The 71205-nt window shown below is 45.2% G+C and overlaps 2 protein-coding genes across 5 annotated transcripts; one reads left to right on the top strand and one right to left on the bottom strand.

Annotated features, from left to right (window-relative positions):
* Nucleotides 1–21819: 21819 nt before the first annotated feature.
* Nucleotides 21820–30570, top strand: MMADHC (metabolism of cobalamin associated D). 2 transcript variants are annotated; one of them, XM_032114094.1, is made up of 8 exons: nt 21820–21838; nt 22148–22197; nt 23744–23888; nt 24067–24284; nt 25395–25500; nt 25968–26098; nt 27651–27737; nt 28771–30570. In XM_032114094.1, the coding sequence occupies exons 2-8, from the start codon at nt 22189–22191 to the stop codon at nt 28963–28965; spliced, it is 891 nt and encodes a 296-aa protein (XP_031969985.1). In that variant the 5' UTR covers nt 21820–21838; nt 22148–22188; the 3' UTR covers nt 28966–30570. The 2 variants fall into 2 exon arrangements, with proteins under 2 accessions (XP_031969985.1, XP_031969986.1); XM_032114095.1 differs by lacking the exon at nt 21820–21838 and adding an exon at nt 22049–22104 and having other exon boundaries at nt 22136–22197.
* A 7624-nt stretch (nt 30571–38194) lies between these two features.
* LYPD6 (LY6/PLAUR domain containing 6) lies at nt 38195–70251 on the bottom strand. Of its 3 annotated transcripts, none has more exons than XM_032114097.1 (5): nt 69005–70251; nt 44303–44457; nt 42497–42595; nt 40054–40184; nt 38195–38414 (listed from the first exon to the last, which is right to left on the bottom strand). In XM_032114097.1, the coding sequence occupies exons 2-5, from the start codon at nt 44412–44414 to the stop codon at nt 38220–38222; spliced, it is 537 nt and encodes a 178-aa protein (XP_031969988.1). In that variant the 5' UTR covers nt 44415–44457; nt 69005–70251; the 3' UTR covers nt 38195–38219. The 3 variants fall into 3 exon arrangements, with proteins under 3 accessions (XP_031969988.1, XP_031969989.1, XP_031969987.1); XM_032114098.1 differs by having other exon boundaries at nt 69494–70251; XM_032114096.1 differs by lacking the exon at nt 69005–70251 and adding an exon at nt 65375–65991.
* Between the last annotated feature and the right edge of the window lie 954 nt (nt 70252–71205).

Here is a 71205-nt window from a genome sequence, read left to right as displayed (position 1 = left end):
AATCCCAGCAGAGCTTGGCAAGGTTCAGGTGGAGCGAGAGCACATCCCAGGAGAGCATTCCCAGCGCATTCCTGCCTCCTGTCCTCAGCCAGGCTGGACACAAACTGCTGGGAATTTCAACAAATCCACAGCCACAAGGAAAATGTTCAGCCCTGGATCCATGTCCAGGCCAGGCTGGAGCAGCCTGGGATAGTGGAAGGTGTCCCTGCCCATGGCAGGGTTGGAACGGGATGGCCCTTCAAGTCCTTCCAACCCAACCCATGCCTTGATTCTGTGATTTCATGATTCTCTGTGCCCACGCTGGGGCTGAATTCCTCCTGCTCCCAGAAACACCAGAGGCTGCAGGTACCTCCAAAGCCTGGCTCCATCCCATCCCCTCTGCTCCCGGGGAGGTGACTTGGAATCCCACAAGCTGGACACCAGCCAACAACACCTTTGCAATAAAAATGGATTTCTGATAAAAATTGCCCTGGAAAATGCAAGATAACACCCAAAAATGTTATTTTGTTTGGTTTTTTTTTTCTTCAGACACGGTCCCCGTGTTAATTAAGCAAAGCTGTTGGTGACCAGGGTGACTTTTGCCACATCCCAGGTGGCCCCTGCTGTTCCTGCGAATGCCAGCAGGAAAAATCCAAGAGAGATCATCACATTTCTGTGGCAAACACCTCAGGAGAAAAGCAAAAATCCCAAACCAGCTGAGAGTTTTGTGTTGCTGGAGGAAAAGTGGTGCAGGATAAATTCATCCCACACGTGACCCATCCGAGCTCTTCTGACAACACAAGGACACTGATGGATCTGAAGCAGGCATCACTTTGACATAGGAGAAAACCCGACGTGTTCTGATTGCAATATCCCATGAAGCCTTAATTAAGGCCTTTATGGCAACAAAGAAAATTGGATTACATTATTCCAGGGCTAAACAGTCCCAAGATTGCAGGGAAGCCAAGAGGATGGAGCGTGACAAGCCACAGGCGGCTCCAACAGCAAAGACAGGGGCGACTGTGGGAGAATTTGAAGTGGTTTTGTGCCTTTTGAAATTATAGAGGACAAGGCCAGGATTGGCAGCAGAGGAAATCACACCTTCATTTTCTCCTGGGCTCTTCAGACTCCAGTTTTCCATAAGTAATGTGAGTAAATCAGAGAGCCTTGATGCAATCCACAGGGATCCTGGTTTCCATAAGGATCGTGTTTTCCATCGTGGCTTTATTTAAATGAGGGCATCATTCATGTCACAGTGAGGTGAGGGATGCTGAAAATTCCCAGCACACACCACAACCACCTGAATTCTCTGCCCTTTAAAACACCAAACCACTTCTGTAAGAACCAGAACTCCCTGAATTAAAATCCCAAGGGAAGAGCAGGCACGGGGCAGCTCCATCAAACTCTGCATAGTTTCAAACTTTTTCCATTTTATTATAAGATCACAGAATTCCAGAATGGTTTGGTTGGAAGGGATCTTAAAGATCAGCCCATTCCACCCCCTGCCATGGGCAGGGACACCTCCCACTGTCCCAGGCTGCTTCAAGCCCGGTCCAGCCTGGCCTGGGACACTTCCAGGGATCCAGGGGCAGCCACAGCTTCTCTGGGCACCCCGTGCCAGGGCCTGCCCACCCTCACAGGGAAGAAATCCTTCCTAAACTAATTAATTATTCTTCCTAAATTAATTAAATGATAACAGAGTTTATGAGACAATGAGGAGCATCTAAAACCCTGCTCACATCTCCTCTTCCCTGCCTTTCTCCATTGAGCACAGCAGCCTCCTCTCCATTGTTCCCAAAAGGGTCAACAGCTCCCAGTTGGGGTTTGCAGGGAGCCAAAAGAGCAGGGATTCAGCTCTTGCCAAAATGTCCTTGTCTTTGTGTGTCCTTGTCTTTGTGTGTCCTTGCTCTCTGTGCAAATCCAAATCTGAGCCAAACCCGCTGATTTTCCTCAGTTCTTTGTCAAAGCCTTGTCAAACCTCACCAACATTTTGCCAAAAATCCCTCCCAGCCCTTGTCAAAACCTTGGCTGATTTCGAACTGTGGAAAACCACACTGGGACACCCTTTTTACAGCAAACTAGCAGAGCAAGAGTTATGTTTTAAGTGACATGTTCTAAAAACCCCACATTTTATTTATTGCCGTGGTCCCTTGGCCTTTTCCTGGCATCACACTCTGCATCCGTGTCCATGGAAAAACCTGGATTTGGGAGGCTTTGCCACGTGCCCCCACCACAGTTTGGCTATTCAGATAATTAAAGCAAATAAAATTCAAGCCAGAGAATAAAAATCACCTTGCTCTTGAGTTGTAGGATAAATTAACTTCACAAAACACGAATATCATTTGTTTTAATAAAAGGGAGCCCACAGGGAGCTGGCTCATCCCAGCTCTGGATTCTCTGTTTGCAGGTCATGTTTGGCGTGTTCCCAGCTGGGGGTTCATCCCTCGCTGCCCATCAGATCACACACAGAGGTGTCTGGGCTCTGGAATATTGCTTTTCCATGTATTTTCCATGCTCTTTACTCCTTCATAAAAGGTACGAACGTGTCAAAGCCTTGCCAGGCTGATATTGATTTGCAGCACATCGTAAACGTTTCATCTTCGATTCCCTTCACTGAGCAAAAAGAGCTGGGGAAAATCTCATTCCTGCTTTGTTTTTTTTCTGTCTGCACAGAATTAGCAAACAACCAGGTTGGAAACAATGCCTGAAGCAGCTTCATCAAAAGCGGAATTTTTCAGCTGGTTATTTCGGATTATTTCAGGGGATGGCCCCGTGGTTGTGCAGATTTCGTGACTTTGTGCTGCTGTGTTTTTATTTTCTTTGTTTCCTAAATGTGGTTTGGACAAGGAGAGAGGTTTGGGAAAGGGGCAGGGAATGTGCAAAAGCTCTCCAAGATCTCCCAGGTGTCACCTCTTGTGCTTCTCTAGGATCCATCGGCATCTTCCAGCTCCTCCCCGGGGCTGCATCTCCAAATTCTCAGCCAAAAATTCAAGTCTGTTCCTACCACTTGTTTCCCTTCTGTGGAGCATAAATTTAGGGATTAATTTAAAATTAGCAGAGCAGTGTTTTGGGAGGGATGAGATGTGAAATCTGAATTTAGCAGATTCAGAATGTTTCCTCCCGATGCCTCATTCCAAAATGGCAAAATTGATCCACTTGGAAAAAAATAGATGCTAAACATCAATGGGATTAACCAACCCTAAAATTCCCCTCCAGATCTCCTCTAGGCTATAAGGAAATTATTTAGGCTGACCCTAAAGAAAAAAAAATATATTTTTTATTTCATTTGAATCTACTTTCTCTCAGTTTGGCCCACCAATTGCTTTAAAAATTCATTATCCACACAGCTTTGCTTCACTTCCAATAGGAACAAACTCCAACTACCTTAAAATCTGAGTTCTTTAAATATCCACACATTCTGAATTTTTATGGTCTACCAAAGTTTTGGGAGTTTAAACTTCCCCCATTATAAATTTTTATGGCCTAAGGAAGTTTTGGGGGGGTATAAACTCCCCCATTCTGAATATTTATGGTCTAGCAAGATTTTGGGGGTATAAACTCCCCCCATTCTGAATTTTTATGGCCTAGCAAAGCTTTGGGGGTAGAAATCCCCCCAAAGCCACCAATGACCACAAAATAAAGCCAGAAGTGCTGATTTGGAAATCAAATAGCTCTGGGCAAATTGCCAAGGCCATCAGGGCAGAGGTAATACCGGGAGATCAAATGTGGATCTCAAGCTATAGCGGAGTCAATTAAAAAACCCAATAATTTATTGGATTGCTGGAAAATTCCAGGGCTGGAGCTGCTGGATACACACCTGGTACACATTAAAGCATGTTGAATAAAATGGTCCTTGTGTTGCTGAGCCACCAAAGTATCTTCTTTAATATCTAGAACATGAAGAAATCGGGATTTTCCTCTTTTCCTTTTCACCCTATCCCTGCAGGAAGTTCCTGAAGGGAGCAGGGATGCAGCATCTGCTGCTGAGGCTCATTCCCTGCCCGGGCCAGGCTGGAGTTTGGGATGATGAGCAGGGACCACCAGGAATGTTTGTACATTCCCAGGGCCTGGAGCTGCCTAGTTCAAAAGACAAGAGTCTGAGGGGGAGAATAGGGTCAGATGGGATATTGGGAAGGAATTCCTGGCTGGAAGGGTGGGGAGGGGCTGGGATGGAATTCCCAGAGAAGCTGTGGCTGCCCCTGGATCCCTGGCAGGGTCCAAGCAAAGGATGGATGGAGCTTGGAGCAGCCTGGGATAGTGGGAGGTGTCCCTGCCCACGGGGGATGAGATTTAAGATCTCTTCCAACCCAAACCAGTCTGGAATTCAATTCCAGAGATACAAAAACTGGGATGGTTACTCTGCTATAATCCCACCAAAAACCTATTTTAACATGCTAAACTTATGTGTTCTTTCCAAATCCTACTCCACAGCAGGCAGCAATTCCCAGGCTGTGCCGGAGCATGGAATAAAGGGCAGGAATTGCCCTCCCTTCATCTGCCAGGTGACAAAGGAGTCGCTCCACAAGGGGAAAAGGAGGAATGGGGGCAGATCCCAGTTTTGACACGGGTTTAATCTGAGGCACCGTTGTGCCATCAGGGTGTGGCACAAAAGGACATCAGGATCATCCAAATGGATCTGACTGGGAAGCAAACAACATCGTTTGCTCTTCCCTGCCAGTGCACGTGCAAAAAAGGTGAAATGGGAAAAGAGATAAAAAAGGGAAAAGGGGAAAAGGGATAAAAAAGGGAAAAGGGGAAAAGGGATAAAAAAGGGAAAATGGGAAAAGGGAAGTGGAGAAGAAAATACCCGGAGTGGCAGCAGCAGGTTGAGCCTTCATCCTGGAGAGTGGATGGAAAGATTGGTCATCAGGCCTGTGGAATATGAAAAAAATTACAAATAAATATGTATTTAAATCTATAAAATTGATAATAAAGATAACATAAATATATAAAATATGCAATATATTTTTAAAATCTAAGAATATCATAGAGATTAAAAGATATAAACATATACAATATAAATGTAAAAAAAATAGAAATAAATAATAGATAAAATATTTGTGCATACACTATAAAAATAAAAATAAAAATAAAATAAAAATAAAAATTTTAAAAAATATAAAAATAAATATAAAATAAATATAAATATAAAAATAAATATAAAATAGATATAAAAATAAATATAAAATAAAAATAAATATTAAAATAAATATAAAATAAATATAAATATAGATATAAATATAATATAAATGTAAAAAAAATAGAAATAAATAATAGATAAAATTTTGTACATACACTAAAAATAAAAATGAAAATAAAAATAAAAATAAAAATAAATAAAAATAAAAATAAAAATAAAAATAAAAAATATAAATATAAATATAAATATAAATATAAAATAGATATAAATATAAATATAAAATAAATATAAATATAGATATAGATATAAATATAATATAAATGTAAAAATAAATAAAAATAAAAATAAAAATAAATATAAAATAAAGATAAAAGAAATATAAATATAATAGAAATAGAAATAGGAAACAATTTGAAAGCTCAACACTATTAAAACAACTCACACACAATTAAAAGATAACACTGCCATGCTTCCTAAAAGCCCTCAATTAATTCCATTTTCCAAAGCCTCTGGGCAGGACATCATGCAGGAGGGCTGTGAATTCCCCCCTATATCCAGCTCCATAGCCAAGGCAGGCTTTCTGCAGGAATCAGGGCTCCCAACAAATTGGAAATCACTCCTGGAATATTGTGCAGTTTGTTCCGATTAGGCACAGTCAAAAATCATCCCTAATGGAACAATGTCCGTGCAGCAGCAGGCGCACACGAGATAATTTAAGCAGGAGGAAATGGGCTTTGAAGTGGTCCCTGATGAGGTTTTGCTTGTTCCTAAGAGAATCCAGATGGATTCCAGAGCTTTTTTAAAACCACTCTCTAAAAGTGCCCCCCCTCCCCGTCATTAGGGCGCATTACGGTGACACTCGGCAGTTGGGATTTTATGGGGAAAATGATTTCCGAGTGGGATTTTCCTGGGAAATGTTCAGCCTCAGTACCTGAACCCCCACTCTGACATTTCATTCCCTGCCCTACACAATCCCTGGGCTTTGCATTTTGCTGAGAATCCATCCTGGGCCCAATCCTGCTTCCTGTTACCCTCAGAAGCTCATTAATCCTGACTTCCTGAGGGTGGCCTGAACTCGTTTCACCCCAAACTCTTCATTCCTGGTTTTCACAGCCGCAGTGGAGTAAACCCAGGGAGCAGCCACATGGATGCTCCACAAGGAGGGGAATTAAGCGTGGTTTTAAAGGAATCCCCGATTTTGCACTTTGCCGGGAATTTCCCTGCAAAGCCAGCCAGGAATGTGGGATTTCTGGATTTGTTCTGTGTGTTGCTTTGTCTCCAAAGCAAGGCAAGCAACGTGTTGGATGCTCCGGCTGGCTCAGACTGTGCAAGCCAAGGATGCTACAGCTAAACCAGGGACACCCAAACAGCCACAGAGCCCAAATCCAGGCTAGGATTGGCTTCCTGGTTGGAATTTTAAGGAAAACACCCCCACAGGCTCATTGTATCTCTAATTAAAACCTACAACCAAACCCTACCATGAGCATTGCAGCCCCTCTCCCCAGCCAAGCAGCTGCGGCAGGTCCCTCCCATCAGGATAGGGGTCACCAAACCTTGTTTTCTTTCTTCTCCTTCATTTTTTTTCCCCAAGATTTGACCTTCAGAAGGCAATTCCCGGGCAACCCTCACAATGAGCGCCTTCCCCCGTGCGCGTTAAGTGCTGGGGAAAGCTATCAGGCAAAGAAAATTGATTCCCTTTCAGAGGCAGCACCAGAGGCAGCGAGGGATTTGATTTCCCTGGAAGGTTGTTTTATTCAATGCTAACATTATTTAAAGGCCTTTCAATGGAGCTATGCTCCACAACACCTCATTATGGAGGGAAATCAGCCTAATGATTGCGCTCTGCCTGCAGCCACCGCTTTCCGAGGGGCTCTCATTCCTGTTGGAGATGCTCTCTGCCTGGGAATGAGGTGCACCCACCACAGCAGCCCGGACAGGATGGGAAAAGGAAGGAGACCAGCGTTGTGCAATAATTGTTAGAATTCCTGGCTGCGAGGTCATAACAATTCTGTTGGAACACGTGGGATTTTGCGTTTTCCTGCCGCGTCTCCGAGCGCTTCGGAGAGTTTCATCCATTAAAACACAAGTTCTGGGCTGAATCTATTTGGTCTGGCTGTTTCCTTTCCATAAGGAACCCGCCAGGAGTTTCAAACCATCGGGAATGTGGTCATTTATTTGCACACCACTTTACTAAGTGTGTGAACAGCACTTATCACCCCCTCACACACCTGCAGCGCCGGCACCTTTGCGTTTGTGGAACCAAACACATTTCTACAAGGGAATAAAGTAACACAGACTTTTTCTCAGGCTTAGCCAGCAAAGCTCTTCCAATGTTTGGGTTTTTTTCCCCTCTCTGAACTCTCTGAAAAGGCCTTCCAAAAAATGAAATGACTTCAGGGTTTATAAAAAATATTGGCTGGAAGTGTTTGTGTTTTCAGTGAAAACTCCGAATTATAAAACCACTGAATGGTTTGGGGTGGAAGAAATTTCAAAGCCCATCCAGTCCCAGCCCTGCCATGGGCAGGGACACCTTCCACTATCCCAGGTTGCTCCAAGCCCTGTCCAACCTGGCCTTGGACACTGCCAGGGATGAGACAGCCACAGCAGTGGTAGACAGGTGGAAAAAACTTGCTGTCCACTCAAAAAATAATATTAAATATATTTTTATAGTGCAAAACTTTGGTTTAATAGATGAATCTTCTCATGAAGGGAAAGATTACGGGGCGATACCTCCTGTGCAGTCTAACAGGGGAGCTCTCTGCAGCCTGGCAAGAAATGTTTAAGGTTATCAGAGCTGAGACTCGAAATTCAGCCTGGTACAACTTAAATCAGTCAGACCCAGTTCCAACCTTACATAATCTAAAATTTAACACCAACCAGAGCAATTTCCCCAGAGAAGCACGAATCAGGCACCAGGGCCGGCTCAGCAACCCCAGGCTTGCCCTCTTCCCCCTCTTCCAGCCCTCCTAACTGCAAAGAACCTCTGGTTTTCCGAGCTTTTTCCTGCTAATTGAATCCTATTTACTGCAGGCCTGCCTGCATTTACAATGAGCTGGGGGATCGTTTCTGCCCAGACGTTGGGACTCGGTGGAGCTGCAACTCGTAACTCAAATGTGCCCCTTGCAAAGAGGGTTTAGAGTCCCCAGAGGAATAAATCCAGCACTCTGTGACCCTGCAAAGTCACCTCCCTGCAGACACAGAGTAGTGTGGGATCTCTCATCCCCCAGCTCCCAAAATCCAGAGCTTTTCCACCCCCTCCAGGCGTTGTGGGGCAGAGCTGGCTCTGGTTCTGATATGTTCCTACAGATAAATAGGGATTTTTAAACTCCTTTCCTTCCAGTTTGCCATTAGAGTGATTAATGGAAGGAGAGGAAATACGGATAGGGAGAGGAAAAATGGATAAGGAGAGGAGAGCAGCATCCTGCAGCCCACCCCTCTGGTCTGGAGATGGATGAGGTCGGGAAGAGGAGCCAACAGGCCACGCTGAAATCCCATCCCAAATCCAGGTTTAATATTTATAGCTGGGACAGAGCACCAGGAGCCTGAATCCCACACAGGGGCTGAATTATTGGGAGTTTTCCCCACTCTTCCCCTTCACCTCCAGCAGCAGCAGCAATTCCATACGGAAGCAGCCCAGCACTGGCCCAGCCAGCAAAGCAATTTGCCAGTCAACAGCTGCATTAACCAGGAAATCCCCCTGGGCAAAATTCCTCCCTGAGCCGCAGATTCCTTAACGGAGTCCCCAGCCCTCCAACAACTGGATTTTAATAACTTTAATAACCCCAATCCTGCGAGCTCAAGTTCAAGATTAAGTTTGGAGCTTTTATTGGACTTATTTGGGTGCAGGAGGGTTTGGAGTTGTTTTTCCTATCAGAGGCTTGGCCCCAGGCTTGCAGTTGGATGCTCGACTCAATTGCTTCAGTTTAACAATTTTTCCTTCAGTTTTCCAACCGTTCCTAAAGTGCAAAGTGGAAGAAAGAGAAACCTGGGGGTTTATGGCCATTTAAAGTCCACGAGGAGGGAGGTCCCCTCTGAGGAGCACATGTACGGCTGTAGGCATGGGACAAATCCATGGGAATGTCTCCTCCTGGGATGGTCACCGTCACCCTGCCCAGCTCCGATGGAGGCGGCATCCGGACGCCTGGCACTTCCCAAACCTCAGGAGAAATGAGGAGCTGCTGCCAGGAGCCTCCGTGCACCTTAACACCTCCTCATTTGCAAGTCTGGCAGCTGGAGGGGTCGGACACAGGGACATGTGGGAATTTGGACCCATCGCTGACGGAAGTTGCCCAACCCAACATGATGGAAGATGCCCAATCCAATGCAATGCAAGATGCCCAGCCCAACATGATGGAAGGCACCCAACCCAACGTGATGGAAGATACACAACATGATGGAAGATGCCCAATCCAACATGATGGAAGACACCTAACCCAATGGAAGATGCCCAACCCAACGTGATGGAAGATGCCCACCACAACAAGATGGAAGACACTCAATCCAACGTGATGGAAGATGCCCAACCCAACTGCGCTGGCACGGCCAGCCCAGCACCAGGATTTTGACGTGGAGAAATTGCAGGGCATGGCCAACCCCAGTGAGCAGGGCAATCTGGGCAGAGGAGTTCCCACCACTGTAGCCGCACTCGTGCAAGAACCTCATTGCTTCTAGATCTTTTCCTTTCAAGCCTGGTTCCAGTGCCAGAGCTGGCTTTAGCCCTAAAATGAGAATTCCAGACTGGTTTGGGTTGGAAGGGACCTTAAAGCCATCCCATTCCATCTCCTGCCATGGGCAGGGACACCTCCCACTATCCCAAACCTGGCCTGGAACATTTCCAGGGATGGGGCAACCACAACTTGATCCATCCCACAAATGTTACTGTCTCCAAAGGAATTCTACCATGCACCCATGCGGCACCAAAACCAAGGAAAGCAAAAGCAAAACTGCGAAGTCCCTCTTCTCTCATGTGAACATGTTGAGTCATGAGTTAATTAATGAGAAGTTACACGTGAAAGCTCCAGAATGAGTCTCCAGCTCTCTGAGTCAGACGCCCACAGGTTGGAGGAGGGAAGGAAGAGAGGGAGAAGGGCTTTGCAAAAGGATGCCCTGAGGAGCAGGACCAGGAATGAGGGACCATCCACCCGTCACATAATTCCCAAGAAAGAGTTACATGGAGCATGATGAGAGATGTCAAAGCTTAAAAAAACCCCAAAAAGAAATAAAATGCCAGACGTCTACAAGCAACAATTTGCCAGAAAAAGCAAAACAGCTGAGGAGGAGTAATATGAGCCACATTATTTTCTCATTTTCTTCATTAATTTTAAATACCAAAGCTTACATCAAGGCAGGCCCTAAAAAAAATGGGAAAAAAAGAAAGTTTAACTCTTTCTTTTCAGTGTGAATACAGCAGCAGGGATTTTTTTAGTGACATCTCCTTTGATTGGAGAGGATGGGACCAGGGACACAGAGCAGGGCTGGCTGCTGAAGAAGACCATGACATGGTGATGAACTTGAGAGTTACACCCAGCTTAGGTCCCATCAAGGGCTCCAGCCCAGATCTGGATGGGGAAATTTGGGGAAAGCCTCAAAATGCTTGGAGAGTTCTGCTTTCCCTTCTCAGGGTGACAAGGAGGGCAGTGGCCAGCGCTCCCTCCTGTCACAGATATCAGGACAGATCGTCTTCCTGAGCTCTGTTCTTTGTCCCTGAACACCACAGAGAGGAGTAATCTCCCAAAAAGGCAATTATTCCCAAGATGACCTGTGAGAAATTCTCTTGTTTGGTTTGGGATCAAACCTGTCCAGGTGCTCACCACCCTCCTTCCCTTTTCACTCTCTCCTCCCTGGACGCAGCCAGAGGATCAGCCCAGTTTGACCAGTAACAGCCTGAATTACTGGAGTTTATTCCTCATTCCTGCCGGGTGCTGGGATAGCTGGGCCTGAAGGATTCGCCAAGCCAGGCATGAAACAAAACGTGATCCGTTGGTGGAGACACCTTGGAGTAAAGATAAGGAACACCTGGAGCACATGGAACCTGTCACCCTGCTGTGACACCGAGTGACAGCCACCAGCAGTGTTAGAAATGCCTCAAAAGCACCAAATCCATTGCATGCACCAGGTCCTGCAGCCCCCAGAGCTCCAGGTCCCTCTCCAGCCGAGCGCTCAACATCCAGACTTCCAAGTTTATCGCCAAAGAGTAAACAATTCCTGAAGTTTTCATTGCCAAGAAGCTGCTTCACTGATGACTTGTAGAGGGATTTCTCTTCCCAGCTTTCATCCCCAGCTTGCACCTCCTTATCCTGCACTACTTGCGGTGATGAAGACAAGACTCAAATGCCTGAGACAGTAAAAAGCTGCTGGTTTTCATCTCCCTGACAAACACAGGCCAGGCCCCAAAGTATTTTCATCCAAATTCTCTTTCCCCAAAAGAATATTTTATTTCCATAATGTACAGTTCTCAGAGTTTGGGTTTTTATTCCTGAAACCCAAGCTAGAGGTGCTCCAGGTCAGGGGGTTTAGGAGAAATCTGGAAAGCTCTGCAGCCTCCTTCCCTTGCAGCTGGTGGCAATGCTCTGATGTCATGGTCACATGAGTCACCTTTTGAATAAAATGCAGAAATCATCTCCCAAATAAGAACTGAAGCTTTTGGAGTTCCTATTTCCACGTATTTTGATTTGGAAGTGAAGAGGAACGTGAGCAGCAAGGACCTGGTCCTGCTCCCACAGCAACACCTACTGCTGCCTGCTCTGGCTTTCATCCCAATTTCACTTTTTCCCACTGTCGAAACCAGGATGAGAAAAAGCAGGAGAGAACGATTCCTGTTTGGGATCTGTTTCCATAGAAACACTGAAATTAAGAGGGAGAGGAGCCTTTTAACATCCCCCAGTCCCCCCAGTGCCAGGGCAGCAGAGAGACCCAGGCCCGGAGCTCCGAGACCTGCTCACACCCGAGCCGACAAAACACATTTCCATGGGAATTCTATGGAATTCCTGCCAACACTGACTTGTGAGCCATCCCAAACAGAATTCCACACTGCTGGGATTTAATCAGGGAGCAAATGCTCCATGGGAGCATCTCCCAGGGCACCCCTTGGCTGTGATGGGCACAAGGCGCCCTCACGCTCCTGCCTTGGGAGCTCCCGGATATATTTAACTGACAAGATGCACAAAAATCAAGCAAGAAGAACACGGGAGTTATTTGGACAAGGTTCACAGGTTTGCAGTATCCAGATGGAACACACAACTCCTCCAAGAACGTGAATATCATCTCTTTTTTCCTTTTTTTTTCTTTTTTTTTTTTTTTTTTTTGGAGCAAATTAATGTGGGCCACCAGCCAGGCTGTGTCAAGAAGAACGCTCACATAAGGGAAGCAGTCACAGCACGACCCTTTGTCCCAAAAAAACAGCACTGTACTTCCCACTGCTGCTGGGTTTAGGGATAACCCAAGCAGACAAAGCAGGTTACCAGGCTCCTACCTGGCAGCAAAATCCAAGGAATCTGCTGGTCCTGGTGTGCTCCAGTGCTGGCTGGGAAGGAGGAATTTCATCTTCTCCTTTGGACGCCTGGAAATGAAAACATATGTGCCAAAAAAACCCCCAAAAAACAACCAACCCTGAAGCATTAATGAGAACTGGATGCTGCTTCTTGTTACTTTCTAAATTTGAGATATAACAGGAACAGCGAAAAATGTGCAAAGGAATGTTCTTCCCCCTCCACCCAACGACAACAAGCTTTTCCCTGGCAGTTTGCAGCACCATCCCTGCTCCATAAAAACACAATAAAACCACCGGGAGAAACGCTAGAAGAGATTGACAGAGTAAAACAAGAACAAAGTATAAACCCAGAAGCATCAAGAGTAAGCTCTTAAGTCTCTTCTTCCTAATCTTCCCAATGATCTCCTCCACTGCTCTGTTTTATTACCTCTCAGAAGGGTTTTAGCTTTAATATAGATCGGAATTACTGGGGAAAGGAAACATTTTAAACATTTAGGCATCCTAACTCTTTCAAGAGAGGCTGCTTAACCTTTAATCCTCCTTCCTCCACCCGCGGGCCACGCAATATGTGAGGGAAAAGGTCAGGAACGTGGACAAAGGCAATAATCTGAGTCTAACCCACTTTTCTGCAACCCAGGCAATCAGCAGTCAGTGCACAAACACACAGCACTGGCTTTTATTGCTGCTGAGGGCTGCTGGGCTCAGTTTAAATACTGGCAAGTGTTTAAACCAGTCCACAGGCATGGATGGGCGAGGAGAAGGGCTGCAAGGGACAGAGAGGGGCACTGGCAGCAGAGGGCTCATAAAACCATCCGATGGTTTGGGTTGGAACCTTAAAACCCATCTTGTCCCACCCCCTGCCATGGGCAGGGACACCTTCCACTGTCCCAGGCTGCTCCAAGTCCCAATGTTCAGCCTGGCCTTGGGCACTGCCAGGGATCCAGGGGCAGCCACAGCTGCTCCGGGCACCCTGTGCCAGAGCTGGGCTCTCTCCCAAGAGTTCAGGGCTGGCCAAGCAGGTCCTTGGCTGATGTGAGTTGGTTCTTCCCCCTTTTCCTCCCCCGTGGGTGTTTTTGAGGTGATCAGTGTGTTACGATCAGCTCTGCCCTGCTGTCCCCAGACCTGGAGCTCCTTAGGAGCTGTCACAACGCAGTGAGGACGTGTGTGCCTGTCACAGCCCCATCACCGCTGTGCACCCAGGCAGCTCATCTGGCTTTGGGGATGGATCCTGGCAGCTTGCAAAGCAAACAGCAGCAGAAAATCAGCTCCAGATCCCCCCGGGCCGAGCAGCTCCACAGAAACCCTTAGCGCTGCCACCATAAATATTCAGGAGGTGCCCCAGGGAGCAGCGCCTTCATTTCCTCTGCCCTCTCGCTGGCAGGGTGACAGCTCTGCAGCCACGGACACTTCCCCGACATCCCGGGGGAGTCTGGAGGGACAGCAACGCTCACACCAGGCAATGATGTGCTACAAAAGAGATGTCACAGCCCACAGCCACCCTGCCTCGGTGACCTTCCCAAACCCGCTCGCTTTATCAGCTCCGTAGCGCCCATACTAACGAGAAATGCCATTTTCCCCACATGTTCATTGATTCCCAAAAAGCTCCCAAAGGAGCAGGGAAATAGGTGCAGCCACTGGTTCACCCAGGGCCAGAGCTGGGTCCCAAAGACCAGCTTCTCCCTGGTGAAAAAAGCGAGCACAACAGAAAAAGAAAAGTGTTAAAAGGCACTCAGCCCTTCTGCTGGTTTTCCACATTAAACTGATTTACTCAGCGAAACATTTTGCTTGCTCCAAGGCTTTCTTCCCTCGAAGTGATTCACTCCAAAAGTTGTTTTATTCAGGGCAGAAAGGAGTCTCGCTTCTCCTTTCTCCTGAGCTGTTTAGGCTCGGCTGGGAGCAGCTGAGCTGGGATTGCTCCCAGGGGATGCTGATTTCAGGGCGCTGAAATGATGATCTCACCACGACCTCAAGGCTCTCCTTTGTGCCTCTGTGGAGAAACCTCTGCTGAGCTCACAGCTGGTGTGGTTCATGCCCAGAGCTGGTGATGAGCGACTTTGGAACGGATTGGAGGGAGATGAATAAAGATGTGAATTTGAATATTCAAGTACACAGAGATGTGTTGATGCTGCCTTTTGTTAGACACACCAGACACTGATTTCTACCTCCTGTCAAAGCAAAAGATTTGGGAGACAGCACAAAATGTTGGGTCTGCTGTGTGGAGTTGAAAAAAACCCTACAGATTCAAAAAAACTGCCTGCACATTGCTGCATCTCTGGGGCTTTTTGTCATTCATCTACAGGTTTGAAGGAAGCATTCATTCCACTCCAGCTAAATGATCCTGAGGCTGTCAAAGTTGCGCATCTGTCTGGGAGGTAAACGAATTTTTAAATTCAAAAAAAAATTCAGCAGGGAATCAGCAAAACGGACCAGGAACGATCCCTTCCGATCCACCACCACAGCTTGTCCCCCTAATCCCGTTTCTTCTGATTAGTATTTATTTATCCCAGAGGATCATACTGATTTATCCCACAGATCAACCGATCATTAACCCCACTGATTCCCTTTCTTTCCAGTCGTTTGGAAGATCCTGCCAACCGAAAATGCAAACAGCGTGCACCAAAGAAGCTCTTTGCAGGCTGAAATCTGACGTGCAGGATGGGAACGCGCAGCATTTCATGGCTCCATCACACAGACAGGAGATTTCAGCAAACTTCCCTCTCCCTTTGATCATCTCACAGGTCTCACCTGCTCCTATCAGAACTTTTGAAGGGGAATGTCTGATGTTTCCTTCTGAAGTCGATGTGAGAAAGTGAGGAGCCTTTATTTTAAGTTACCTTGAGAAAGGAGGAGGTTGACACATGCAAAATGGAGTTTTCAGTCACTTGTTTGAGTCATTCCAACACAAGAAAAGGAATCTGTCGGTGACAAGTCAGGAGGTTGCTTGTTATCCCTGAGCTGGTAAAAAAAGAGAATATTAAACCCACCAGGAAGGTGGTCTGGAAATTCCACTATTTCTTATTCTTCCTGAAGGATAAATAAGTGTTTATGGAATGAGGCATCAGCAAAAAGGCAAATTAGGAACAAGGGTTTGGTGACAGAATTATGTAACAGCAGCCAACCGGGTTTGTCAGCAGAAGGATTTCATTCTGCACAGTAAAAACGCTCTCCAAGTGAAGAGGTTTGACTTTAACAAAGCAAAATGCAGTCATTTGAATAATTATTTGCCTCATGACTCTACCCAAGGCTCCTCTACAGCAACAATTTCACCCCCAAGTACCAAATCGATGCTGGAGAGCCCAGACAGGGAGTTCACACCTGGATTCTGCCTCACTCGGTGACTCGGAGGAGGAAATATCTGGGAATTCCTAATATGCAACATCTATTAATGGCTGTTTTCCTCCCAGTTTTCACTAAATGCATCAAAACGTCTTCTGGAAACTTTACGGAGCTCTGAACGTGGGTAACAAGAATTCGATGAGGCTTTTCAATATGGTTTTCTGGACTGATCCCTGAAATTCTCAGCGCTATTTAGGTCCTTTCTCACTGAGCTGAGATGAGATTTGCTCCTAAAACATGGGACAAAAGAGGGATATTTAGGGATTTTCAGCATCCCTGCTACATCATGGCAGCAACGTGCTGCACAATGACTGATTTCCTCAAGTTTCCAGCCAGGAGGTTTGGTTAAACTCCATCAATTTCAACAGAAAGGGCCTCCAACTGTCCTGCCTCACACGTCAAAAGAGACATTTTATCACAACATCCATCAGCCATCCCAGCTCCTCTGAGTGGGAAGTTCTGGGATTTCTGGTTTCACATTCTGCCAGATGCTGGGCTCTTTCATTCCCTGCCAGACAGGAACAGCCTCATAACTCACAGGCAGCGCACGATGCCATAAACCTTTTTGTGAGACACGCTTCCCATCCGTGAGGGTTAAAAAATATGACCCTGTATATTTAAAAAAACCAATAAATGAGGAATCTGCTGGAATGAGTAGCCCATTAGGCATGGCACTGGCTTTAAGCAGGAATTCTGCCTCCTCAGATTTTCTAACAATTCCCAGATGGATAAAGAAAGATTGACCGAAATAGAACCAGCCTATAAAAAGCTGGTTTTGATACAGTTCTGAGGGGAACCTGCCTCCTTACCTGGCACCCAGCACATCTGGCACACAGACCCCGAGCCCAGAGCCTGGAATGCCACATTCCAGAGCAGATGGATGCCTCAGGACCAGCAGGGCTTGGAGCACTTCCAGGCTGCCAAGCCTGGTGTCTTTGCCACCAGCAGATCCCAGGAGAGAGCTCCAGGTCCTCCTGCTCCTTCTGGATCTCTCCATCCAAGAGCTGGGACCTCAGGAAAGTGCAGTCCTTTTCCAAGTCCAGCTCCAGTGTGGACCAAATTCATCTCACATTAAAGTTAATCCAGACTATTTCTGGCCTCCAACTTTGGTGACAGCCTCAGCACCAAATTATTGATACCTAAATTCCATAAAAACCCAGATTTGGAGTGGGAGAGACACCTCCCAGTCATAAATGTAAATACCTCCCAAAACATCCAAGCTTCACACATTCCCTGTTCCCCACAGGCTGTGTTGGATGTGGCAGCATCCCTGAGGTGCTGCTGCAAGGGATACCTGGAGAGAAAGGAGACGGGAATCCCCTCACTCTCCCCATGGGAGCGAGGAGGAGCAGCTCATGCTTCCCAGGAAAAATATTCCTGTTTAATCCCTACCAAGAAAATGATAAAGCTTTTAAAGCTTCTCCATCTTAAACCAAACATGAAAAGCCACAACAAGAACTGAGATGAATTAATTAACTGAGATGTGTCAACCTCAGATCCATTCGGATAATCCCACACCAGGGCTCCTATCGGAACGATGTCCCTGGGAGTGGCACATTCCAGTTTAGGAAGGTTGATAAAATTCTCTCTTGGGTGAAAATACAAACTGGGAGTTTCCAGATACAGGAGAAGCTGCGCTGGTAAAGGATTCGCAGTAAATCTCCATAAAGCGGAGTCAGAGCCAGGCAGTTTTCTGGGAAAAGGCCTTTTCCCCCTCTGCCCATTGGGATGGACATTCCAGCGGGCAGGGACACAAGGCCCTGAGATAAAGGAGGAAATCCCTTTCAGGTTCCCAGCAGTACATCCACAGGGGGAATGTCTTCCCAAAAAGAGAAAACAAATCATGCAAAGACTTATCTGGTGTAATTGCACCGCTCACTTAAAAGGCTCTTTCCACAGTGGTAGCCAGCAAATCTCTGGAAATGCCAGAAGAAAGGGATTGTTCATGTAAACACATCCATTTCCAGGGGAAGTTTACGCTTCCTATAGCCAGAGGATGTTTACTTTTGTGGGGAAAGAGCACGTTAAAACCTTTCCTCCCTTCTCCTCCATCCCCGTTTCCCCGGCACTCCAGACATTCCTCATTCCCGAGGTTTAGCAGGTCAAGGGAAGGGGGAGCCTCAGTGTATATGCGAGGGAAAATAAATACAGGGAATGAAATGGATAAACAAAAAGGCTGAGCTGGAGTTTGGAGGCTAAAAATCCCCTGGCCGGGGCAGTGATAAAGGATGGCTGAGAACTGTCAGCTCTGCAGGGTGATCCTAAATATCCCCTGGACCACAGGCTGAGATCCCACTCCCTCCCTCTGCGCTTTGGAACCGCAGGGAATGTGGCTGGAATGCTGGGGAGGCCGGGCATGCTCAGTTCCTGACGTGCTGCGAGCAGGTTTTAGAGATGCAAAATCGATGCCAACGATTTCAAGTGGGGTTTAACACAGTCCTAACGAAGTTTAATGGGTGCCATTAGGAAAATTGGGAGCACCAGCGCAATCTATCATTGCACAGATAAATGGACAATGGGAATAAGGAATATCTCGGTGTTCCTATCACCACTTATCCAGCTTCTGCTGTATCCAAAGGGAAAACCACCATGGAGAATTCCAGTGCCTCCAGGTGAATGCCACCTGGTTGACAGCAGAGTGGAATGGGGAATAAAAGCAGCAAAGACCCCCATTAAGGATGAAACTCTGGATTTGGGGTTTCCAGTCCAATTCCAGAATCTCATCCCAAAGTTCTGAAGACTCCAAGGATGGAGTTTGCACAGCTTCTCTGGGTTCCTGCAAGAGGAGAGAGGAAACGGCTGAAAATCCACTTTTTCCTTGTGAAGCAGTTTCTCAGGGACACCTCTGGCTCCTCTTCTTCCAGAGCGAGGAATCCAGCAAGTCAGGGCATGGAAGGAGAATCCCAGCTTGGGCTTGGAGTTTTTTCCAGGCAGAGGGTGGTGGTGACTGGGAAAGTTCCCTCTGCATCCCTCTCTCCTGAATGCCTGAGGCTCTTCCCTGTGCTGCAGCCTGTTCAGGGTGCCAAGAGGAAAGCACTGTCCCAAAAAAAGAGAGAAGAATCATGGAGTCATGGAATCATGGAATCATGGAATGGTTTGGGTTGGAAAGGAGCTTAAAGATCATCCCATTCCCACCCTGCCAGGGGCAGGGACACCTTCCATTGTCCCAGGCTGCTCCAGCCTGGCCTTGGACACTGCCAGGGATCCAGGGGCAGCCACAGCTCCTCTGGACACCCTGTGCCAGGGCCTCTCCACCCTCCCAGGGAACAATTCCTTCCCAATATTCCATCCATCCCTGCCCTCTGGCACTGGGAAGCCACTCCCTGTGTCCTGTCCCTCCAGGCCTTGTCCCCAGTCCCTCTCCAGCTCTCCTGGAGCCCCTTAAGGCCCTGGAAGGGGCTCTGAGCTCTCCCTGGAGCCTTCTCCTCTCCAGGCTGGACAATCCCAACTCTCTCAGCCTTTCCCTCTGATCGTCTCCATGGTGTCCTCTGGACTCTCTCCAGCAGCTCCACGTCCTTCCCGTGCTGGGATCCCTGAGGAAAAAGAGCATCTCAGTAACAACAGGAAAACCTGGCCATGAACTTCAGGTTTCACCTCCAAAACTGCTGCAGGTTTTGGACACGGAGGAGTTTCCCTGAACTGAACCCATGGGGATTTTTCCAAAAAGGCTTTCAAAGGAGGAATTAGGAATCCTGTCGTGTGCGTTCCTTCCTCTCCCTCAAACTGAGAGCAGCAATCTCCGAGGGAAGAATTTAATCAAAGCCAGCTGCTAATTACTTTCCTGACACCAGGGGAGAAGGATGTTGGCATCCGAAAGATCTGGAAGATTTTTCCTTATTAATATTTGATAAATCTGTAATTGGATAGTTTGATTTTGCAGTCTCCTTTGGATAGAAGCTTTATTGAAATGAATCTTTATGAATTCAGACCACAAACTTGAGGGGCTGATAACTCAGGGATTGATTGGAGCATCTTGAAGTGGCAGCCCTGGAGAGGAGATAAATTGGGATTGCCTAAGGACAAGTCAATACAGGCTGGATGTAATCCAGAGTGCCTCCTATTAGAGGACATAAATCACATTCTGTAAAGAGTTAAAAGTTGAATTTCTCCAATCTCTCATCTCTTTTTTTTTTTTTTTTGCTGAAGTTCAGAGATTCCACATGAATATTTGATTTAAAAGCAAATGAGAATTAAGTGTGCTAACATTGAATTAATAAAAGAGTTGAGTGGCATCCAATAGTGAGCAAATGTGCTCATGAAAAAGTCCAAAAATCAAAATTGCAACATTATAGCTACTTAATATATCACATTGTTTAGGAATGGATATCATAATAATCCTGATAAAATAAAGCCAAAACTTTATTAAATGATCTAAGGACACTGTAGGGCTGAGTTTTATCACCATGGACACAAAACCGATGTCTTGCTCTGATTTTGAACTATTGAAACCTCTGGAACTGGTTTATGTTAATAAACTTCTGCTAATAAACCAGTGGCAAAGGAAAATAAACGTCCAGAAATCTCTGGTTAAAAGTAAAATAAATTAAAGGCCTTGTGTAGAGTCGCTGAGGGATGGGAACGCCCAACCTTTTATTTGGGAGAGATTAAAATTCCCCGTCCTCAACCAGCAAAGCTGCTTGGAACAGACAGCAAAGAAATGGCAAAAAATGAGAAGGAAGATCCTTAACCCAAAGGGTATTCCAAAGGGGTTTGTGCGTGTTTTCCCTCTGGAGCAGGAGCAACCAGCAGAACAGGCCTTTGGGAGGAGCTTTAGATGGGATTTGGGATTGGGCACCTCCCCCTTGGTATTTTTAATCCCCCATTTCAAGAGCTGCATTGGCTTGCACAGCACTGCACAGCCCCAGAGATCCTGGATTCCATCCCCCTCTGGAATGACGGCTGGAATTTGAAGTGGATGGGGAAAAAGTCGAACACCTTGGAGCGACTTCATGGAATCCCAGACTGGTTTGGGTTGGAGGGACCTTAGAGCTCATCCCGTTCCCAGCCCTTGCCATGGGCAGGGACACCTTGCACTACCCCAGGGCGCTCCAAGGCTCGTCCAGCCTGGCCCGGGACACTTCCAGGGATGGGGCAGCCGCAGCTTCTCTGGGAATTCCGATGGATAGCGCAGATCCCGTGCTGGGATCTTTCCAAGCAGCTCCCGGAGCTCCGGCAGCCTTGGGGCTGTGACCATTCCCTGGGGAGCCTGTCCAGAGCCTTTCCACCAAAAAAAAACCCCAGAAAAATCAACTGGGACGGAAGCTATTCAAGAAGGTTTTTAATGTATTTTTATTATTTTGTATAAATTATTTGAAGTCACAGTTTTGCGGCAGAAGTGCCACTGATGCTCTCCATTTCCAGCAAACCCCCGACCTTGCGCCTTTCCTTAGCGGAAACACTCCCCCCCCCCCCAATTCCCTTCAATAAAACCCCCTTTTCCCTTTTTCTCCCCATTTTCCACTTTATGGATCACCGGGAATGACTGGGGGGGGGGGGATGAGGGCGGTTTACGCTCCGTGACTACCCCCTGGTGCCCCCCGAAGGTACTGTCCCGCCTCCGCGGCACCCACGGGCGCCCTTCGCTGCCCTTCACACTGGGCAACACCGGTTTGGGACCACCGAGGGGACACCTCGGCCCCGCCACGACAGATCCCAGCCCCGCCGCTCCCATGGGGACCTCCCCGGCCCCGCCGAGCCCCGCCGCCATCGCCGCTTCTCCCTCAGGGCCCCCCACCGCCCCGTCCGCAGCCGCGAGCAACCGAGCGCCGAGCGCCGAATTCCGCGCAGTTCCGCGCCGCGCCGATCGAGGTGTCGGCAGATCCACTGGCTCAGCCTGGGGGCGCGCGGCGCGGGCGTGACGGGGGCGGGCGGCCGCCGCCATTTTGCAGGAAGAGGTGAGAGCGGCCGGGGGTTCCTTCTTCTTCTTCTCCCTTTTTCCCGTTTCCTTCTCCCCTTTTCCCGTTTCCTTCTCCCCTTTTCCCGTTGCCTGTCCCCGGCAGCGCCGCTCCTGGGACACCGGGCTGCGCTGGGGGAGCGCGGGGGAGGCTGTGCGGGGCGTGAGGAGGCTTCGGGACTGGGGAGTCCAGCGCCTTCCTTTCCTTTTCCTCTTCCCTTTCCCTTCTTTTTCCTTGTCCCCTTTCTGTCCTCTCCCCTCTTCTCTTCTCTCCCCTCTTCTCTTCTCTCCCCTCTTCTCTTTTTTCCAGGGGTATCCGGGCCTGTCAGCGAGGGGAGAGCACCGTTTGCCATGGCCAATGTGAGTGAGCCACGCCAGGTTCTGTGGATATCACGGGAACAGTGGAATTGAGGATTCAGTAGAGTTACAGACGGGTTTGGGTTTAAGGAAGGGACCTTAAAAATCATTTAATTCCAATCCCCTGCCATGGGCAGGGACACCTCCCACTGTCCCAGGCTGCTCCAAGCCCTGTCCAGCCTGGCCTTGGGCACTTCCAGGGATCCGGGGGCAGCCCCAGCTGCTCTGGGCACCCTGTGCCAGGGCCTGCCCACCCTCCCAGAATCCCTTCCCAGTATCCCCAAGCCAGCCCTCTTTCCGTTTGGAAATCGCGGGAATAACGTAATTGAGGATTAAACACAAATTTTTCTGTGCTTTTTATATTCTCCTGTGCTCAGCCACAGAGGAATTCTGTGTTTCTGTAACACACGGCTTCACCCAGCTAATTTCAGGCTGGAGAAGAAAACGCCTTTTACTGATTTTTTTTTTTTTTTTTTTTTAATTTTGTTTTTATTGCTCTTGCCATGGGGCCATGAATAATTCATTCATTTCCTCGCTGTTGTTTCACTCGTGTAATGCCAGGTGTGTAAATATTTGCATGAGTGAGCTCAGTCACAGCTGTAATTAGTGACATCTCCATGCTGAGTGAGGCTGATAATAGGGAAAAATGCTCTTTTCTTCTAATTACATGTCGCCTGTAATTGTTTACATCTGTTTATAACGCAATCACGATGCAAAAATTAATTTCAACAGTGATTTTACATAATAGAGAAAGATTTAAGTGGGATTAGACTTTTGTTGTGTTACAGGAACCTTTTAAAGCTGTTATAGAACGAGGCAGCTTCAGGCTTGAACTGTAAATAATTGATTTAAGTCATAAATTCAATGTGTCTTTAAGCATTTGAGTCTTTGTGATCTTGGTAGGGATTATTTTATATTTACACAGAGGTGCTGAATGAGAAACCTTTTATTGCCGTAGGTCCTGATGCTTTAAACACAATTTTTGTAGGAAACATACAAATAGCACCGTTTATTCTGTTCTTTTAAAAGGAAACTACTTCTGAAAGTGCCTCTCTTGATGTAAACTTGTTCCACACATATTTAGTGACAAAACTGCATAGATTTTTGCAGAATCTAAGCTACAGCACTTGAGGAAAATCCTTTTGTGTTATTTTCTCCAAAGAATTTCTATTCCCCCCCTGAAAAGTTGAATTTTTCAAAAGCCACCCATGCTGTGGCAGGTGGGATTTATATTTTCCAGGGTGACATGCACGGAAATAATCACGGAGACAATCCCTATCCATAATTTAGTTTAAATTGTGGGGTTTCAGTGGTGCTAGTTAAAGATTTCAGGGCTTTTTTCCTCACATGAGAGACTTTTCATTAAGTGTTTCTAGCCTTTTTCTTTGCTTGGAATAGCAAAATATAGAAATAATAGTAAAATACTTCTAAAGCTTGATGTTAACAGCTGGTCATAATTAAAATTTTGATATAATTATCAAGGGAGGATTTCTCTTGTGACCCACAGAGCTGTATTTAAATTACTTTAATTTTGTTTTTCCCTCCTCAGGTGCTCTGTAACAGAGCAAGATTGGTCACCTACCTCCCAGGCTTTTATTCCTTACTCAAAAGAGTTGGGAATCCCAAGGCTTTTTCCACAGCAGGTTCCTCTGGCTCAGATGAGCCTCACGTGGCTGCTGCACCTCCTGACTTATGTAAGGAAAAGCAGATTTATTCCCTTTAAATCCGTGTGCTGTGGGAATTTAGAAGTGTGATTTTTATGACTTGTGCATCGCTGATGTTTGGGATCAAATCCATGTGTGGGAGAGGGGTTTTTCCTTGGGTTTTCCTGCTTTTTTTGGGATGTGCTGACTGACACGAGGCCTCTTGCAGGTCCCAGGACTGTGTGGCCGGATGAGGTGATGGGGCCCTTTGGTCCCCAGGACCAGAGGTTCCAGCTGCCTGGGAATATTGGCTTTGACTGCCACCTCAATGGCACAGCTTCCCAGAAGAAATCCCAAGCTTCCAAGAGCCTCCCTGATATTTTAGCAGAGCCCTCAGCAAGCGAGAGGCATGAATTTGTGATGGCACAATACATCAATGAGTTCCAGGTGAGAACAGACTCCTCCTGGGTGTGAGAGAAACAGAACCCATCCCTCTTTCCTCCTGACAAAGGATTTTCTGCACCATTTGGAAATCTGGACTTTAACTGGGTTGAGCAAGAGGTCACACAGAGCCTGCCTGGAGTTGTTTTCTTTTAGGAGAAAGAAATACTTCAGGCTGTGTTTTGAAACAGCATTTTAGGAGTGACTTAATGGGAGAATTTCAGTCTCCAAACGTGCTGTTTGCCAAGTCTCACCACCTTTTACCAAGTAAAATTGAAATTTTCTTCAGTGTTTTACTTAATGGACCTGAATTTGCAAAGTTTGGGCAGTGTTTAATTCTGAAAACCATGGAATTCACACAGGAGTCCCCCAGCCTCACAATGAGACCAGATTTTGGCAGAGCTGCCAGTCAGATACATCATTATCAACAAAAGCCTTGATAATTGCCAGCATGATCCCAACATTCCCACAAATCCTTAGTGCTGCTCACTCAGCTTTCCAGGCTCTGACTTTGTGGAATGCTCAGATTTTGGGAGTCCATGAGCAAATCTCCACTGGAAAAGTGCTGGAGAGTGGATTTATGGATGAGTCATTATATCCCAATGTGCTTGGGAACCATCAGCCTCTGGAGAGCTGCCCAGGTTCTGTGTTCAGCTTGGGTGGATCCTGTTTGCCCCAAAAAAGCCACCAGAAAATTCAGGTTTAGTTCATTAAGTGCAAACCAGGTGCTTTTAGAATCAGGTAAATCTGAAATCTATCAGTTAATGTTGTTTGAAATACTTAAAATCGTTGTTTCGGACTGATAATTAACGAAAATGTCTGTATTTATGTATTATATTTATTAATATAATTCCTGTATTTATATGTATTCTGCTTTAACGTAATACAATTACAATAAAATATAAATCCTCCTTTTTTCTATAAAATATAAACATTTCTGTGTGGGTTTAAATAACACCAAAATCTATTTCACTTTTAATAGCTGAAAAATGTGAAGTCTCATTGCAAATCATCTGAAACTGCTCAAGTGTATCTGATCAGAAAACCTTATTTTGATGTACAGAATTTTTCCTGTTTTATATTAACTGAGAAAATTCCAATTTTCATGGTTTTTAGGGTGCTGATGCTCCCCAGAAGCAGCAAATCAATAATGCTGAAACCTACTTTGAAAATGCCAAGGTGGAATGTGCAGTGCAAGCCTGTCCTGAGCTGCTGAGAAAAGGTTCACTTTTATTTATAACTGAGAAATTCCAACTTTTAAAATGTGAAAAACATTGAAGGAAATGTTCTGTAGTTGATACCACAGAATGTGGAGTGGAAAAGGTTAATTCAGAGTTAATAATTACAAAAATCCCATTGTTTAGAATGGAAACCAAAGCTTTGCTGTTGACAATATTTGATATTTCATACAAAAATGTCATTTCCAGTTGCTGCTTAAGTGCCAGGTAGATTCTGGAGTTAATTCCCTATCCAAAATCCAGTTATCAAATCCTTTGGCACTGGAACGAAACAACAAATGGGAATCATGAAACTTCTGCCAGCACTGAATTTGTATCTGATCTGTTCAAGCAGGAAATGACTGAAACGAAATTGGAATCAAACAAGTTTAAAAAGGGAAATCTGCCTGGGTGAGAGGGGGAGGCTCGCATGGAAGAGCTGGGCAGACCATGCTGTTTTCCCATGTTTTAGACTTCGAGTCCCTGTTCCCAGAGGTGAATTCCCACCGTTTGACTGTGCTGACTGTCACCCAGAAGACTAAAAATGACATGACCGTGTGGAGCCAGGAGGTGGAGGATGAGAGAGAGATGCTCTTAGAAAAGGTGAGTTCATCAGCTCATTTCTCTTTGCAGATGAAGCTTTGGTGCATTTCTAGCTCTGTTACTGTGTTTTTAAAGCATTTTGGAGTTAATCCTTTTCTCTTATAAAATGGAGATTTTTTTTTTCCCCCAGCTTTAAAAATTTTTTATTATTTTGTGTGAAATGTCTGCTTAGAATTCTTAAGTTCTTCAGAGTGGGGTGGGACAAAAGTCTGTTAAAATGTTACAGGAGATTAGTAAAGACACTTGATTGTTGTCCTGATCCAGCAACTATTTTCTCACCTTATTCCAGATTTAATCAGTGGATTTTGTGGGATTTCACTGCGGTTTTCCTTTGATTTCATTAAGATTCCACTGTAGAGTCTGTCTGAGCAGTTTTTACTGATCAAAAATATAAAACCCCACCAGTTTCTCTGGTGTTTTTTTCCACTTTAATGGATGCTTTTAAATTCTTTTACCCTGGATTTCAGTTCTGTTATTTCATCTTAACCTTGCCTTGTTCTTTTACCACTAGAGGTCTCTGAAAGTCTCTTTATTTCCCGTTTTCCACAGCTTTGGCATTACCCCACTAAGTGTCGCTATTCACTACTGCCATTCCCCCTTAGCACCTCAAAAAAGAACATTTCTACCTATTATTTGTAACAATTTCCCCAAACCCAGCATTTAATCTGTATATAAATCATAATTATGCCTGAAATTCATCTGGAAATGACCTTTCCAATCCTTTAAATGCAAATGTGGCCTCTCTAAGGCAAACACACAATAAAGAAGGCAACATAAAATTACACACAAATTAAAATTCCCTTCATTTCAGTGCGTTCTACTCTTTGAATTATTTCTGGGCTGTTGCTTTTTGGCGTTGTAATCTGGTCTAATTATGTGTTAATTGGCATCTTTCTTCCTCGGGCACCTCCCTGTCAGGTCTAATCTGGTCACTGGCTGGGGGTGTGTGAGGATGTTGGGTGTAACCTCCTGCTCTAAAGGTTACAAACAGCAAATTCCCGGGGGAATCTGTTTGTTTGCTTGGAAAAATTCACCTGAAAACTCCTCATTTCAGGGGCTAAAAAACGAGGCTGTGCAGCCAAATCTAAATATTTGCATGAATCCAGCTCGAGTTTTTATTAACCTCATTCCAAGGGGTTGTTCCAGCACCAAAAAAGAGATCCTGGATGAGAAATGTTGTGCCTAAAATTGTGATATTTGGGATTTAATTTACAGTTTGGACATAATTAATCATCAGAGCCATCAAGCCTCAAAATACAGAATTTGCTGGGGTAAACTTCCCTTATTCTGAACTAATACAAAATTTACTGTAGAGGGTAAATTTCCCTTATTTTGGACCCTTAAGGAACTGAAGCTGAGTAATTATAATCATATTTTTAGAAATTTGAAACTTTGAGCTGCTGAGGGCACTAATTGGAGAGAAAAATCCAATTTTTATAACTGAAATTAAAGAAAGGATTTTATCTAGAACAGATAAAGTTAGAAATAATTCTTTTTGTGTGATAACAACCTCATTCGATACCTTTCTTTTCCCAATTTTTTTTCCTTCCAGTTCATCAATGGTGCCAAGGAAATCTGCTATGCAATTTCTTCTGAAGGCTACTGGGCTGATTTCATTGATCCATCCTCAGGACTGGCAGTAAGTGATTGCTGTGTGGAATTTGGCTTAAATCCAACTTTTTCAGGGTAATTCCTTTAATAACTTAAGATACCAACCCTGAGCCAGTTCCCCACGTGTGTCAGCTCTCAGTTAGGAAATGAAATTGGATTTTAGGCAACTGGAGAAGTTTTATGCCCCAAATCTCTTGGTTACTTTATTCCCTCCCCAGGTAACTTGGGAACCCTGACACCTGTGAAGGTGAAGGGTTTAAAAAGCCTCTTTGCACCTGTTAATGATCCCTTTGTCCCAAAAAATGAACTTTTTGTTCCTATGGAACAACAGGAGCATTCAGTGGGAGATGAATTTTAGTCTGAGCTCTGCTAAAACCGTATCGTAGTTCAAGGGGATGGTGGCAAAGCTCAGCTTAGTGGGGTTTTATTTAAAAACACTACAAAAAGCAGGGATTTATTGTGTCGACAGTGGCAAACAGGGGATGTTTATAAGGTGAACAGGCAGGTAAGGGCTGTACAGTGCTTGAAAGCTTCCCAGAATTCCATGCATTTCAGGAATTAGGGATTGATGGAAGTAGGGTTTTGTCTTCAGACTCCATTAGTAACATCCTTGCCAAGGATCAGGAGTGGACTTCAAGTCAGAAGTTTCCTCCTGAGACAAAGAACTGAAATACCTGTTCGCATCTTACATACCAGTTTAATTTAAATACCAGTTTGCAAGTTAAACTGTTTGCAATTCAGTCACATTTTTGCTCTTCTGACCAACTTTCCCTGTAGGGACTCATTGCAAGGTTACCTTTTTAATTTTTGCCATTTCTTAGGAAGTTTCTCTCGTGAGTCCATGTCCTGTTTGTGCTGTTTCTAGCAGGGTTCTGTCCTTCATTCCAAAGCACGTGAGGGTGGGATTGATATCCAAATGCACTCCAGTGCCAAAGGAAAACTCAAAACTTCTCCACCAGCCTGGCACAGCTGAACTCAGGCTTTGTTTTAAACATACTTCACAATTTTAAATCTTCCTGTGGAAAATCCTCTCTTTTTTTTCTTTTTGTCGTTTCCCTCAGTTTTTTGGGCCTTACACCAACAACCCCCTGTTCGAGACCGACGAGCGCTATCGGCATTTGGGATTTTCCGTGGATGACCTGGGATGCTGCAAAGTGATCAGGCACAACCTTTGGGGTACCCACGTGGTTGTGGGGAGCATTTTCACCAACGCTGAGCCTGACAGCCCCATCATGAGGAAACTCAGTGGCAACTGAGTCCTCAAACTCAGCTCCCTCAGGTTCTTGTGACCTTTGCGTTCTTCGACTTGGTGATTCTCCCTTGGCATTGTCAGGAATTCCTCACTCCCAAGTGTTCTTAGAGAATAAAGTAGCTGTTATTTATTTGTAGTCTTTTGGGCATATGTGCTCACCACGTGTGACTTGGAATTGACAGCATTCAGGCAGGAGTTTAAATGTGGTTATCATTTCCTTTTTTCGTCTTCTCTCCCATCTTCACTTAGCTCAACAATTCTGCCTTTCACTGACCAACTTAATATTCAAAATCCTCTGAAAATGCCACTGAAATTTCCAGCAATTCTGCCATTCCTGAAATTAGGAACTGGCAAAAAAAAAAAAGAAAAAATGGAATGAGTCATGAAATTGTTCTCCCAGAATACAGAACTTAATAAAATCTGCAGGACTGGGCTCATCACTCATTTGCTGTTGGAAAATGAGAATGAGGTCAACTTTCAGTGGTCTCCAGCTCATCCAGAGACTCCGTAAAAAGTCCTTAATTACCCTTGGAATTACTCATCTCTTACTGTTTTTTGTCTTCATGGTGCTTGGGATTTTTTTCCTCAGTGTTAGCTAAATATATTTAATTAGTTTATATCTATAAATGTAATTTCAAGTTGCTTTTGTAACTTTCTTAGGTCATTAAATACGTTGTGAAAAAAAGAGATAATAGGGCAATGCTTGGATCTCATCGTTGTTTTCCTGTACTTGGATGCAATCTAGACTTGCCTCTGGAATTTGGAAATGCAAAGAGAGCAATTAGGATCAATTATTGCAATTACAAGGATGTTTCAACAGGAAGGTTCCGGGCTCCTCAGCTATCAGAAAAACAATCAGATCAATCGGGGAACAACAGGGAAGACATTCCAAGGCACCTGAAATACCTGGAATTTCAATGCCTTGCAATTTGGCTCCAGGGATGAAGCAGTAAATCAGATTTTAATCTCATCCCAGTCAATCTTGGAGCAATTTTTGGTGGCACAGTGGGAACCTTCAGTGTTTATTCCGTGGGAATGCGGTGCAGCTCAGTGTGGATGTGGCTGCACAGGATGAGGATCCAGGAACTGTAACTTTGTCGTTGGTCTTTTCCCAGCCTTACCCAACTCCGTGGATTTCCAGCCTGTCCCAGGAGCGTGTGGCTCTGCTGTTCCCTCCCCAGGGTCTGAGCCAGCCCCACCAAAGCTTTTATGGCTTTAGAACCAGCTCCTTGACCAAGTGCCTCTCTCTGTCCTTGTCACCACTGCACATCTGTGACTTTGCTGGATCTTCACTGGGAGCCAGGAAGACTTCCCAAAGGAAGAGTGAGTGCTCTCCATTCCCAATTCCCTCCTCAAGCCAGCAATTCCAAAGTTTTCCCACTCCCCTGCAGCGTTGTCACCGCTGGTGGCTCTGCCCTGCCCACATTCCAAGGGTGAAGCGCCCGAATTTTGGGGCAGGATTGATTCCTTTCCCATGGAATTTGTGCTGTGATTCCAGAGCCCCATCCCTGATCTCTGCTATCCATAAAAGCTCTGTTACTTCCAAGGATTTTATTGCTGTTTTTTTTCCTCCTTCTCAGCGAGAGGATTAAAGAAGTTGAGAACTTCAGTGTGTTGTGTTTGTTTGCAAAATCCACTCAATTAGCAGGAGACAAATTAAAGAGGGTTCTCACTGGGCACTTGGGGAGAATTTTCTTGGATAAATACTGGGAAAATTGTGGAATGCTTCACAAACATGGGAAATATCTTGATGATTTTTTTTTTCTTCAGATGGTTTCTTGTGCTTTAGGAAGGGTGGGAGCTGTCAGGTTATTCCAGTTAAGCCTGGGATGTTCATTTTTGAGTTAAGTTTTGTCCTGTAAAGGACTTTTCCAGTGGCTTTTCCTGAGGCAGAAACCTCACTGGAAATACTGGGAGTTTTGCCTTGACCTCATTCACATCAATGTTTTATGTCAGGATTTGAGGGGAGATCTAATTCCTGATCTTTTTCTAAATAGAATGTTCTCAATTCCCAAAAAAAGCTGGAGCTGTTCCAGTTGTGTTTTCCTCCCATCAGAAGAGCCAACCTGGATGAATTCACTTTCTCCTATAAAATAAAAGTTCTGGAACGCAAAATAAAATAAATGATAATAAAATAATACTATTTTATTATATAATAATCAAATTCTGATAATAAAATCCAAACCAACTCCCAGTATTCCAAAATGAATTCCTTCCTAAGGTAAAGAAACAAGCTCAGGAGGAGAATTGCTGTGTGCAAGGCCTTGATTATCCTGAGGTTTTCAGTGGGATTGGGATCTTGCTTCTTCCACCTGGAGACTCCTCTGGGGTCACTTTTTATCAGATTCCAGTGGAAGTCAAAGTAGCAAATCCCAAAAAAGTTTTCAGCCAGTGGAAAGAGGATTGTTCATGTTCAAGCAGTGCTATAGTCACAGCTAATTATCTCTGGCTAGCTAGTTAACACCAGGGGACAGGGGTAAGTATTTTTGGGATTGATCTGGAGGAATTTATTCCAAATCTTCTCCTCAGCCTTCCTTGGGAAGTCACTGCTTTATTGCTGACATCCTCCTGCAACAAGTGCAGGATTTACATCTTGTATTTTTATATTTAAATATATATTTATATCTGTTTATATTAAGCTGTGCTTAACTTGGGAGAGAGCAAATAAACTGGGTTTTGATTAAAAAAATTAAAATTAATACTCTACAGTCTGTCAGGTGGAGGGAGTAAAAGTCCTGTTAGTGATGTAGAAGTGAAATTTAATAACAAAATAATTGCCTTGCCTCATGTGCCTGTTCCTTTAAAGCCTCTTTTTATTAAGGACAGGGGAAAAAAAGCTGGGAATTGGAGCAGCTCTCATTCCAAGGGCACCAAGAGCACGGAACAAGCTCCTTCCACCGCAGCACCTGCAGGCTGCAACACCCTGCAGATAACCCCGAGGCTCAGAGGTACCACTGGGGGAAAAAGGGGCCCTCCCTGTGCTTCCCCTTCCCTGCTAATTGAGGTGTCACTCATCAGGGCTTAGTCCAGTCCTAAAGCCCGGCAAAGCCGGGTGTAACTTCAGCCAGCTCCAGCACGGGGCCACGAGCTCTCTGCCACTGGCACAAACGGGGCTGGCAGCTTGTGCTGCTCCAGAGGCTGCCCGGGGGCTCAGCTCGCGGCAGAATTCGGGATAACCGTGGGAAACGTTTGGGAAAAGTCCGCGTGCAGGGGGGGATGCTCAGAGCAACGGGAATCATTAATTCGAGAGTGGCAATCGAGGTTTTTTTCCTGGAGGGATTTGTGTGAGCCAAGACAGAGCACTCTTGGTTTTCCTGCTGTTCAGCTCTCCAGGCACTTTCCTGCTGGACTGAGGGCAAGGGGAAAGCTGCTCATCCAAACGTGTGTGGGATTGGATTTTCAGGGACGCACGGTCCAAAATGTCTGAGGGAGGGAGATGAGGAGGGTACTGTTCTAAGACATACAGGATTTATATATAAATACGTATTTATATGCATAAATATCTATTTAAATAGATCTATTTAAATAGATATGTTTTATATGTAAAAATATATGTATAAATATATATTTGTAGAGATATAGTTTTATTTATAAATATATTATTATATATATAAATAGATATAAATATATATTTATATGTAGTTATAAATATAAATATATGTTCATAAAATATAAAAATATCTTAATATATCTTAATATAGATAATATTTAATATATATTTATATATTATATACCATATGTAATGTATTTATAAATTTTATATAATATAAATTAATATATAAAAATATATATTTATATATAAATATATATTTATAAAATATAAAAAAGATATCAATACATCTTAATATAGATAATATTTAATATATATTTATATATTATATACCATACGTAATGTATTTATATATTTTATATAATATAAATTAATACATAAAAATATCTATTTTTATATATATAAATATATATTTATAAAATATAAAAAAGATATCAATACATCTTAATATAGATAATATTTAATATATATTTATATATTATATACCATACGTAATGTATTTATATATTTTATATAATATAAATTAATATATAAAAATATATATTTTTATATATAAAAAATATATTTATAAAATATAAAAAGTTATCAATACATCTTAATATAGATAACATTTGATATATATTTATATATTATATAGCATATGTTATATATTTATATGTTTTATATAATATAAATTAATATCTAAAAATATGTTTTTATATATAAATATATATTTATATATATAAAAACACATATTTATAAAATAAACTGTCTTAATATATTAATACATATAATATTTAATATATAAATATATATTCTATAGCATGTGTTATATATTTATATATTTATATATTTTTATATAATATGTATTTATATATTAATCTATGTAGATACTGAATATATATCTCTTTTATATATCTATAAACATAGATATATAGAATATATTAAAATATTTCTGAAATCCTGTGCTTTAGAAATGAGGTGACTTTTGAAACCACCCTGTTTTCACTTAAAACCTGCCCATGGGACTGTGTAAAATGAATTCCTTCTCTTCCTCTTGAGCTGGGCTTGGCTGGCTGAGGAAGGAGGATAAACTGTATCCATGGGAATTCTCTCTGGTACTTTGGCTGCCCCTGGATCCCTGGAAGTGTCCAAGGCCAGGTTGGAAGGGGCTTGGAGCCCTGGGATACCGAGTCAAATTCCTGCAGTTTGTTTTTAATTGATTACTTTCCCTCAGTGCTGACTAATTTAATTCCAGCTGGGATGGGGAACTACTTCCATCAGCCATCCAAACCTTCACCTGGGCACTGCTTTTGCCACTGGAATGAGCTGGGCTCTATTTTTATTCAGATTTTTGGGGCACTTTTCCAACTGTGTGAAATGATCTCCTTAAAACCAGCTCGAATTCCCACCAGATAAAGGCATGGCTGTGCTTTAGTGCAGAACCAAACTTTGCCATCACTCGGAGCCTTTTGTGCCCTCAAATTTCCGTGCAGCCTGGCACTTCCTAGTGGAACTTTTCCCTAAATCCCAGAGTTTTCCAGGAGCTACATGTCCCTGTGCGCACACACCCCCAGCTGCTCGGCCCCAACAATCCCAGCTTGTGTCAGCTGCAAGAATAAAACTCTCTGTTGGCTTTTCCGGGGCATCCCACTCCGGGAGAATTCCCTTTGTTTCCAGGGAAGTCAGGGCCATCTGACTGAAGCTGGGCTTTGCCAGGGGCTGCACGCAGGGCTGGGTTGAGACAGCTTAGGCCTGGCTTAGGGATGCAAAGCTGGGGTTTGTGCCTTGTTAACAGCGGCTCCAACTCTTTAACCTGATGACACAAAATGCCTGAGACTGAGTTGTTTGCTCCCAGTCCTACCCTAAATGCAAACAAAGCCTCTTAAAACAGCAAATTTTAGCAGCAGCTCAGCAAAGCTCAGCTCAGACCAAACAAACCCTGGTTCAACAGAAACCCCTCCCTCACCCACCAGGTTTCCTCCCAGCCCTGCCCAGTTTGGCCCAGCACAGACCCACGGTGGGGTCTGAACTGATCCGGGCTCTTGCCAGAGGATTAATTGGAGTTTTATTGTGTCTGGGAGCTGCTTTTTTAGCTCTGAATGCTGTGAAAATGATGGAATTCTCAGTGAGTCCTTGCTCTGCAGGCAGTGAGGACTGCAGCAGGTTTTGGGGAGGATAATCTGGGCTTGTGCTGAGGCCAGGGAGGCTCAGGGGTGACGTTTTTGTCACTCTTTGCTGAGGAGCTGCCTCGAGGAATCGCTGAACTCGAGTGGGGCTCAAACACTCGGGTGGTTTTGTGCCAGCTGGGCTTTCCCTCAGCTTTTTGCTGCTCAGCCCCAGGTGTGTGTTATCCCAAAAAAACCTGGAATTAAACCACCTCGAGCTAAGAAATGAATGCGTTAGAGTAGAACTGAAATGCTGCAGTGCAGTTATTTCCTTACTCCCCGGGAGTGCTTTGGGGACCTGCAGGAATTCCACAGATTCCTCTTTTTATGCTACCCAGTGATCTTTGCTCCCTGTGTTTAAAATCCAGGAAGACATCGAATTTCAGGAATATTGAAAAATCGAGGTTGGCGATGAACCATGAGAAGAGAGGTGAAGGAATGAGGGATGGTTGTGGAAAGGTGTGGAAAAGGAAATCAGGGAGTGAGGAGAGAGGGTGGGATTGCTGCTGACATTTTGGAGTGAGAGAGACGAGGAAAATGCATCATTTAGGGACAAAAGCACGGACAATAACATTAATAACTCGTACAGGCAGGAATATGAGCAGGAATCAGAGGAAATGCAGGGATTTAGCTCCATCCTGTTATTTATGAAAGTCTTCCGCAACACCACCTGACTTTCAGCTCAGTCCCCTTTTCCTTATATCCCAGTCTAATATAATAATCCCCCAAACTGAGCTGTATTTAGGGAATTTTCTTTCAATTCCCCCTGTAGTTAATGAATCATTCCCATGTTTTCCTCCTGTTGAGCTCCCGGGGTTATTTGGTACAAATTGTTTTATTCTGGACACAAAGCGGAGGAATTCCTGTTAAATTTGGGATGCCTGGATCCTGTTTTCCCTCTCTGCTCTATGAAAACTCCACGTTTTCAATAATTTTATCATATTTAATCCCAGCCTGCTCTGGGGGATTTGTCCTGGTGTTTTTTCTTCTAATTCCATGGCTGGAATTTTACCACACACCTCACAGTGAACATTTAACCCCTTTATTTATACAAATGTACAGCATTTACAGGAGTTAAAAACAATTCAACATTTCAAAACATGATCCCAGAGAGTTCCTAAAAAATAAATACGGTGCAGCTCAGCATTTGTGGGGTTTGAAATCCCCCAGGAGCTCCAGGGACCGACCAGGACCCCCAACCTGGTGCAAGGGAGGGTTCAGTCACCTTAATTTCCTTTTTTTAAGCTCAGGGAGCTGCCAGAGGAGGGAAAGGCTTTGGAGAAATTGCTGATTTTCTGGGAATCCCCGGAGCCAGGTGGAACTTGCATAGAAAAAGAGATTAAAACTCCTCTTGCTGGGTGAGGGAATCCCAAAAGGACAACAAAATTCCAGGTTTGGCTGGGGGTGAGACCAAAAAATGTTGATTTTATAGTAAAAAAAAAAAATCGAAAAGGAAGAAAAGAAACAGTGGTGAACGTCAATTTTCATAAAGATGTGTATATAAATCTTTTTTTTGAATATATATATATATATATATATATACATTTTTTTAATAACATCCCCCTTGAAAAACACACTGAGCCTTTCGTTCCCTGGAGAAATCACCTGGAATTAAGTGGGGAGCACAGGCTGCTCCTTAATATCCAAGAAACCTCCCTGGAAAATTCAGTCCCGAGGCCACAAAACTCAGGACAGCCCTTTCCATGGGCAGATTCCTGATTTTTCAGAGTATCCCATGTGGGTTCTGGGAGCTGGGGAGCTCTCCACCAGTCTGCATTTCCCTGTAACTGCCCCCAAAAAAGCACTTTGAGCCTAAAAATCCTGGAATTTGATAGAGCTCAAGTTACGTCAGAGCAGGAATAGGAAAAAACCCGCTCCTAAAAGAACAACTGATAAAAAAAATTAATTCTAAAACAGTTTAAAGCAAATCCATGACACCCTGCTTTTATTACTGACTTTGCAAGACAAAGTGGATTCTTTTTTAAAAGTGATGTAAAATTTTTTAATTTGTATTTATATTTATATATTTTTGGGGATCATTTCTATATTACAGGCTCACTGCCTTGCAAACCATCCGTTTTTCCTGGCAAGGTCAGCGTTAGGAATCTTTCCCACCACTTTCAAAGCCTCCTCAACATACAGAAATAAATATTGCATCCGTGATTTCTGAGCCAAACAAGTGCCTCAGGTCACCCAAACACAGCTGGAGCTGGGAGCAGCCCAGAATCCATGGAATAAAAATCCCAGGAGATGTTCAGGATCAATTTTCTCTCTCTCAGACTGTGGGGTTTGGGGTTAAAATAGGAAAATATTGGAAATATTCCCCCTAAACCAGCGGGAATCAGGTGAGCAGCAGCTCTTCATCCTCCTTCCTCCTCGTGCCGAGGGATGTGGACCTCAAATCCCTCTGGAAATGAGGATTTTTAGGGATTTCTCTGGTTTTCCACGTTTTCCGCGGTTTTCCACGAGTCCCGGGGTGCTGGACCCCAACGGTGCAGGGCGAGCCGCTCCTTTGGAATCTCCTCCTTTCCAGGTGCTGCTTCCTTGCTGCGAATTCCTGCCCCATCCCAGAGGAGCAGGAGGAGTGGGAATGCTGGAGAGACCCCCGATTATGTGTTAATTACCGCGTGTTAATGAGACAGCGGAGTTAATGAGCTGGGAATGCCAAGGGGGACATTCCCAAGAGGTGAGCGGTGACGCTTTAAACACCATTTCTTCACCAAAATAAGCCAGACTTTATCAAAGTTAGGCTGGACTTGGTGGCTTTTCCAGCCTAAGAGGTCTTTTCCAGCCTGAATGATTCTGGGAATGCTTTCCAGGAGTTCCTTCAACAAACAGGAGAGACGTGGGAATTTTAGTGCATCCGGATGCCAAACTCAGGATTATCCAAGAACCAGGAGGGAATTCAGCCTTTCAGGTGCGTGCGGCTGTCCGGCGTGGCTCGGCTGTGGCAGCGTGGCCCTGGCTCTGTCCCATCCTTGTCCTGTCCCTCTCACTGTCCCTGTCTCTGTCCCTGTCCCCATCCCTGTCTCTGTCCTGTCACTGTCCCCATCCCTGTCCTGTCCCTCTCACTGTCCCGTCCCTGTCACTGTCCCCATCCCTGTCCCGTCCCCATCCCTCTCACTGTCCCTGGCACTGTCCCCATCCCTGTCCCTCTCACTGTCCCCATCCCCATCCCCGTCCCTCTCACTTGTCCTTGTCCCCATCCCTGTCCCATCCCCATCCCCGTCCCTCTCACTTGTCCCTGTCCCCATCCCTGTCCCGTCCCCATCCCTCTCACTGTCCCTGTCCAGTCCCTGGCACTGTCCCCATCCCTGTCCCTCTCACTGTCCCCATCCCCATCCCTGTCCCTCTCACTTGTCCTTGTCCCCATCCCTGTCCCATCCCCATCCCCGTCCCTCTCACTTGTCCCTGTCCCCATCCCTGTCCCGTCCCCATCCCTCTCACTGTCCCTGTCCAGTCCCTGGCACTGTCCCCATCCCTGTCCCTCTCACTGTCCCATCCCCATCCCTGTCCCTCTCACTTGTCCTTGTCCCCATCCCTGTCCCATCCCCGTCCCTCTCACTGTCCCTGTCCTGTGGCCGAGAGGCAGCGCTGTGCCAGCAGCGCCAGGCTCAGCCCCAGCGGTGTCCCCAGGCCGGGCGGGGCCGGGCGCGGTGTCCCGCTGAGCGGGGCCAGCGTGGCGAACACGGCGTCCGAGGCGTTCCGCGGCAGGGGCAGGTTGCAGATGCTGCCCTCGCAGCACGACGTGCACACCTGGGGCAGGGAACGCCGCCGTTCCAGGGAGGAAGCACAGGGAAAACAGCGCTACGTTGGCAAAGCTGCCCACTGTGATTTTTCCCTCCTTTTCTCCCTCTCCTCCCACCTTTTTTTTAAATCCATCGGTTGGGAGAATAATTTTTTTTCTCCCTTTTTTTCCTCCCCCTTCCTTTTTTCTCGCCTTTTTTCCTCGCTTTTTTTCCATTGCCAAGTGAAACCCACTGGCCCAGTCACACTTCTGGCACAGTCCAATTATTCCATAAATTATAATTTGTATTCTAAATACTATATCTATGATGTGTCATATATTTTAGGTATTATATAATATACACGTTATATAAAGTATGTATGCTAGATATAATACATTATTCTCCATGAATTCTATATTATTCTCTATGAATTCTATATCATTCTATATGAATTCTGTATTATTCTATTTTATTCTATATTATTCTATATTATATATTACATCTAATTTGCTGTATTTATTGTGCATATATAAAATACATTGTATAGTATATTTTTATATACTTTATAATACGTATTATATGTAATACATTTTATATATAGATATATAAGATATAGATAATACATTCTATATAATATATAGTAGATTCTCTCTATATCATGTACATTATATACAATATATGATGCCTAATATATATCCTATACTATTATATATTGTTATATATTATGTTTTATTGTATCTACAATATATTGTAGATATTGTAGATACATTAAATATATTGTGTATGATACATAGTATATATCATACACAATATATATAATATATATTAAAAATTATATATTATATACTATGCTAAACCTCTCGTATTTTATATCTCTTATATTATAGATATGTAATATTCCTATATATTATATAATTTAAATAACATTATTTGATATTTTATAGAATATGTGTCGTTCAATTTTGTATATTGTATTTTGATATCATATTATTATGTAGTGTTATATATTGTTATATATTTTATCCTATTTATATGTATATATTTTATACAATATTGTATCTAATATACTGTAGATATTAGCCATATATCATATTCATTACATAATAAATATATATCACACATTATAGACTATATACTATATAGATCTAATATATATTCTATATTATTATAGATTGTATGTATAATGTATAAATTATATATACAATACTATATATCTAATATATTGTAATATTTTATATATAATACATTGTAATATTATATATTATATATATAGTATAAAAATATATTGCAGAATATATTCTATCTATTATGCTATATATAATATAGCATAATAGTTATATAATGCTAACTAAATATTATATCCAATATATACTGTATACAATATATAGTATAGAATATTTTTATGTATTTTATATTTACATATACATATTATACTCATAAACCCTATAATTATTTACAATTTTATATTTATATACATAACATTTCATACAGATTTACACATAAACCCCAATTATATAAACTTTTCTATTTTAGATAGACTCACACCGACCATATTTTCTCGAGAAACTCCAATTCTATGAAGTTTTACACACATTTACACATCCTGGATTTACCAGATAAGCTCCAATGACCCAGATTTGCATCTTTTACCCCCACTTTCTCCCTACCTTGTACTCCTCGTGCTTTATATAGGTGCAGCCCGTGCTCAGACACTCCTCCAGGGGCACGCAGCGCTTGGTGACAGAGACGCTCTCCCCGCTGGCCTTCATCATGTGCTGGCTGAAGCAGTACCTCGTCCCTAAAAAACCGTGGAAAAGCCTCATTCCACTTTACTGGCAGTCTACCAGCAAGAGAAAATAGGAAAGGAGTCCTGGTTTGTTTTGGGTTTTTTTTAAATACCAATTTTTGAGGTATTTGTTGTATGTCATCTGCTGGCTGAAGTGGTACTTTGTCCCTAAAAAACCATGGGAGAATCTTTATCTGCCCAATTCCTGTTTCCTGAGAGTCCACCAGCAGGAGGAAATAAGATAGAAATCTCGGGAATTTTTAAAAAAATAAGAATTTTTGATGTGTTTCTGTATAATGACACTGAATGCTCACCTGTGTTCAACCCCAGGCTCTGGTGTGATCCCAAGGATTCAAACTGCTCTGGAATACTGGGATTTATTCCCAAATGTGGGTCTGTGTTACAGACAAAACAATTCCCACCCATGGGATCATCCACTTACAGAGGGAAGTTTGGATAAACACCCCAAATCTTGTACACTCAGAGTTTAATTGGCATTATCTTTAAAAAAAATGGGAATATTCCCAATCCCTATTTATTTCATGTGTATAGGTGGAAAAAGATTATATAATATACAATAAAAATACTTTAAAATAATATTATAAATCATTTTTTCACCCTAGAGGAACATTTTGATCCGTTAATTTATTCCTCAGGCCAAACCATGGAATGTGTCCCTGAATTCCCACCACTTCCCCAAGTCACCCCATCCTCTCTCTTTTTCCTCCTTCTTTAAGCTACTCCTCACTGACATCTGTAAATCACCCCAAAAAATCCACAGCAGAACGACTGACAAATGGAATGAGGATTTATAAGGAATCCTATAAGGAATCTGGATTTTATTCCCTGCCTTATTCCCTAGAGGGAAGCTGAAGGTGCTTCCTCCAAGCTCTCAGAGAGGAAAACATTGGATTTTCCACACGTGGAACACCACTGTGTATTTATTTTCTACATTCTACCTTGTTTCTAATTAATCCAGCTTGTTAGTAATAAAATGATTGCTTTCCCAGAGGGGAAAAAGGAGGAAAAAGGAGATTTCCATGTGTTTTCCAGCTTTTCCCACCCTAAAGCTCAGGTTTATGCCAGAGGGAGCGCTCTCTGTGCAGAAGCTCCCAGGATTCTGCTGGAAGTGCCATTCCCAGGAAATCTGGGCTTTATGTCTCCTGCTCTGGCACCAGAGCTCTCCCTGACAGCTCCCACATGGAATAAATAAAGTTCCCAACACCCCATAACTCTTCTAAGGCTGTTTTATTCTTTATTCCTTTCTTTCTTTTGTTGTGGAATCATCTCGGAGCGATGTATTTTCCTGGCATGGGGAAACCAATGGATGGCTGTCACCTCCTGCAAGGCCAAGTGCTAAATCCACAACGAGGAATAAAATCCACACCCCTTTCTCCTGGCAAAACAAGGAATATCCGGGAATGTCGGTCTCATCCCGTGCCAGCCAGCCCGGTGGCTTTTATTGTTGTTGGTTGTAGCTCAAAGGAAGCAAATTCTGGGGCTGATAACGGGCCTGCCACAGGCTGCAGACGCAGGGGGGTCGTCCTCCCTCCAAAAGAAATCTTTTCCGAAGGCAAAATCCCCAAATAATCCAACTAAATGGGATTCATCAGGGTTGTGGATGATCTCAATGTCTTGGGAGGGTCTCGGAAGAGAAGTGGTGAAGGAGGGCAAGGTCTGGGGATCTCAGCAGTGCCTGGATCTGAGATTTGAGGGTTTGTATTCCCTGAGCTGTTCCCAGCTTCAGGCTCCAAGGGGAATGATGAGATCAAACCACTGCAAATATCAAAATTCCAGCTGTGGCTGCCCTGAATGTGGATTTGTGCCAGAGGGGAGGGAAGTGAACACAGCCAGAACTGGTCCTGTATTCACCAGTAAGAGAAAAAAAACTCTTAAAAATCCTTCCCCATGAGGGTGCGGAGGCCCTGGGATGGAATTCCCAGAGAAGCTGTGGCTGCCCCTGGATCCCTGGGAGTGTCCAAGGCCAGGCTGGACATTGGGGCTTGGAGCAGCCTGGGATAGTGGAAGGTGTCCCTGCCCATGGAATGGGATGAGCTTTAAGGTCTCTTCCAACCCAAACCAATCTGGGGTTCTGGGAAAGCAACATCAGCCTGATTTAATCCCCATCTGAGCCAGAGGAAAACAGGGAATAGTTCAAAGCCACCAACTTCATCCACTGCAAGGAGACAGAAAAGCTTAAAGGATTACTCCTTTAAGCAACCACCAGCATCCCATATTCCACATTTTTGGGAATAACAGGGCTCAGCCTGGCCCCTGGCAGGGATAGGTGGGTTGGGATGAAACCCTGGGAGGGGGCTGGTTACCTCGGGGACAGTAAACATCCGGAGCCCAGCGGTTGCACTCGTAATTATCCGAGGCCTTTTCGCAGGTGAAACACTTAAATCCACGAGGATACGGCGTGGCTGAAAGGAATGGAAAACATGGAGTTAAAAGGAAGAGATAATGGAGTCAGAATAGATAATACAGAGTTAAAAGGAATGGATAATATGGAGTTAAAATGACCCAATTAATCTGGTTCTGTGCTGCTTTTCAGGAGAAAGCAGCAACAGTTCTTCTCTTTAGATCCAAATTTCTCCCGATTTTCCTGTCGGCTTCAGCAGGTTGGTCCTGATTTGTAAAACCCACAGCAGGAGAGGCACACTGAGGTCCCCATGGACTCGTTCCAGCTGTGTTGACCCAGCCAAAGTGCCACTGCTGACTTCAAAGGGAGCTAATGGGAGCAAGGAATACTCATTCTCCTGGAATCAGAGCTCGCATCCAACCCTGCGGCTTTATCAGTGCTGATAACAAAATATCAGGTGGATTTAAACACTCTGGGAATGGTCCCACCAGGGAAAGAGCTGCTCCTGTTGAAGGCAGGCTCGTGGCCCCAAAGGGAACAAAACCACTTTGCTGAACCTCCAGCCCTGAACAGCAGCCTCTGTCCTAATTTATCTCACCAAACGAGGGCTAATTCCTTAATTGCTCTCCTGGCAGCACTTCTGTGGCACTTTCAATCCATCCTCAAGGTGCTGCCGCCTTCTCAGAAGCCAAATGGTGACCAGGTCACAGTTATCAGTGAAGCCCTACAGCTCTCTGGGCCACATCTTCACCCTCCCTCCTCCTCCTCCTCCTCACCTCCTCCCCTTGCTCTGGGCTGGATCCTGTTTGGGAAGGAGAGGTGAAGCAAGACGATTTCACTGCTTGTTTCCTTTCAGTTTTTAAGGATCAAGAAATCACCCAGGAGCGTCTCTGGTGGGGCTGGGGCTGGGACAACACATGGATTAAATTAATCCCTCTCACCCTGGGTCTCTGACAGGTCGTGGTTATGGAATAAAACAGGAATTTCATCCTGCTTGCACAGAATGCAAATTTTCCAGCCAGTGAAGCAGTGAGTTTTCTGTGGGGAGAGAAGGCAGGGACGGCTCCACAGGCACCTTGTTCTCATGGAATTCGCTAAGTTTGTGTCTGATAAGGAGAACAGACCGGTGAGAGTGCAGGGAAGATCTAAAGATGCACAACTCCATTGCTCCAGGAGTGCCTGGAATCAAGGCCAGAGCTGTCGGTGCTGCCTGTAACCCTATGAGTCCTTTAAACCCTTTTGGGTCTGGTTTACACAGAATCCTGGAATGGTTTGGGTTGGGAGGGACCTTAAAGCCCATCTTGCCCCACCCTCTGCCATGGGCAGGGTCACCTCTCACAAAAACTTGGGGCTTCTCCCACATCAACTTGGCCCTGTGGGAGTGGGGACTGTACAAACCAGGTGCCTCCCAACCCAAACCATTCCACGATTCCGTGTAAAACCAGGTTAGAGGCAGAGCTAAAAGCAAACAAACACAGCCACGGCTCAAGAACAAGTGGGAAAAATGAAGGAAATATGTGACAAGATGAAATTTGGTACAGAGAAACGCAGAACCCTAGTGCCATACTGGAAAATATTCCAGTGGCCTGTGAGGATCACGGAAACCATAACTGCAAATGGCTCTGGGGTTGGGCTCCTGGGAGAACCTGAGTGCAAATCCAGAAGCTCAAGGCTTGGGATGCTCTGGAACAGCTCCGGGCTGCTCAGAGCACCCCACAGCGCTGGCTGCTGTTTCCCTTGTCCCTGTCCCAGGGTGGAGGTCACTTACTGGAGGGGTGGAGGTAGACGATGTCCTTGGCAGTGAAGTCGCGGCTCCGCATGGCCGGAGCGCGGCCGGACAGGAGCAGGAGCAGCAGGAGCAGCCCCGGTGGCCAGGCCATGGCCCGGCCAGGACCTGCTCATGCGGCGGCCGAAGATCCCCACCTGGGCAGAGGCACAGAATCCCAAAATTAACCAGGCTGGAAAAGACCTCTGAGATCATCGAGTCCAACCCATGACCAACACCACCCTGTCACCCAAACCACGGCAGCGAGTGCCACATCCAGGCTTTCCTTAACAACCTCCAGGGACCGTGACTCCACCACCTCCCTGGGCTGCCCATTCCAGTGCCCAATCCCTCTTTCCATGAGGAAATGGCAGAGAGCAGGGATGAGCAGAGCAAACCCACAAGGACCTGGCCACCACCTCGTCCCCACTACCCAACCCCGGAGCCTCCCATTGCTGGGGTTATTTTGGCATCAACAGCCCTGGAAAAGACTTGGACAAAGGATCTCCCTGGATTTCCAGTGCAGTGGGAAGTTGCCTGGTGCTACAGGAGGTTGATGGTTCTGCTGACACCTCCTCTCCACCTTCCTCCTGACTCCTCCTCACTGCCTGGGGCCACATCTCCACCATCCTACGAGGTTCCTACTGATCTTATGTTGGCATTTCCTCTTGGAAAAGCCTCCATCTCAGAGCTGCAAACAAAGTGACCATTGGATTTTCCTCATCCATGCTCCAAAGGGATTTATTCCCTTTGTGATGCCATTAATAAATAGTTCAGTGTATTCTTCCAAGTCCCTGACTGATGGGAGCTACTTGAAGCGGAACCAAACAACCGCTGTGGTACCATTCCTGAGACCATCCCAAAACCAGCACCTTTCAGGAGCATCCCAATCCCTGCACCCAGGCTGTAGGGAGCCATCCAGGGGCAGACAAGGCCAATAAACCATTAAACAGATTTTTAGAAACCCTTAAAAATGATGGAAGTGCCTCAAAAATCGAACGGGAGGGGAAAATCCTGAAAGGATGCGGCTGCAGAGCCAGGCAGGAGCCGACGGTTTCCTTTGGAATCCATCCAGAACACACAGGGTTGGGATGAGTTTTTTCCACCCAGATGGACCAAGAGATCTGCAACACCCACATATTTCCTAAGCAGCTTTGAATATGTGGCAGTTATTATTTAATAAATATTTTTGTTTGGGTTTTTTTTTCCTCAGGAAAGATGTGGCAGGGCTGGGGATGTCACCTCCAAATGTTGGTCCCACAGCAGAAATCCACCCAGGAGCAGCAGCACAAAGGTTGTCATTGTCCCTGCTGTTATCTGCAAACAGCTTTTTTATTAAAACACAGAGAAATCCATAAAAACAACGAGGAAAAAAAGATAACACACAGCCCACTGCTTCAAACTTTGTTGGTTTAACCTCATGAAGAGGCAAATGCCAATTTCCATTGGATTTACTCCATAGATCCCTCTCAACCAGGGGAGAACAAAATCCTGATTAGAAGCAGACAGGAAGTAAAATAAACCTCTCCCAACCACGTGGAAGATGAAAGAAATGGGTCCATGTGGGATGTGGAGGGAGAATTTGGGAATTTTTTTTATCCCAAACCACGCCAGAGAAGGTTTTACAAACCCCACTCTTCATTTCAAGACATCAGCAGTTTGCAGTGAGACCGTCAGGAGCAAAAAATGAGGATTTGATCCTGAGCTAGAGGACCGAAAAATGAGGATTCACATCCCAAAAGGAGGTGCTCGTCGCAGCTCAGCACCAACTCTCATCAGCAGCCTGTGATTAACAAGTTATCAACATAAAGAAAAAACAATCCTGGAATCATTAAGGTTGGAAAAGACCTCCAATATCATCAAATCCAACCATTATAGCGATATTTTAAGTTACAACACAGCAAGGTTGAAATAACGGCAGGAATTCCTCCCAAAGAGACAAAAATTTGTTGGGTTTGCTCATCAGAAGCACAAAAAGCTTTTGTTTTTGCAGAGCTGATCAAAACCTTCCAGCTGAGGACGTTGCTTTCCCCAGTGTCCCTTTTGTGGGACCAACTGCTCGTCCAGCCCCTCTCCAAATCCTTTGTGGCAGCACTCAGGCACCAGATTCAGAAAAGTGGCTGAAATCCTCCAGCTGCTCCCTAAAAATGTTCACATCATTCCTCTTGTAATTGCAAAGACCTTAATTGCCAACTTCTAATGAGTTGCAAGAAACCGTGAATGAACAGAGAGAATTCACTCCCCCACCTCGATTTTCTGTTTGAAACAGGTTTCATTATGGGCATATCATTAAAATTTTTAAATCCTCTGGGTTAGAAAATTATCCAGAGCAAGGCAAGCAGGGCCAATATTTTAAACTGGAATTTAGGGGAGTAGAAAGTCCTTACTGAGCAAACACCTGCCACCCTTACTGTCACCATTTGTCACCCTGGGCATGTTCCACCTGCTCATTCCATACACACAGGTAGGGGAAAACCAGGAATTACTGCAAGCATGGAAATATCCACTGCCAGAAACCCAAATATTTACTATTCCATGAATATTTTGAGTAGGAACACAGGGGTGCACATAGTTCTGTCATTGATGGGGGGCAAATATTCGGTGATGTTTAAGGTAACGATGATATTTCACAGAGAGAGAAGTGGAAAGAATACTTCGAATAAAGGTAATATGCAATAGTTAATAATTCAATTCATATCCAATAATTAGATCTATTTGAAATTATTTAGATATTAATTCAGTGTTCAGCACACTCATTTTCTCTGGTGTTGCACTCACATAAAAATAAAATGTAAGGAAGGTGATATAAATATAGATATATGGATGCACTGTCTTAAAACCTGCAGACATTTCACAAAAACTTTAGTTTGGTTCCCAAAATCCTACAAAATTGTATTTCTCTAAAATGATGGATTCTCTTCAGGAATTCTATAAGCCCTGAGAAGCTTCACCAAGGGTGTAAAGGGTTTTTCTTTCACTCACAAGCCCCTTTTAGTCCACGACTTTCAGCCAAAACCTCCAAACTTTGTACACAATTATATTTTCAGGAGTTACTGGTGGTGTACCGGCTCCTACAGAGCTAAACCTCTGCTGGCAGAGCAAATCCAGGGCACAGGCAGATATTTTTTCCCTCAAATCCCCTCGGCTCCTCTCCCAGAGCCAAGTCCTCATCCCAACCTAAGGGAAGCTGGCGCGGCCCGCTCGGAATCCGCTGCCGGTGGCAATGGGGGGACACAGTCACATGGCATTTAGATCATGCCGTCTGTTGGTGAAAGGTCCTGGGCACTGACACAGAAATCCTGGTTAACTCAATCTTCCCAGCTCCAGCAGCACCTCGGAGGCGGGAAGGCGTTCCCATTCCCGCTCCGCAGCGGGATTACTCCGGCCTGCCCTTTGCCCTGCCACGCTGCCTTGGAGATGAACCATTCGAGGCCCCGAGCAGCAGCCCAGTTGCCCACTTGTCAGGTCTCATTAGGGAGGTGACATCTCATCCTCGTTGTCACCAGCCCTGGGGACAATGGAAGGTCCCAATCCTCCCGGGAAGCGCTGGAGCGGAGGCCGGATATCAGAGCTCCGGTTTTAGGGGAGAAGTGTTGATGGAGGGGACGGTTATTTTTAAGGATAGCTTTGTCCCTCCTGTCCCTCTCAAGCTCAGCCGGCTGACCATGACCAAATCCATGACCTGGGCCACCACCAGCTGCAGGTTTGCAGTAAAAACACCATTCCAGGAGGGGAAAAAAGGGGAAAAAATAGGAGTCAGACACCAAATCTTCCCAAACAAACACTTCCCCAAAGCCAGGCAGGCAGGAATTCCTGATCCACGGCTGTTTCTGTGGTTCTCCTCATGCAAGTATGGCACAGGTTGTGGTGTTCTGTGTCCCCCACCTTGTTCCCATGGGATGCAGAGAATTTCCCTGCTCTCCCTGGATTTCCAATGCAGTGGGAAGTTGTCTGGTCTCATGGGAGGTTGATGATTCTGCTGACACCTCCTCTCAACCTTCCTCCTGCATCTCCTCCTCACTGTCTGGGCCACACCTCCAAGGTCCTACAAGGTTCCTACTAATTTCATCCTGACATTTCCTTTTATTCTCCCCCTTGGAAGAGCCTCCATCCCAGAATGCCCTAAATCAAGCCTTCCTTGAGTGAAATAAGCCAGGAAAAGTTCCCTCCCAGCGGGCAGGAGACTTTCTGAGCCCTAAAGCAGCGATCACAGCATGGCCAGGCAGCGCCATCTGTGAGAAACCGCCGAGACCTCAGCACGAGCTGCTCGCTCCCGCGAATTCCGCTGTGCGGGGTCAGCTGGGCCATCCTTCCATGGCCTTAAGATGATTATTCCTCAGTGGGAAATGAAGCCATGGGAACTCCGAGCAGCCTGACGAGGCTGGAAGAGCTGTTCCTGCAGGCACACTCTTCCCTCCAGGAATACCTCCCCATGCACCACCCCAACACAACTTCCCCCAATAACTCCGCAGATTTTCCTCCTGCCTTTCTTCCGAGGTCACACAAAGCTACAGGTTGGACTTTCCATGACCGAGTTGACAATATTTGGATTGGTTTTCATCTCCCTCCAGCTTCCAAATCCAAACCCGCCTCTCTGCCTGTGTCATCACTGTCCAACGACAAATGGGAATGACGACGGAACGTTTTCCGTCTGGCAGCTGGGCCAGATCCCAGACAACAATCTCAGGGACTGTTGGTAACTTCACCAGCTATAATTGCCTTTTCCCCCCCTTCTCCTTTATCCTGCTCAACCTTTTTGTGTCTATTCTATTTATTTCTTTTGGTTCCCACCACACATGTCAAAAGGTTATGAAAAAAACCTGCAATTCTTAGGAATTGCCTCCAAATCCGTGTGCCATTTAAGGGATTTTCTTGGCAGTTTCACCCCAGGAATGGGTAAATGTGTGTCCCCCTCCCCATAAGATGGGATGTGGCCAAGCTCTTGTATCCAAGGAACCTCTCGGAGCTCTTGCAGAGGAGTTCGCTACCCCTCCTCAATTACAGTAAGCAAGAGTAATTAAACAATCAAACACAATTAGTGCACTAATTACTCCCAGGAGCGTGGCCCACCTAATCGCCTTGCTGCTAATTACAAAGCCTGGAGTTCATTGAGCTAAAAGCCCTGGACCTGGGGAAGTGAAGGGGGGGACAATATGTTCCCTCTCACGCCGCCTTCCCTCAGATGCAGTTTAAGCTGTAACAGGATGTGATTCCAAGATTATTTTACAGGCAGTGCTTGGCTTCTGTTTTCAACCTGAACCACTCATCTTTTCAGTCCTACCAGCGAAACTTTTCTTAGGTCCCTCATCTTTTAATGATCTGGGGTAAAATGTCACTTCTATTCACCCTCAGGATAGTTTGGCTTCAGAAAAACAGAGATGGAATAAATATATTCTCCTGGAATATCTAAGGCACTCAGTATTTGGCATTAGGGACAGGGAAAAAAAAGGGAATTTAAAATTAAGCCAGGCCACGATATAAGAAATGATAATTTCTGGAAATTAATTGTCAAGCTGAGCTGGTGAAAGTGGTGCGACACCACTTTTCCTTCCTTTAAATTACGTGAAATATTCAAACCCATGACCACAAATGCCTCTGAATCAGCAGGAAAATGGACACGGATGATCCAATAAATCATTTCAAGACCTATTCTTGGGGTTTTGCACGGCCTGCAATAGAGGCAGCGAGGGCAGCAAGCCCAGGGGGATGTGGAAAATCAGGATTTAGCTCCATTTGGGAATTCTGGAAGCTCCTCAGCACATGGGCTGACCTCAATAAATGGAGAGCCCCCAGACAGCCTGGCTCCACACAGACAGGATAAGGAAACCATGCGTGAGCACAGAAATCCTGGGATTTTCCTGCTAATAAGACACAAACCCCCCAGTCACTGAGTTCCAGTGGCCAAGGGGAGCAGGGCAGTTAAATTATTCCCTAAATAAACTTTTAGGTTCACTGGGACAACTGAAAGGGCTCCTCTTCCCAAGGCAGAGATGCTGTGGATTACACTTTCCTTCCTACTCCTCAGGAAAGTCTCATGGCCGAAGGAGGAAAGGGATCACCCACAGAAGGAATTTCAGGACGGGGAGGCTGGTCCAGGGCTGGTGACAGCACTGGAAGGGGGCAGGGTGGTGAATTTTTCCTGGGCACAAGAAAAATGAAATCCCAAGGAACAGAATCTATGAATGAAATTCAATTTTGGTGAAGCTCCATGTGGAAACAGCGATTGGGATCATTCTGGACCATCTTTCCTCCTTAGATTTAAGCCAAGCAAGAGCATCCCAGATACTGGGAAAAAGGGAAAGAATTGTGCAGTGTGACCAAATAAAGTGCAGCCAAAACGATGCCAAAGAAACAAGGGAAATTTAAAAGCAGGATAATGTATTCCGTGTTTATGACAAGAGCTGGAAAATTATCTAAGCTGCAACCAAGACATGAAACCTGTCAAGAAAATACTTTCCTAGTCCATGTTCCAGCTTGGCAGGTACATAGAAAGAGCAATTTGAACAGAATGGGATGAATTTTTAAGGTTAAATTCTTGTTAAGTCAAGAAAATTGGGACAACCTGGGAGGATCCTCAGTATTTTTAAAGGATCAAAGGAACAGCCGCCGAGCCCAAGGTTATCCTGGGTAAACTCCTGGAGCAGTTGATTTGCGCTGCAGCAACAAATATTTCAAGTAGTAAAAAATTACGAGAGAGGGTCGTTGGGATGGTGTGGAAAATAGATCTCCAAACAATCCCATCGTTTTCCAACGGGCAGGATCTGGCTCTGGCTGTGAAAGGAGACTGTTACAGGGAATAATTGGGGGGAGACCAAAGCAGGAGCACCAAAGCTCCTCCTGATTACCAAAATGAGCTCTACCCAATTAACCAAGCGTGCTCAGGCCAAATTAAAACCCAGCTTAGTGACATCTCAAAATCTAATTGGTGAAAAGGGCACCTCCGAAGGAGGGGGTTTTTTTCCCCCATCTCCCAGCAGTTCTGCATTCAGTATTTTTACGCCAAAAGTATTGATAAGAAACTCGTTGATTAGAGGCTGACGGGGACATGAAAGAGGGAGTCTGTCCCTCCTGCACCAAACTGTGCTTTAATAAAGCCAGACATCAATCTGCGCCATTGTGTTGCCGCTCTCCCGATGCCTCTCCGGCGGGATTTGTGACAGTTCCTCTGGGACATCACCTCGCACATTTGCCATGCTAGATTAGGCACCGAGGCCCGACCCCGTGGCGTCCGCCCGAAACGAGCTCTGGGCGACGCCACGGCTCGGCCCTGCCAACGTCACCTCGAGCAAACGAGGTTTTATTGTTATGAACTCAGCCAAAATTGCAGCTTTTTCCCCCTCTGAGGGGTGTTTTGGCCCATCGCTGATTGCGCCGTTATTATTCCTTGCCTTTCCTCCATTACGAGATGTTAATGAACCCCTCAGTTTTCCCAATTCCCGCTGTAATGCCGTGTTTTTCCCCCAAATAAACTAACGTATGCACGTAGCAGTTAATGAACACCGTGTGTCATTTTTCCAGCCCTGGACACGGCAGGATGAACCCATGGAAAGGTTCCCTTCCCCTGACAGTTCACCCAGAGTTCATCCTAATTTTTATTTCCTGACCCGCACGTGAATTCCCGTTGGCACAAGGCACCAAAAATCCAGGACACACAGGAGGACAACGCATCTGCTTTCCTCATTTCTAAAGAGCACATCTCAAACCAGGCTGGAGAAGATGCCACGCCACTGTCAGCACCAGGGGAATAATTGGGAAGGGCTTGGCCATTCCCAGCTGGACAATTCCGACATCTCTGTAAAATTTAATGACCAACGACCCAAGCCTCGTTCAAGGATCCTTTAGATAAGTACCTCGTTCTCATTTTTGTCTTGATAAAGTAGCTCGTGTTTTTGTGAGTCCCAATTTATCTGAGGCAGATTTCTACAGCAAAATAAATAAGATTTTCTTGTTCTATTTTATTCTTTCTGCTGAAATTTTTTGTTCCATAAGGCTCTAACAGATTTTGTCATAAATCTCTTTGCAGAAATCACCATAATTAGTTATATTTAAAGAGCAAAATTCATCTGATTTCGTATTTTCAGTCCTGTGGCACCAAAATTCAAATATTTTCCTCCAAAAGCTTTACTCCAAGTTACCCTCTCCAGTTTTAATGTGTATTTTATTTGGTATAAATGAGAAAAGCTACATATCATTAAATAATATGAAATAAACCCAAATGAGAATGACCAATTAATGTTCTTTCAGCTGTCTGGTTAATCCATGGAGTGAACAAATCCTTAATTCATGAAGATTTTCATTTATTTTTCCAGGAAAACAAAACCCAGCAGAACCCAAAACAAACCCACTGCTCCATAAGAATTTCCAGTGTTATTTGAATTTAACGGCCAATTAATTGCCACTTGTCCTCTCAGAAAAAGCCATTTAATTCCTTTATTTTTCCAACTTGTTGATGAAAAAAAGAACTAATTAAGAGAAAGCTCATCCCCAGCACGATGGGAAGCTGTAAAACACCATCCCCCATTTTAGCCACCGCTCCCAGGATGGTTTCAAACTTCCAGCACCGCAATGAGGGGTCTCAGTGGATATTCCTGAGATGGATATTTTGGATTTCTCTTCGGTTTTTATCACATAAATGTCCTGGGAAGCTGAGCAGTCTGGGTGCCTTCCTACAGAAAATTCTCTACCCTTGGCTTGTGCAGAAAGTCACTCCTTTATTTTAATGTCATTACAATTTACTGATGGACAAAACGCTCTGAGCAGCGGAATTAATTTCAATTTTAATCCATTTTTCTGACGCTAAAGGGAATAATTTTGCTGTTCCAAGTTCGGTTTGGAGGAAACCATTTATAAAGTGAATTAACCACAGAGAAAACTCCAGGAATAAAGCAGGGACATTTCCTTCCCCAGCAGCCATTTCCTTGTATATTTAATTTTTTATTCGGTTTTTACACAAGTTCTTCACCCTCCCTGCATTTCACTTGTAGATAAACACCGCCAATCAATTTTAATGTGGATTTATCACGTAAATATGGGCGCAACACAATATTACAAGGAAAAATCCTATCATATTCCACAGTTAAACAAAAAAAACATTCCCACGACCCATAATTGCCTGCCAGCAGGTCAGAGAGCTGAGGCATGAATTTATTTCTAGTGAGAGTAAATAGATAATTCAATATTTATTTAATAAATAAAATAAAATCAAGCTACTGAACAATTCTGCCAGCAGAAAACCAGGCTCTCATCCTCATGGATTTCACCCCAAAACAAACCTTATGATTTTTAAGCAATGCCAGAAAAGGGATTTTATATTATTTTGTTATTTTGGGGTTTTTTTGTGGTTGTTTAATTTTTTTCATCCAATTTTTACTTCAAACCAAGAGAAATAATTCCCTGGAGCTCAGAGTATTTGCTGCATTATTTGGGGTTAACTGCAAATAACAACAGTGCCCAAGGATAGAAAAAGGGAATTTTCCTGAAATTGCAGTGCCTGGATAGTGGAAATTTTCCCAAAACAACAACATTTTATTCACAATAAGCAGAATATTTCTGTCTCGTGGCAGAAATAATGCTGGCATGAATAAAGCTTCCTAAAAATAGGCTCAGATAAAAAAGGGGTGGGAAGATCATTGAGGATCTTCCAGGAATGAGATAAATCCCGAGGGTCACGAGGACATCACAAAGTGTCCATTAGAACAGGAAAACCCCGGTTTGGGTAATGTAAAAATAAAAATTAAAAACAAAAAATAAAAATAAAAATAAAAAAATAAAAATAATAAATAAAAATAAAAAATAAAAATAAAATAAAAAAATAAAAATAAAAAACCAAAAAAATTAAAAATAAAAATAATTTTAAAAATAAAAAATAAATAAAAATAACAAAAATAAAAATAAAAAATAAAAATAAAAAATCAAGGGAGTGAAGCACAATAACCCCACCCAGGAGCCAGGACAAGGACCTGGACACTGCCCAAGATCAGCAGGGCAAGGGAACAGGAGCTGAGGTGGGAAAGGAACGGGATGTCCAGGATGGAGAGAAACCCACACGCATTGGACAATTTTTATGGAATCCCAGACTGGTTTGGGTTGGAAGGGACTTAAAGCCCATCCCATCCCAGCCCTGCTATGGACAGGGACACCTCCCACTGTCCCAGGCTGCTCCAAGCCCTGCCCAGCCTGGCCTTGGGCACTGCCAGGGATCCAGGGGCAGCCCCAGCTGCTCTGGGCACCCTGTGCCAGGGCCTGCCCGCCCTCCCAGGGAACAATTCCTTCCCAATCTCCCACCCATCCCTGCCCTCTGGCACTGGGAAGCCATTCCCTGTGTCCTGTCCCTCCATCCCTTATCCAAATTCCCTCTCCAGCTCTCCTGAAGCCCCTTTAGGCCCTGGCAGCACCACATCCCTTTACACCTCCCCCCATAACCAAATGGGGAAAATGCAGAAGGTTTATGGATCACATCAATTAAAACTTAACCCCTTCTTGGTATTAATTAAACTTTAAACCTCTCTTCATCTGCCCTGCCTCCTGCTAGATCCGAATGCCTCATCCCCTTGGCATTACAAAGTCCACTTTCCCAAGGTTTTTTTGGAATATCACCCATAATTCAGGAGCCTGCCAGCCCAGAGATGTTATCTGGTACGAAGAATCCCTCAAAATCATGCTCCAACTCATCTGCCTCACTCACTCGCCTTCAGAACGTGCTAAAAACACAAAAGCTTTCCAAATGTGCCCCCTGATTTCACCATTGCTTCATTTCCCCTCATGAATCACCTGGAATTCCACAGGCCACGATCTGTAACTTCCATTGTGTCACCGCTGACATTCTCCCTGTGATTTACTGGTTTGCATTAGATCTGATCTCCACGCTCAGTCCTACCCCAAATTCATGGAGGAATTCACTCCTGACCAGGGAAATGTTGAAAATACACCAATTTTCAGCCTCTAATTTCACTCAAATTGACCTTTTCTGCCAATTATTTCCATGCTGACAGGAACAAATACCATTATAAATAATGACCCTCCGAGGGCCCCTCTTCCTGATTTTCCTTGGGAAAAACGAGGCTTCCAGGAAATTCATTCCACAACACTTCAATATTTCACCACAACAAGCACAAAGGAATATTTAAGACACAATAAACCCATTTAAATTTAAAATATTTGAACCAGAGATCTGTAGTTTGCTTCCCACTTCAAGCACTCGGCTGACACCATCATATTTTATTATATTGATTTTTAGGCTCCCCAATAATTGAGAAATCGCTTCCAAAAGGGTGAAGGATCCTTGGGAATACCAAAGGATTGCCCCTGGATCAGCACAGCCTGTGCAAAATAGAGCAGAGAGCACAACCTGGCCAGTCCAGAACATTATAGAAAAGAAAAAAAATTAAATTAAATCAGTCTAGATTAAAGGATGATAAAAATTTACTCCCTAAAGCCAACAGACTAAGTAGAAAACGGGCTAGAAATTCAAAAATCCCACTGGTCCAAAGGATACATGGGAATAGGTGTGATAAAAGGAATTCCAAATTATTTTCCATGCCACTATTTTAATTCATTTTTTTAATAGGTCATTTAGGCCTCATGAAAAAAATCAATCAGGTCAGGTTCCTTTAGGGAATGATGGCCTTCCCAAGGATATTATAGATAAAATATAGATGACTTTGATGATATCAATGGCCAGGCTCACCAACAGACAGCCTTTTTGGCACTGAAACACCAATTTAATTCCCATGATGTCTAATCATGCAAATATCTTAAATTAATAAGGGAAGAAAGACACTTTTAAAAGAAATTTTCTTTCCTTTTTTTCTTTCTGCAAGCCCTGAGCACTTCCAGGCAACTCAGGAATGAGGTCAGCTCTGGCCATACTTGGAAATGAAGGCCTGGAGTTGGCTCATGCCAGCATGTCAGTGCTGGTTGCATGTTTATATATGAAAATATTATAATTTATTGTTAGATCTAATTGTCTATTGTTATAATTGTCCTGTATTTAAATATTATAATTCATATAATAATATAAAATCAGGGAGTCATGGAATGGGTTGGGGTGGAAAGGGACCTTAAAGCTCATCCCATCCCACCCCTGCTGTGGGCAGGGACACCTCCCACTGTCCCAGGCTGCTCCAAGCCCCATCCAGCCTGGTCTGGGACACTTCCAGGGATTCAGGGACAGCCACAGCTTTTGGCTTTAAACTGAGAAAAGGCAGGGGTAGATGAGATATTGGGAATAGATGGGATATTGGGAATAGGTGGGATATTGGGAATAGATCCTCCCCTGTGAGGCTGGTGAGGCCTTGGCACAGGGTGCCCAGTGGAAGTCAGGAAGGTTTGCTAATGTATTCCGACAGAAATGACTCCAAAACCACGTGGAAACCAGGAATTCCTGGGAGCAGAGGCTTCCCCTGCTCTGCTTTCCTTTAAATCAGCAGGAAAGCTCCCACTGACCTCAAATCCCAGCTCCATAGGGACGCTGATGCCCTGAGTGGGGACAGGAGCATCCTCCTGCCAAGGCTGAGTGGGACCAGCTCCCACAGGAGCCTGATCCTGCAGAAAGCCTGGAATCCACCCAAACCTGGCCCCTCCTGCACCCAGCAGAGCTCTACACACAGACTCATAGTTGAGACCACAACTCTGATCACCACGATTCCTAAATCCCAATAAAATTAATTTGGGCTCCCAAGCACTGGAGCCCAAGCAGAGCAGTCCCAACTCCCAGTGCCACCACAAATCATTCCTTTGCCATCCAGGTCCTTCATCTTCTCCATTAAAACCTTTCACAGATCAAAAAGTGATTTTAAATTGTACCTTTCTGTAGAGGAGAGGGAACCACAGAGCTCCAGAGCAGCGTGATAAGGTGAGCAGGACCAAACCAGGGAAGAGGAGCTCCCTGAGCTCCTTAAAAAGTCACCAGCAGTGGGAGAAGCACCAGGAATTAATTAGGGAACAGTTTCCCACCTCTGCTCAGGTGTCTGCTCTTTGTTTACCAGAATCACCTGACAAAAAGAATTGCTCCAGGTGAGACTGTTAGAGAAATAAATTAAAACGATAACAAACTGAAGTTTGAACAGTTTGGTTTTGTATTTGTGATCCTTCCCCTCTATGCAACAGAATTAACAGAGAAGCAGGAAAGGTCTCATCCCTCCACGAGGAAATTGTTTTTTCCACACCTGCACACTTGAAATCCTAAAATTTTGCATAGGGTTGCCATGAAAATTGTTTGCCTCAGAACAGAAAATAACCAGTGGTTTAAGTCTTTGTTTTAGAGTCTTTCAGGAAATAATAATTTAAAAAACCAAAAGAAAAACAATAAAACAAAAATAAAATAAAGTTCCAAGGCGAGGTTGAAGCAACCTGGCATAGTTGAAGGTGCCCGTGGCAGGTGGGATGAGCTCTAAGATCCCTTCCTAGATTTATGGGGTTTTTTAGTGTCATTGGCAGCACACTCGCCCCTCATGGCTATGATTCCCCGATAAAGCAGCAGATCCCAGCGCAGGTGGAGGCACCACTCTGGGAACTCAGGTGGGTTTTCAACCCCAACAGCCACAGAGGGGACAGAGCAAAACCCAGAACTTCCCCCTCTGGGCTTGCTCATCCTCTGGAATCCTGATCACAGCTCAAAAAAATTCATTTTTCTTCTCGAAGCGGAAAAGAAGAAATAAAAAATGTGATGTACAACCTTCTCCTGTTATGACAGACTTGCAGACATTTCACATTTTTGATTTATTACCAGGGGCTGGTTTAGGGAGCTCCACGCTCTGTGCCAGAGATATGAGGTCATGAAGCTGAAGTTCTGACTCCCTGCCAGCTCGAGCTGTGATATTAAAAGACGCCAAAATGAGCTTCCTGTGCAAAACTGGGAACAAAAGAGCATTTTTCCAGTGCTACCCCCAGGGTTAATAGGAATCTCAACATCCAGCTCCAGGCACAGCTCCCATCTCATCACACCATCAGCTCCTGCTTGCACGGAGCAGAAATCCAGTGTGGGCTCTTTTGGGATGTGTCTCTGTTTAAAATCAGTGCAGAGACACAGAGGGATTCCGGCAGAAGCTCCCAGCCCGGATCTCCCAGCACAGACATTCCCAACAAGGTGCTCGTTTCCCGAACATGGAGCACACGGAATGGGGTGGAAGGTGCAGCCTCAATCCACAGCTGGGGACACAATGGACTCTGTTACCATGGGATGGTTTGGGTGTGAAGGGACCTTAAATCCCATCCCAGTCCACCTCTGCCGTGGCAGGGACACCTTGCACCATCCCTGGTTCCTCCAAGCCCCAGCCAGCCTGGCCTGGGACACTTCCAGGGATGGCACAGCCACAGCTTCTCTGGGAATTCCATCCCAGCCCCTCTCCACCCTCCCAGCCAGGAATTCCTTCCCAATATCCCATCCATCCCTTCCCTCTTCCAGTGGGAAGCCATTCCCTGTGTCCTGTCTGTCAGAGACTGAAATATTATAGTTTATGACTTAAACATTTTCTTAAAGGACTTTTAAAACTGTATTACAAAAGCTGCAGAGAAGACTCCCACACCCTGAATGGGGCCCTGAGGTCTGACAGTGCTCACTGATGAAGATAAGATGAAGTAACAACTCAGGGCTGGGAACATTCACAGAGCACAGGCTTAACACCCCCAAGGTGGAGACCACAGCCCCAGGGCTATCAGCTGCCAGGCTCACACAGACCCTCGCACCAAGGGGTGGAGGGAGGAGAGGCTTTGGGTATCTTGGAAAAGCCTCTGGTCAGAAGCTTATCCACAGCAGAAGGGGTGACATGGCCCATCACAGGGGCTCCCCTCAAAGGGGTCCCCAGACCCTGCACCAGAGCACCAGAGATGATGCAACAGCCCCTGAGTGTTGCAAGGGACAGCGTCAAGCTAGCCCCTGCAAGAGAGGCACGTGGGCGTTCCCGCCTGGCCCAAAGTGTGCATTAATCCATGGAATTCTGCACTCTTTGGCGTGTGGCAGTGTGGCCACGGTGGCCATGGGGGACCCTCACCACGAGGAGGGGAGCAATGAGACATCATTGGGACCCTCGGATGGGTGATGTGCTTCCACCTAACCCCTGTCACCTCTCCTTGTCCCCCCGCGCACCCTTCTTTTTTTTCATTTCTTTCTCTCTCTCTTTTCTCTTCCCTTCTCTTTGCCTCTTTTACTATTAAATAAAATACATCAGTTTTTTGGCATCAACATCTAACCTCGTTTGGTTTTAATCTCGTTTCTGGGAATATTTTGAACCTTCTAAGTTCTTTCCAGTTTATGCACAAAGATTTAGCTTGCTTTGCTTTTCTGAGTTTAAACCAGATCGTAACACTGTCCCTCCATGCCTTGTCCCCAGTCCCTCTCCAGCTCTCCTGGAGCCCCTTTAGGCCCTGCAAGGGGCTTGGAGCTCTCCCTGTGTCCTTCCCTTCTCCAGGTGAACATTCCCAGCTCTCCCAGCCTGGCTCCAGAGGGGCTCCAGCCTTGGAGTTTGCAATTATTAGAAGTGCTGAAAAGCTTGGAGCAGCTCCGGGGCCTCCTCTGGACCTGCTCCTGATGGTGGGCCCAGAGCTGGGGGCAGCTCTGCAGGTGGGGTCTCACCTGAGTGGGGCAGAGTTCCCACCTGAGTGATTATCCAGATTCTCACCCCATTATCCTCTGGACTGGCCACGGAAGGTTCCACCCATGAAGGGCTGGACTCGGGAGATTTCTCTCTCACCACCAGCAGCCAAAGACCTGGTGATGGTGCCGTTTTCTTTAAGCAACCTCAGTGCTTAATTTTACACGTCAGAGACCCAAAACAAATTCAGGCAGTGCTGTATTATCCAGTCAGGTGAGCTGCAGGAATTTGGGATTTGAAAAAAAACAAGCAGGTATTAGAATCTTACCCAAAACACTTAAAAATAATGTGAAAAATCCAACAAACGGACAGAGCTCAGACAGATCCAAAAGCGCTGGCCCAGCCCTGCCAGACCCTGCTGACAGCTGCTGGAAGCACGTGGAATCTTTCCAGGACAGATCACCTTGAAAATAATCCTCCCTTGAGAAAGCTTCTGATACCCAACGACATAAACCGTGCTCAGACAAACATGGGAAGAAGACAACTGTGAGGGAAAAATTCCTTGAAAAAGCAATTATAATACAAATTATGGCATGGTTTGGGTTGGAAGGGATTATCTAATTCCAACCCCCTCCATGGATGTTGATCAGAGAGAAAAACTGAAGATAACACTGGCATCAGTGAACACAGTTATCAGGTATTTTAGACCAAACGGGACAGAATTCAACACAATGGTTTGGAATTGCTCTCATTTCCTGAAGATTCAGAATCCAAACCCTCAGGTAGGTGTGGGATCAGCCTCGGGAATGAGGCCTCCACTCTCAAATGCATCAAACTGTCCTTGGGACTACAAACACCAGCGGGAATTTGGGTGTGCAGTGCACACTTTTCATTCTTCTATCACCCGAGAGTTTATGAAATTCCAGAGTCTTTCCTGCCTCCAAGAAAAGCCACATTTTACTGGAAGTTACCACATTTGTTAAAAGAGATCTGCAGATAAAGTGCATGCTAAAGACATCCCCACAGCTTGCCCCATTGGGTAATAAAAGCTCTGTTCCTCTCCTTGTCTCCGAGTCAAGAATCCATCAGGAAGATGGGAAAAAACTCTGGGAAAATCCCACACTTTATATAAAAATGTACCAACACATTTGTCCCAAGACACCTTTCCATTCATAAAGCCATGAAAAAATGTTGCTGCAAGGCTTAAAAACCCCGTCTCACAGAGGTTTCAGGTGCTTCTTTTTCCCATAAAACATCCTGTGGATGGATCCTGGATACAAGGATAAATAACCTTGGATTGAGACTGGAATTGGAATTATCCCAGCAACAAGTGTGGTTATAATGCTGCTCCTACTTTTGGAACCTCAACACAATTTTCATGAGGCATCACACGGTTCCCTTCATGTTTTTTGGCAACCAAGCCTGGAAAACCCCCTCCCAAAACCCCCTCCCAGCCAAGGAATTCAAATGAAAATGGGAAACAGAAGTGACAGACGCCCAGAGCTCCACACCTTGCACGGGGACAATTTGGTGCACGGTCCAAAGTACCCAACCTGTCCTAATCACCTTGAGCTCATTAATTTACAAAGCTTTGGCCCAACTCTCGGGGCTGGCAGATGATCAAGCTCTTAGTGGATGTGATTCAAACTAATCCACTAAAAGGCATTTAATTCCAGCGAGGAAATCAGGACTTTGCAATTATTAGAAGTGCTGAAAAGTTTTACTGCCAGCACACTTTCAAGGTGAGGGGAGAAACAACATCCAGCTCTGTCCACGGGGGTTTCCCACCTCAAATCCCAGTGCCAAATCCCACCCCATGGTTCTCCCAGTCCCCTTTCACTGGAGACAGGAAAAAAAGCAACTGGATGCAGCCTGTGGTGTTGCTTATTTTCCCCTTTTTCATCCTTCAGATCCCATTTTCAGTAGGATTTCCTAGGGAAAGGAGGATTTTTCCAAGTTACACAACTTCCCACTTGGAGCCATCGAGGCATTTGGCCAGGCTGGATGTGAAGGTTGGGAAGTTAATGAACATTCAATGATGGGAACATCCTCCAGCTGCCTCAGCCAAGGAAATCCTGCACTTCCATCAGTACCTCACTAAACACCAAAAAGACCAACTCCAAAAAAATCCCCAAATCCAACAGAGAAAGAAAGAGAGAAAACTTCCAGGTGTCCCAATCATGGGAAAAAAAATCAAATTACAGCCCAGGATCAGACCCAAAGCTGCAAAAAGCAGTTTCCTCACACGTGGGGCTCGTGGTGTCCTTGGAGCCAGGAACGTTCCTGGGAAATTTTTTTGTTAAACTGGGTCACTCTCAAGATTTTTATCTTAACAGTTCCAGAAAGCCAAGGCCTCGTTGTCTGAACACCAACCCAAACACCACCAAGTGCCATTTCCAGCTAAAACATTTTAGTGTGCATAAAACTCTCCTTCTATCAAGCAGGTAAATATTCATGCATTTAACAACACTCTCGGTTGCCTCAATTAAAATTTGATCCATAAAACACTTCCACAGAAAAACATTCCTGAGGACAAACACCACCCAAAAAAGCCTTTTCCCCTTTTCCTACTTGAATATCAGATCTAAACCCAAGGTGGAAGCTGTTTAAAATCTCTGTTATCTGGGAAAAAGTAAGAAAATAATGATATTAATTTTTAAAACATTGTGAACTCCCCCAAAAATGCTCTGTACTCTATTAAATGTTTAAATAGTGCAAAGCTTGGTTGATACAAGCTGAAAATAGTTTAATAGCAGTGAAACTTCCATAATAGAACTGCAGCTGATAAAACAACTTCAAAACCTTCTCAATCCTTGAAGACCACCTGATGAAGACAGAGATCTCTATATTTGTGCACATATTTTGTAGAGTTATATAAAATAGATAATTTAGATGTATAAAATAGATATTTTAGAGACATAAAATAGGTATTTTAGACATATTTTTTGTACATTTATCCATGGATGGACACACAGTCCTCCTCCAGCAGAGACAGGAGGTAAGATGAGGACAACAAGGCCACTTAATCTTGGGATGCAGAGAATCCACAACGTTTTCACTCCCCACAAACCACTCCTCGTTTCCACCTCCATGGATACCCCAAGAAACTCTTCTCCACCAAATAACCTCCTTGGAAAACAGCTCCGCAAAATCCCAGCAGGAATCCCGAGGGTCCAGCTCTGACATTTACGGATGGCTCCAGATCCCAACCCCGCGCTCACCCGCTCCTCCAGCGCTGCTCCGCGCCGGCACCGCCCCCGCCGGCCCCTTGGATCTTCCTGGAGAGGAGCCTCTTGGAGGGCTGGAAGCTCCTTAAGAGCATGAACACATCTCAAGAGATATTAACTCTTAATATCTGCAGACTGGCATCTGCTTCCTCGGCAGTTTAGCCCCAAATGTACGTCTGGGAAGAAGGAGAGCCCTAAAACCAGGCGGGATTTCTATGAAATCCAGCCCTGCACTGGTTTGGCTTTAGAATCTTGTTATACAAACATGAGAATCCCAGGAAAACAAACTCCCTTTGGCGAAATATTGAAGGTTGGGAAAGCCTGGTCAGGCACAAAAACAAAGAGCTCAGTAGATGTGGCGAAAATAAAACATGCAAAAATAAATTCAACACCGTTAAATATTTAAATATACATAATAACACAATAGAATGGGCCAAATTGGTCATAAAAACACAATAATATGTAAAAAAAAAAAGCCTAAAAAATCTGAAAGTTCAAATGGTCTACTTTAGTGTTTTGTTTCATATATTTAGATTTGCCACAAGCCTTACACGGAGACTCTCAAACAAATCTCATTCCTACAAACACAAAAATCGACTCTAAATAAACTGCATGTGCACGGCACCGATGAAACCAATATTTGGGATGTGGAATGAAAGTGCTGCCTCTTGGGATTCTGGCCAGGAAAGCCCACGAGACCCCATGACTTGAGCAGCAGATGCACAGAGTGAGGTCTTGAGATGCTCAGATTTCATCAAGGGCTCCCATTCTTCTGAGGACAAGAGCCATTGTTCCCTGTGCCACCAGGGCTCTTTGGAGACACTGCTGATGCACATCTGCCCACATTAGGTTTTCTTCAATTCCTCAAAAATAACATCTGAAAAGCAACCTGGTGGAATTTGCCACATTTATTCAAAAATGTGTCGGTGTGAAACAACAAATAAATTAAAATCCGCAGGAGGTGGCAGAGAGAAATGCAGGGGTTTAAAGGAAGAATATTTTGGTTTGATTGTCCTTCTTCCTACCAAACTCATTTTCAGGTGACTTTGTGGCAGATATTTATGGCATAACGTCACCTTATCGTCCAGACACACAATATTTACTTTAAAAAGCCATCCTACAGCTGATTAAACTCCAAAAATGAGCTTTTCAAACCCTTTCCTCCACCAGCCAGACCCAAAAATTCCTGATTTCCGTCATGGGAGCGTGAATTTGGTGTCACAGAAGGACAATGAGCTGCAATCACCCCGCCTGCACTCCAGAAGCAGAGCTGGAAAACGCTAGACTCACACTGCAAGGTGATTCCAGTTGGAAATCTCTGCCTGGATAAAAGAATGCTAACAGTGAAAGGGAACAGGGACTGGAGTTAAAAACTTCCAACCCTTCAGGGAGGAGAACGTAATCAGTAAGTAAATAAATAAATTAATTAATAAAGAATCAGAGCAGCAGTTCATGAAATTTCCTGAGGGAAGATATTTTTGAGGATTTTTTAAAAATTGCCCCAGGGCACTTAAAAAACACATTTAATAAGCTCAAAATTAAGCAAGATTAGGAGTGTGCAGCCTTCAGCATTTCTGGACATAAAACACCAGGAAAACACCCTCCTTCCATGAGTTCCACTTTTCCAGAGTCATTTTATTCTCTGCACTACAAACCAATCCTGAATCCAGGTAATTTCCTCTGTTAATCTGGTTTTATGCTTCTTTTTAGCACAGCACATCCCTTATGAGGGAAACTCCCTCCTCGGGACAAACCCCCGGAATTCTGTGAGCTGCCTGACGCTGAAATATTTCTCTTCCCATTTTTCCAGCCAAATCCTTCCAGTATCCACAGGGATCATCCCACAGCGAGTCAGGCACCTGCCCGAGCGTCATAATTCGTCTGCACAGCAGCTCAGGAGATGAAAGCAGAGACACACAAAAGCTCGGGGTTGACTGATAGGAAGTAATTGCAGCCAGAATTCCATGACAGGAATTTATGGAATTCTATTAAAGGCACTTGCAGAGGAAGAGAATGAAAAAAAAAAACCAAAACCCCCTCAAATTTAAATAGAACGCACCAAATTTGATAAAAATACAGGAATGATTCGCATTAAACAAGTAAAAGACATGAAAGAAAAACATGATAAAAGTTTCATTTTAGTAGACGTAATACCTCTCATCTTTTCCTATCATATTTAGCAGTTTCTAGAGAATATTTAGCAGTTTCTAGAGAATATTTAGCTATTTATAGAGAATATTTAGCAGTTTTTAGAGAGTATTTAGCAGTTTATATAGAATTAGGAAGCCCCTGGAAGAGCTTACTCAGGAATTACACACCGATGGAGCAGCAGGAGGCTTTTTTATGTCATCATCCCAAATCCATCCCAACTTGGAGGCTTCCACAAAAGATTTCCCGAGTATTCCAGCAAAGCCAAGCCCTGGCAGGAGGCACAGCTCCTGCTGAGTGCATCTGCAGCATCCCTTGGGAGAGAGCCCCAGTCTTAACTCCCTGCCCTGGCACTGCTGGCAGCTCGATAAATGGGAATATTGTGATTCACAGGGAATTGCTGGAGAAGGGGCTGAGCTGGGATCACGTAGGCACGACTGGGCAACGAACAAGCGGCCGTTTATACTGAATTTTTCCCCGGTTTAACACGTGCCAAGGGATAAACCGTGGGTTTATTGGATGTACAGATGTCAAAAATAGATATTTATGGGGTTAACAATGATGTGTTGTTGGTGGGGAAGGAGTCCTGCCTCCGGACACACATTTCTCCTGTGAAGCCCTCCAAATTTCCACAACAGGTTTGTAAAAACTCAACGAGGGACACCAAAGTGGACGTGGAAGAGCCCAAATCGCAGCCCTGACGGGAAATGATGATTATTTCTGGGAACATATGGCCACAGAGGGATAAGGACTCTGCTCCTCTCTGAGTAGGTCACACCACGGCACAAAGAAAACAGAAAACTCACCAGGGGGAAAATGGGTCTGTAACAGGGAAAAAAAAGAGGAATTATTCACTTTGTAGGAAAAAAAGAAGGATTTCTGACAAGTCTTGTCATTCAAACGGGAAAAAAAATCACGGAATCCAAAAGAATTTTAAAAAAGAGGTGGAATAATCAGGGGATATATTTGTACTTTTGTCCTTCCTCTCCCATTACACCACAAGAAGGGATTGTCCGATGTAAAAACCTATCCAGAGTGGCAACGAGCCACCAGAAATTCTACCTTGCCACCTGCTTTGTGCTGCTCCCGCTGAGCCAAGGTCTGCTCTCCAAAGGCAGATCCCAATCAGCAAGGCAGACACGGCACCTTTCACCCAGGGCCCACGTCAGCCCAGGCCCCACGACTGAAATAACAGTTTGTTTTTGGGCTAAATGAGTTGCTTTTCACTAAATAGGTCTTGCTGAGCTCTATCAAGCCAGACCAGCAGCAGCAGCACCAGATACCTCCAGCTCTCCTGGAGTTGTCCATGGCCGAGCTGGGCCCTTGGATCACTTGACCCCAAGGACTTGCTCTGCCCATCCCATCCCATCAATGTGACAGACATGAGGTGCAGGAAAAGGAGAAGGGTCAGAACTTCCTGGCCTCAGGTCCTAAAAATCATCTTGAAGGATGTCCAGCATTAATTTTTAGTGCTCCTTAAATCCCTTTATGCATCCATGCCGTGAGAAACTGGATTGATCAACAAAACGTGGGATGCAACTTGGGTTTCCATTGGAAAACCCCAACCCTGCTGAAGAGCAGAGCTGAAAGCAAATAATTTATTCCCTTTCCAAGCTCCATTGTAACTTATCCTTCACTTTTACACCAGAGAGTGGCAGGAAATCAGCCTCGAGATCAGACACGCGAGCGCCAAATAATGAAACCAGCAGATCGCTGACGCATAAATAAAGTTTTAGATTCACAGGGAACAAGTCTCCCTCTGTAACACGGCCAGGGTGACTTTTCAGATGTTTTTATGTCAGCAGTGGCCTAAAAAAAAATCCAGTGGGAACGGGAAGGGTTGGATTCCCTCCCTGCTGGCACCTCCCAGGGCTGTACGGAGGCAGCGGGGTTAGACCTGGGAGCAAGCCTGGTTAAACCCTGTCCTTGGTGTTTGCGTAACTAATGAGTGGATGAGTGGGAATCATTTTATCCAAGCAGTCCTAATGAGCTAAATCATTTGGGGATCATTTGTCTCACTGAGGATTTGTTTTTAGCTCGCTCCGCCGCCAAGAAAACGCGGATCCAGTGGAGAAACCTCATCCCGACACCGCCTCCCTTCCAGAGCCTGGACCCTGCGAGCTCATCACTGACCACAATCAAGCAAAAATACCCAAATTTGCGTTTCCCAGCCCTGCCCCCAGCACTGGTTGCAGAGGGAACGGCACCATCGAGTTTCCACAGCAGGAAAACGAACTCGCAGCTCTGAAATCCGCGGGATTCCGCGAGGCTGAAGCGGGATGCAGAGCCAGCCTGACCTCCTGACACCACCAGCGCCAGCTCTGAGCCAGCCAGATCCTCCCATCTCAGTGCAAAACGGCTTTTCCACAGCAATAAAAGCAGGGGGAAATCCAGCAGAGGTTGTTCTAAAGGTATGGTGATGGCCACTCCAGGGATTTCCACCCACTTCTCACTGGGATTGCTGGGATTTACAACAACTCCCACGGAACAAGCTCTCCAAAGCAATAAATAGTTTATTTTTATATACAAAATACAGTTATTGTGCCGGTTCTGCCCAGTGGAAGTTCCCAATCCATCAGCCCAGTGGCTGGTGTGGCCTGGAAATGAATCTTGAAGTGATTCAAAAACAAAATTACCCACAGCCTGGGCTCCTGGCACCGGAAAAAATCAGCCAATACACTCCTGACAATGTGGGTTCCACCCAATGGATATTCCTGCAGGGACTGCCACAGTTCGGGCAGGTTTTCATACCTGCCCGTGTTCATTGCCAAATAAAAACTCCCAAAATAGGCAGATATAGAAAAAAATTATCCAGCTCGTTGTATTGGCAAGTGATATGCTTAGGAATGGAATGTAATGATTATTAAGGAATTGTTAATATTCCCTCCAAGTACACAGCACTTTAGCAGGAAAGAGCACATACTCCGGCTCCACCCTGGAAATACAATTATTTATCTATCAAATTGATTTTTCATTTAATTTAATCCAAAACTAGGCTGGATAGGGCTTGGAGCGACCAGTGTCCCTGCGCATGGCAGGGGGTGGAACGGGACGAGCTTTAAGGTCCCTTGCAGCCCAAAACATTCCATGATTTTTTACAGAGCAGCATTTTTAATTAACAGGGAAGAGGAGTGGGAAGCTTTTTAGCGGCAGCACCGTGATTCTCTTTTACTCCCAATAAATATAATTATTCCCTTTGCTTTCACGCGGAAAACGACTCGTGAAGAGCCACATTTCCGTAAAGCGGCTCCCAGAAAAAATTAAAAATAATGATAATCACACCCTCAGCCTCCTGCCAAACCCCAGAGCCCCGCTGGGGAGCGGGGCAGGACCAGCCCCGGGAGCGCCTCCGTCACCTCTCCAGCGCCAAAAACACCCGGAGCACCCTCTCCTGCGGCTGTGACCCCCAAAAACCAGGGAATTTGAGGGCAGAAGGGTGGGTCCAAACACGGGGGGCTCCTGGAAACCCCTTCCAGCTGCCCCCGGGGCTCATCCCGCCGCTCCCGCGGCAAGCGCGGGGCCGGTTGTGCTCCTGGAACGGAGCGAGGAGTTCCCAAACCCAGCTGGAATCACCGAGCCGGGGCTGAACGAAGGGAAAATGGGTATTTCCCTTTAACCCGACAGAGGCACGGGTTGTTTTCCTAAGCACGTGTCAACCCAAGTGACTTCTCGACTGAAAAATAATCGCTTTTTCCGCTGTGACAATAGAGAAAACAATAGAGAAAAACAATAGGGAAAACAGCAGGGGAAAGGGGTAGAAAGAAGGGATTTGGGGCGTTTAAACAGAGACAGGGATGTACCTTTGCCGCCCGGATTTGCCAGCCGCTGGCTCAGGGATTTTCCATCGCGCCCTCGGCGGCCGGGGCAGCCCGGGAGCCGGGAATGCGGGAGCCGGGAATGCGGGACCCAGGGATGCGGGAGCGGGCTGGGCTCGCCTCCCTGCCGGGGCCGGCTCATGGAGCGGCAGTGCCCGCTCTCCTGGGCTGGGAAGGCGAGATTAGGATCTCCGGCGGGCTGGGAATTGTGCTGAGCTCCAGCTTTCCTCCGTGCTTCATTAAAAAGGAGATGCTGCGTTATTCCGCGCCGGTGTACACAGATCAAACAATCAGGCGCTTCTCCTGCTCGTCTTTGTTCCAGGGAAAATAAACTATGGATAGCAAGGGATGAATTCAAAAGCACAGGGAATTAGCAGCCAAAAGGGAGAGGAATCCTGCGAGCCAGAAACGACCCGAGCACCTCGCCAGCACCATCCAGGAGTGACCCACCAACATTCCTGCCTGTGGAATTACCTTATTCCCAGCAGCTTTTCCGCTCTGCGGAGCTGGTGCTGCTCTTCCCGAGGGTGACCGGCCAGCGAGTTCCAGCTCCCGGCTCCAGCTGGGAGTGTCTGCCCGGCGCTGAATCACCGCCTGATCCCAGCACAGGGCTGCAGAAAGCTTTACCCAAGCAAAACTCCGGCTGCGAGGCTGCGGGGTTTCATCTCGTGCCAGTTTCCAGCGGGGTTTGTTATCTCGGCTGCTCGCAGGTTTTAAGGACGTTAATGAGGTTTATCACGCCGAAGTCACGGCTGTGTCTCGGCAGGCCGAGCACGAAAATCCCCACGTATTTCCAGACCATGACATCACATCTCAGCTCGGTAAAGTGGCTTTTAGATAAGAGGCAATGCCCCCTCCCTGAGAATTCCGAGATAAAATAGTGAAGAAGGGTCGTCTGTTCGCACAGGCTGAAGTTTAACAGCACCGTTTAATTCATTTCGGAACATTAATTAGTCATGCAGAAAGTATTCAAAACAGTCTGAGCACCGATTCAGAAAGGAGCATTACTATGAAATCAGCACTGGCTGCCAGCTGAGAGCTGCTCGGAAAGGCAGGAACGCTCCTGGGAGAAGCTTCACAACCTCTCTCCCACTGCCATCCCCACTCCCAGCACACAAATCAGGGGCTCCACGGCACCACCGGTCTTTCCTGCTCCGTGCTTGCTCCCGTTTCCTCTTCCAGTGGCTATGGGAAGAGCATCTCCAAAATGGAACCTCCCTCAAGCAGGTCTGACACAGCCTGAGACACTTCCGTCCTCTGCCACGCGTCCGCTCCTCTGCGTAACTTCATTTAAATCATAGAATCCCAGAAGATCCTGAGCTGGAAGGGATCCACCTGGACCATCCAGTCCAACCCCTGGCCCTGCACAGGATACCCCAAAAATCCTCCCTGAGAGCATTGTCCAAACGCTCCTGGAGCTCTGGCAGTCTTGGGGCTGTGCCCATTCCCTGGGGAGCAGTTCCAGTGCCCCAGCACCCTCTGGGAGAATAATCTTCTCCTAATATTTGCCCTGTTGATATAAACATTGATCACTCCCTGAAAAAGCTGCAAAGTCAGACCCAAATCTGGAATTAATCGCTTATTATTCACCTACATGGCATCTTGGAGATGTCCATGTTTTCACCTCGGAGATGTCCATGTTTTCCTCTTAGGGTTACTAAAGCATGAATATTAATTTTAAAAATTCCTTAGGCTTTTGTATGAAAAATGCTGCAAAACTGAGCACTGAGTCAGGGCCAAGGACAAACCTCCCCACTGTGTCCCAAAATTCAGATAAAGGCTGGAGGAGAACTTGAAAAAATTCCTGGAAGGAGGACTAGAAGAACAGGCATCGAATAAAGAGATTTGGGAAAAGCTTTAAGGGAGTAAGGAACAGATCTCTGCGTGGGCAGGGAGTGATCTCTGTCCTTGCCCTGCTGCAGGAGCAGCGCTGGGGTGGTTCTGGACCGTGAACTGCTCGGGCAGGAGATCTGAAAGGCAGATCTGGGTGTCAGGACTTAGTCAGGGCTGGGTGTGGAGGCCAAGAACTCAGTGCTGAGCAGGCACCGGGATGGAGAGGGCAGGAACAGGGAATTCCGTGTGGGAAGGAAGCCATGGCAGCCCCAGAGAGAGACAGGGATTGCTTGGGCTAAGAATCCCAGAATCCAGGATGGGTTGGTTTGGAAGGGACCTTAAAGCCCATCCAG

This window comes from Corvus moneduloides, chromosome 7 (assembly GCF_009650955.1).
Source record: "Corvus moneduloides isolate bCorMon1 chromosome 7, bCorMon1.pri, whole genome shotgun sequence".
Classification (NCBI taxonomy): Eukaryota; Metazoa; Chordata; class Aves; order Passeriformes; family Corvidae; genus Corvus; species Corvus moneduloides.
This window is presented reverse-complemented; position numbering and strand designations above follow the sequence as displayed.

Coding starts and splice junctions, on each gene's coding strand:
- MMADHC (XM_032114094.1), top strand. Junction 24,285..25,394: donor AATACATCAATGAGTTCCAG/GTGAGAACAGAC, acceptor CATGGTTTTTAG/GGTGCTGATGCTCCCCAGAA. Junction 25,501..25,967: donor TCCTGAGCTGCTGAGAAAAG/GTTCACTTTTAT, acceptor CCCATGTTTTAG/ACTTCGAGTCCCTGTTCCCA.
- LYPD6 (XM_032114097.1), bottom strand. CDS start 44,414: ATGGCCTGGCCACCGGGGCTGCTCCTGCTGCTCCTGCTCCTGTCCGGC. Junction 40,185..42,496: donor GGATGTTTACTGTCCCCGAG/GTAACCAGCCCC, acceptor ACGGTTTTTTAG/GGACGAGGTACTGCTTCAGC. Junction 38,415..40,053: donor TAAAGCACGAGGAGTACAAG/GTAGGGAGAAAG, acceptor TCCCTGCCCCAG/GTGTGCACGTCGTGCTGCGA.